This window comes from Triticum urartu, chromosome 5A (assembly GCF_056163025.1).
Source record: "Triticum urartu cultivar PI428250 chromosome 5A, HENAU_Tu73, whole genome shotgun sequence".
Taxonomy (NCBI): Eukaryota; Viridiplantae; Streptophyta; class Magnoliopsida; order Poales; family Poaceae; genus Triticum; species Triticum urartu.
Window position 1 is genome coordinate 671,706,236 of NC_141877.1, and position 71,768 is coordinate 671,778,003.

Below are 71,768 nucleotides of genomic sequence, written 5' to 3' on the forward strand. Positions count from 1 at the left end.
TCGCTACTACTAAGTACGAGGTAGGTGAAGTTGCCATATCCTCGGCCGAATTCCCATCTCCTCCCCCAAATCCCTCCTCTCTTCCACCACTCTCTCCTCTCACTTTCCATACGCTCTCACATGGACCTCTTGCCCATGCACCCATCCTCCTCCATGGCGCCGAAAGAGGCCGCCGCCTCGCGCCACCGGCGTCTAGGAGCTCGCCGGTCTTCCACCGACGTCTAGGAGGCCGCCGCCCCGCGCCACCACACCGGAGCACCTCGCCACCGGTGACTAGCTCCGCTGCTCCCTACATCACCTTCCTCTCCCCCTCGGTTTTCCTTTTCTCTCTCTCCCTCTGGTTTGACTCACCCTCCCATGTCCATGCCCGTCCAGGTCGTCGCCATGGATGACCCGGAGCTATCTGGCATGGTCGGGAAGAGGAGCCCCACGCCGCGGCCTGGCTCTGCCATAGAAACGGGCCCTCTCCAACAGCCACTGCTGGATCTGGTCTTCCGCTGTCCGTTCATGCCTCCGGCGACGCCAATCATCGCTAGATCTTACCATTGCTTCCATTGACAGCACGCACGGGATCGAGATTTTTTGTTTGTTTTTGAAAGTAATAGTAGTAGCGCGGGGTATAAGACCCGCTACAGCTAATTAGCAGTAGCGTTGTTTGCAACGCATGCTGCAGCTAACCATGTATAGCAGTAGCGTGTGTCAAACGCGCTACTGCTACAAGTTAGCTGTGGCGCCGTATCAGTAGCGCGGGCACCCGCGCTACTGATACACCCAAAACCCGCGCTGCTGCTAGGCTTTTCCCTAGTAGTTTCTATTCATGAAATAAATTAATCGAAATACTGCTAATATACTCAACATGTCCTCCATTGTTTGCTAGGTTGACTGAAGGACATGCTCCTCCATGCAACTGTACTGTCAAATGGGTTACTATCCATTTGACGGTATCTATTCTCCGTGGGCAACCTTCGTCAAGACCATGTCTGAGTCTGTTGGTCAAAAAAGAGCTCACTTTGTTCAATGATAAGGAGTTAGAAAGGATGTGAAGAGGGCATTTTATGTGCTCAAACAGGGTTTGCAGTTGTTCAAGGACCAGCTAAATAATGGGATTAGGAGATCTTGTGGGAGGTGATGACATGTTGTGTGAACATGCACAGCATGATCGTGGAGGATGATGGTGAAGATGCTGCTGGAGATCATATTCAACTCCCACATCAAAATTCAGCCACATTTAACGAGTTTGTCCATAAGCATCAACAAATTTAAAATCGAACAACTCATGAGCAACTTAAGAAATATTTGATTGAGCATCTGTGGAGACTTAAATGGTATAAAACATATATGCGGGTTGAATTCTAGTTTGAACTAATTTATTTCAAAACATCATTTGATTGTAATATTTACATTTGAACTATACTATCACATTTAAATATTTTTCACTCCTTGAAGTTTGATATATTATTATTTAGAGTGTTACGGACTTCAGAAAAAAAAGAGGGGCGAATGTTGAGTGGACAGGTAGGATGTGTCCGGGCCAGTTCGCATACAAATAATTTTTCTGTTCTTAGGGCAGGTGTTTAAGATGCCTAATGGATTATGTCCGTACGAGCTGATCGGACAAGATGCACGCTAGTTAGCTGCAGCGCATGCCTGCAGCTGGTTGCCATTAGTCTTTCAGATCCGCGCGATCGATCTCTTAATTTGTGTGGCTGCCTTAGCTTTGTCCTACGAAAATTATTACATCAGAGCAGCAGGTCGCAAATGGCCCATCACATACGAACGTGGGGGTCACCGTGCATCTGCAGCTAGCTGCCCGTCGCCTTCCGTACGTACACTCTACTTGCAGCGCAAATTTGTCGATGCGTGTGCGGTGTGCTGCATGGAGGAGCGGCTGGGCTTCGATCCCGTACGTCCAATAGTAAATGGAAAAAGTTTATTTTTGCCACTCTAACTTTTGCCAATTTTGCTTATGTCACTTTAGAATTTGGCATCTCACTTTTGCTATTCTTTGCTTTTAACAATATATCACAAATGCCATTTCGTGACAAAACCAATAAATTTTCATTTCACTTTTGCCATAGTAAATTCGGCATGCATGCTTCGTTTGGACGCGCCAACGTGAAGCTCACGTGCCCACTCGTACACTGTCCTTCACAGATACTTTGTTCGTTTCAAAATAAATGATTCAATTTTATATTAATTTTATATTAACTTTGTATGTACCACCAAAGAATGAACGTCGGCTCTTTACAAAGCTGATGCAAGAGAAAAACAAGACACGCAAGACGAACAATACCAACAAAACACAAGAATGCAAGGTTGGACACCGCCAACTTGGCACCAGGCGAAAGCACAAGAGCGACCGAACCACCTCAAGAAGAGACCCCTGGCACCCACCCGATGAACAACGAAACCTGCGCCACCAAGATGAGGGATCCACACTTTCAAAAAAAAAAGATGAGGGATCCACCGGACATTGTCGCAAAGTAGCCGTCCAGCTGACACCTTTTTTTTTTTGAGACGCCTGAGAGGGCCCCCGGCTGTTAAGGATTAATTAAATCCTAATAATCAATACTTAGGTCGGTTGTTTAGTTTAGCAACCGTGACTATGTAATTACCGCTTCTGTACATGGATATAAATACCCTATTCTTCAGTCAATGCAGTTACTGTTCAATCCATTCGTTCCTCTCTCTCTTTTTCTTCTTTACACGTTATCAGCACTTTGCCCTAACCTGGAGCGAGCGATTAGGCCACCCACATCAATCCGTCACCGGCGACGTCCTTGATGCCCGAGAGGCAGCAAGGTTTCTCCGACACGACCGGATGCCCAGCGTTCCTTGACGCATCTCGTTGTCCCCGGCGGCAGCCCATGCCCTCCGGCGCGTGGTGCGAGCACGCCTCACCCTGCAGAGCGGCACGGCGGCGCAGGTCTCCAGACGGCGCGTGGTCGCGTGGCCTCGACCTCCCGCATCAGCCCGAGGCGTTCGCGGCACAGGCGCAGGCGCTGCGAGTCTCTCGATCAGGGAAGAAACCAGATGCAAAGAGAAAGAAAGCACAAAATTCAGAGAAAGGCCAAGAACAGCAGAACCGCAAGGGGATCAGAAGAAAACATACAAGATCCCTGTGACACATCTCATACAAAACGACAATAATGCAAAGACCAACTCTGCATCATACATCAATCAGGTGATTCAATTCCGATTTCGTTATACTAACCTCTAGTGCATCGTTTTTAATGCCGTCCAAAGCAAACTTCGGCAGCAACCCATGGCCCGGTCGACGTTTACCTCGGCTAGGCTCCTCGCGGAGCGGCGACATCCTTCGGCCCGGCTGCTCCCAGCGCTGCACCCCGAGGCGGCCGTGGACCACGGCCCCGGCGTGGCGGAGGATGCACTCCGGGCCTGCATCTTTTTCGATGAGGCGGCCAGGCGCGTAACGCACAGCGGCGGCAGCGGCCAACGGCCGGTGCCCGGCATGGCAACGCCCGGCAGCAAACACGGTGTCTCGCGGCTCCGCGGCGGCGGCCATCGGCCGGCGTGCGGCAGCGCGGTCCTCAGCCCGGGCAGAGGCAGCCCACGAGGCGCAAAACGCGGCGGCGCAACCATCGGTCTGCCCGCACTGCACAGCGGCAGCAGTTACCATGGCCACGACGCTCGCATAGGATAAGAAATTGGGGATCTTATCTTCTTTGGAATTTATTCAATTCAACCCTGTACTTAGAGATAATCATATCTTGCCCCTGCAGTTTCAGATCCAGTAAGACTTAACTGGGATTTACTAAACCGCATGTTTTAGTACCCAGATTTCTGAAATTGTCATTCAGTCTCTAACACTTGCGGTTGCAGTTTTAAGTCTACAGACTTTGTTTGGTCTGCATTTTAATCTATGTGCTTGCTGTAAAGCATATTAAAAAAGTTGTAATGTGTTCAATCTTCTTGCCTCATGCAATCTCTATAACACGTAACTATGTACAACAACTCTATTTTGGCAATTGAAATATATTTTTCTTGCAAATGTTGATGTAAACTCATACTACAAAATTATAGTATGAGACTATCTTCAAATTTTATTTGTGAACCACAAGGTATTGGTGACATCTACTGCATCATTTGCAGATTATCCATCACTATTGTGAGGTCTACATCTTGTCACTTTAACAAGATGACTACCTTCAAAGTGCTATTCCAAATATTAATATTAGATGTGACTACCTCAAGATATCATAAGGTAATACTGGCATCTACTGCAAATTTTGCAGACTATCCACTATTACTGTAAGGTCTACATCATGTCACTTTGATAGATAATTACCTTCAAAGTGATTTCATATATTTAGCATAACATAAGGTAATAGAATTATGAACATCTACTGACAAAAGTCAGACTATGTTTTCTATTACTGCGAGATCTACACCACATCCGGTGACTATCTTCAAAGTGTTATCCTATATAAATTGAGGTCTACACATATGAGTATATAGCATCAGCTATCGTAAAACTTTGCTCCTCTGAAGCAATTGTTGTTGTTCACTAAAAAGAAGATATTTACTCTCATAGTAAAAGGTATCCATGAATGAACACTACATGCTGAAATAACATATATTTTTCATGAATATTAGTTAATTAAGCCTCACTTTGCTTGAAAAAGTCATAGAATATTACGCAAGTATTGTCATATCCTGATAATTACCTTCTATTACATAAGTAAAATACATGGCAATGGAGCGTATGTCACTATTTATAATTATGGTGTCGTCCATCCATCAAGATGGATCCCATAATTTATGGTACCGATTGAGTGTCTCAACATTTTCGCAATGTCCACATCACATTGTGGTTATACTTTCATAGTGACTAAACTAATGTTAAACATGCAACGTCTATGTTTCTGGCGGTGACTCTAAAGTTGCAACGCTCATATGCATTTTATGTGTCACCAACTTCACTTAGTTCTCAAACTAAGTACATAATGGATGAATATTTATTCATCTCGAATGTTTCACTTAAGAGAAACATGCTGCCATGAGCACATCGCGAATGATCACCCATTCGTTTTTCAAGACCTCAAGTCTATCGCAGCTCACAATTCTGTCATTTAATCAACTTCAAGTTGAGATCCCATGATCAAATATTTTCATATGTAATCCGGTTGAAAACCCCTTAATACCCTTTACATCCTCATATGATGGTATTATCATTTTTCCATGATGGAGAAACATGGAATTTCTTAAAATCATCAGATTCACCCAACGGGTTCTAACCCATTATTTGTAATTCTTGCTAGTATGAGGACTTCAAAGACAACCGAAGACGGAATTACCTCTTAATAGGGAATAAATCGTTTTCAAACGATCACAAAGACAACTCTCAAGTTTGTCAAATGTGTGGTTATACAAACATCGCACCTATGATTACCAAACCCTCAAAGCTATGGTCAAACCACACTGCAAATTTATTGAAAAGGAAAATAAGTTCATTGGATTGTTCTCAAATCTTCATCAGAAGGAGAGAACCAAAATCTAGTGCAATAAAAGGATGGTAAATTCCTTTGCAATGATGATATGTTTGTGTAATGGAATTTTCAATAATACTGGAGACCTCATGCAATCTCTTAATTATCCCAAAAATTTATTAGCCTATACTTGTTGTACTACAAGTAGTGCGATGTTCAATATCTTATTTCTCGGACATGATATTCGATAAATTTTGAATGTATGAATCAAGTAATACTCAATATTGTTGCGTACACAATAATTTTCTAGATCTTAATATATTAAATATTTGGCTTGGTAGCCTTAACCATCCTGGTTTGGGGATGATTAGAAAATTATTGACAATTCTGTTGGTCACAACTTATCAAGTTACAAATTTTCCCAAATCATCAGATTTTATGTGCACCGCAGGTGCCATAGGGGAAATAAGTTTTAAGGCACTCTCACCTTAAAATTCTAAGCAAGACACTTATTCTTCCTTGAACACATTCAAAAGATATGTCTGGATTGCTTAACCATTATATGGGGTAATTTAGATACTTCATGATACTCATATACACATTCATAAAATGTTTTTAAGTGTGTCTCTTATCACACACAAGCATGCATGATCTTACTAAATAAATTACTCAACTTATCAAAGTAGGAGCAAATTCTCCTGAAAACATGATCTATAAACCCATTCGAATGAACAGTGTTGTTGAACTAATTCAATGAGAATTTTTTTGTATTAGGTACTTTATGTGCATACCCAGAATGGTTTAGCTAAATTTCTTATCAAAGAGAGTTAAATGAATTACATGACCACTTTTAAAGAATTGTAAATTTACCAGCCTCTTGCTGGACACATACGGCCTCACACACCGTAAGTATGATCTAACTCATACCAACTGCATATCATACTACTTTCCCCTTGTAGTAACTACGTGGAAATCAACAAAGTATTTCCCATCTGCGATAATTCGGTTACATACCAATATCACCACTCCAGCGTACATCAATGGACACTCATAGAAAATTAGGGATCTTGTGAGGAATGACAATTTATCCGTCAATCAAAATTATTCATAGCCAGCAATAAGGATATTTTCCGGCATTAGGGGGAGATAAGTACCATAAAAATGCCGAGAAATAAATTAGAAATGTTATTGACATTCAATCCTTATATCCACGTACTCAAAGAATCTAAACTAGAAGTTTAGAGAATCATATATTTGCAACACATTGCAAATTTGCCACATACATTTACTGATGACAAGGTGTCACTAAATTCTATATTCCTGCAGTAAAGTGTTAGAAAGAGTGGAGGTACCTGATAAACCACTCTTCTCCCAAAATGAGAGCAAGAGGGGGAGAAAATCTGACAACACGAGATATAACTTCTCATATGCTTCCGCGGAAACAGAGGAAATCAAAACCTTAACCAGTAAATGTAATTCAACATCAAGTTGAAAGACACCTCACTGGATGCTCATCATCCAAAGCCCGACATAAATGTGCACAAATGTTTTGGTGCCGGGACATCGAAACGCCTTGACTCCATTTGTTATAGAAAATCACAAGGAATTAAAAAGGAATAAATATATTATCCACAAACTTCAATCATTCCATCAGAATCGTATAAACTAAAGACTACACTTGTCAACATATATTTCTTCTCAAATTGCTAAACCTTTTGGGCCCCGAACCAAAATCCATGGTAGAGTGCCTCTTGCACTCATATTGGTTCACATAAAAGGAAGCAAGTAATGAAGAATAGCACTCGCTCTACAAATGAATAGTATTTACCGCAGTAATACCTAATCCCCATAAGTATCTTCCATATGGAATACTAAAAACTTCTCATTCATAGACAAAGTCAATGAGGTGGTGAGAAAGCAAGGCTTGTAGCAAAAGGGTTCACGCAGAGACCCGACATCGATTATGATGTAACATACCCTCTTGGTATGAGTGGAATTATGTTTCGATACTAAATATCATTGGCAATAATAATAATAATAATAATAATATCCATGCAGTTGATGGATGAAGTGGCTACATACTCATATGAGTCACTCATTTCGGAAATCTCTATTCAAGTCCCTGAAGGGCTTATACTTCCGAATCCAAAAGCAAATCGTAACAAGTTTTGTGTAAAACTTTATAAGTCACTCTTTGACTTGAAATAGTCGGAAATCATATGGTACTACCGACTAAATGAGTTCCTTCTTCAAAAGGAGTACTCAAAGAATGATGATTGCTTATGTGTTAATAAGGGAATCCCAAATTTGATTTCCTTATATCACTTAGTGTATATCAATGACTTCATCATCAATGTCTATACAAGACCTAAACACACACAAAATCATCTCAAGACGAAACATTTGGATTAAACCAAATTTAGCTTAAGTTTATAACTTGAGCATTCTCTCAAGAATACATATCAGTCTACATATATCCAAAGCATATATGAGAAGTTCAATGTGGATATATCACACCAACAAAACGTATATGGTCGATATGAGGAATATTAAATTATATCTCAAGTTCACAATAAATCTTGGACAATTCCATCAGGAAAATCAAGATTTGACCATGATATGATATATGATATTGGCTCTTTACTTGATCCCAACAAAGCCATATCAATGACTGAATTTGATGTAATAGCCTTCTTATGGAAGTCATCTAAATAGAATTTAACGGCTACTTCCACTTATCATTCTCATAATTGCTTTATATAAAGGCATTGAAAATATGCTTAGCTTAGCAGAATGATTAACCACACTCAAAACCATGTCGTTGAGATTCATCAGAATAAAGTAACTTGATTTATCAAGATGCTACCACTTGTGTTACTCAATACATACAGATTATATGAAGAGCGATATCACAAAGCATATTGCTCGAGATTACTTATCCTGATGAATTATAGAAAAGTGATGAAAAATTTGCAAGTAAAATACTGTGAAAATCCAACAGATTATTCACAATGGCATGATCATGTCAATGAAATTGGTACGAGATATCCTCGAGATTTGCAAAGTTCAGGGGGGAGTAATCTCCCAAACTATAACCTGTTAACAATCATCAAATTACATATATTGTACTCTTTTTCCCTTCATGAGTTTTCCCTCATGGTTTCTCATAAAAGGTTTTTAATGAGACAATATTGATACAAGTGTTCACATATGTCATGTCAGTTTCTCCTTATATTTTTCCCATTGGGTTTTAAAGGAGTTTTCAGTGACATATCAGATCGCACTCTTTTCCTTATGAGTTTTCTCTCAAAGTTTCTCATAATGGTTTTTAATGAGGCAATATCTTTTTAAGATAATATGCAATACTTTCAAGTTTTCCCCATTGGGGTTTTTAAAGGAAAGTATACAAAGCATATTCATTGTTCTCTAAACTCACCAATGATTTTTCTCCTTCTTCAAAGGTTTTTCTCATATGAGTTATCAAGAGACAATAATCATTATATGTTGCATCATTTTCTCCTTATTATTTTTTTCACTGGGTTTAAAGGAGTTTTAGCAACATATCTACACTATTCTCCTCATATTTTTCCCACAGGGTTTTTGGAGGAGACTTTAAAGATTATACAAGCATTTCTGAAGATGAAGATGATGAGCATTCTCAAGGGCGGCCATATATTAGGAAGGAGTCTATCAAGATGATGTAGATTCATCTAGTGAAGCATAGATTAGGGGAGTGTTAAGGATTAATTAAATCCTAATAATCAATGCTTAGGTCGGTTGTTTAGTTTAGCAACCGCGACTATGTAATTACCGCCTCTGTACATGGGTATAAATACCCTATTCTTCAGTCAATGCAGTTACTGTTCAATCCATTCGTTCCTCTCTCTCTTTTTCTTCTTTACAAGGGCCTCCCAAGGATGCCCACCAAGAAGTGATTGGGCCTCATGACCAGGTCAGGGCGAGGCTACCACCGCCGACATCAAGTGTCTCAGCTCTAGATTATGGTAATGTAATAAATGCCTTAGAGATCATTCATGTCATCATGTTTAAATTTGATGAAATTTTAGAATGAGGATATGTCAAAACTTCAATTTATTAAAGGGAAAAACCCTAAAAAAATCAATGAACCCATAATGTCGTTCTAAACCCTGGGGATTTTTGCAAGAGCTCATATTAATTATTTGACTCACTACCAAATAAATTGAGGATTAGAAAGAAATGCTTTGGTCTCTGAAAAAAACAATATTGTATTTGAATTGTTTTATATTCTTCTATAGATAGAATGATATGCTCAAAATTCCTGAATTATTTTATGTGCGCTATCAAGGGTCCAGTGAAACAACATAAAAAGATTCAGAAGATTTGGTGCTCATCGGAGTCAAACAAATTCAAATCAGCATCAAAATAATTGGAATGGAAATTAATAGGGGGGGACTCATGCTCTCCCGTCAGGCCTTTGCCACCCTGCCATGGAACATCGGGTCTCGTGCATCCAGGCGTCTGGTCATAGACCCGGCAGTCATATACAGTTGTGGTGCTGTCGGGATCTGCCTTGCTGCCCGTGTGTCTTACGCACCTCGTTCTTTGGTCTTGGTGCCGACCACGGCAATGAGCTCCATTCCATTGTAATAATGTTGCAATTTCAGTTAAGATATACCTGTCATGGATGATTCAATTACAATTTTAGTTGAGATACAGTGCGCTACTGTTCAATTGACGGCATACTTGGTCTAACCTATTATTTGTTTAGCGAAGGAGAATAAAATAAGTAGCATGTAGCCCATGTGTGTAATACCCGAGGCAACATATATAACTTGAAAAGAGTTACACTTGTCTATAGATCAATGATGAAACTTCGAATCTACTTCTCATATTAAATGTATGCCTACCTTTACAGCCTGATACTTATGGTGGGATAGATGCAAACTGGTTCATGAAGGAAAGATTCAAGATGCAAACTAAATTTCCATGAGTGCCCGGGCTATAAGAGCTAACTATGTTAATGCACACTCCCCTAAGGCAACTAGTAAATCAGGAGGATGGAGAGGACCTCTTATTGGTTTTGTTATGCTTAATGTCGATGCCTCTTATGACCATGATTTACTTAGGGGCAAAACTGGGGTTGTTCTTAGAGATGATAATGGGAGATTCATTGTTGGTGGAAACTGGAGGATTGATTGGTGTGCTGACGTATTAACAACAGAATGTTTGGCTCTAAGCTTCGGCCCATTCCTTGCACAAAAGGCGGGTTGCAATCGTCTTGTCATTAATTCTGACAATATGGAGGTGATTGAAGTAATGAAAATGGAGGACATTTGGCGGGAGCGGCGGCAGCATTGTTCGATGATTGCTATTTCATAGCTAGTGATCTTCCGGTTGTTAGATTTGAACATTGTAATAGGGAAGCAAATAAGGTGACTCATGAAATTTCTAGGCTAGCAAAATTTCCAGTCACTACAGACTGGTTTGAGGAGCTTACGAGGGACATTGTACAGTTACTTATTGATGATGTAATAATTATTTCTAATTAATAAAGTTCATGTTTATTTAAAAAACGGATATTCATTTATGAGCCCGGGCTCATCTGCTCCGGTGAGCAATAAAATCAAAAAAAATTAGCAAGAATAATAAAAAAGTTCCGATTTTTTTGCATGAAAGATTATGGAGTGCGCCAGATGCATGCAAAATTTTGTGTGTAAATGACAATCGAGGAACTCGTGGCAAAAGAGATAAAATGAGTTCCGAACATTGCATTTTTCAAATTTTCTCACATGCCCGGTTTTTTTCTGAGAGCTACTCAAATGTTCAAACACCATCAAATTTGGAATGGGCATCACGCATTTAAACATATTGCATGCCAAAAAATCAGAATTTTTTAATTGTTTTTAAATTTACTGTTCACCGACGGGAGCATGTAGACCTAGGAGCCAAATCGCCGCGTCCCAAATAACTTCTACTCCTTAACTTGTGCATCGAAGGTAGGCATGAATTTTGTGCATGTTCATAAGATCCATTATGTTTTCTAAGGTCATGATATATCTCTCTTTTTTTTCTACATTTATCTAAGTTATAATCTTTGGTGTATGTTGGAATTGTTGATTCAACTTTACCTTTACTAACAGGGATACACATCTGTAGCATTGTATCAATATATATGTAGGAGAACCTCTAGATGATCATGGACTTAATACATTGATCAAGCCTGTGTGCATACTTGTCTTTAGTTCTGATATTGACCTTGTTCAAGCTAGATAACAAGTATTATTTTTAATCAGATACCCATGGTTGTGGTGGTGTTTGCCTCCCGTTTCTTCTTCTCCCCATCGGTGGTGAGGCTTTCGCAACCGCCAGTCGAGACTCGATCCGGTGGATATGCTCCTGAGCCCGACAGTCAAGGCATAATGTCATCAAGACTATGGACCCTGGTGTGGACCAAGAAGCAGGTTCTTGCCCGAGGCTTCCCAGATGGGAGAAGCCGGACTGCCCGAGGTCGAACAACCAAAAGACGGATTGATCCATCCATTTCATTTGGAAGGAGACTGCCTATATTTCGTCCTTAAGAGAAGCTCAGCCAAAACTCCAGACAAGCTCGGGGGATACAGACTATTTGCTATATCGAGGGTGGCCCATCGACCGGGAGGCATGTCAATGGGCCGGCCACAAGGCCCAGGAGGCAAAGTCGTGACGAGGGCCCTTCGATGGATAGGAGGCCCGACTTCTAGATGGTTCATCATCTTGGCATGAAAGGCCAAGAATCCATCAACCGATTGGGGATCTTGGTTGGTTAAGAGATTTCAAAACTCTAACTTGGTCCCTCTTTTTAAGGTGAGGCCGTCATCGTCTCGGTAGCAACCTTCATTTCATACTCATAACCCCCTCACATGAAGTGTTTTCCACCGTTAATCAAAAAACACAGGAGTTGGGTATTCCCTCGACAATGAGGGCACGAACCTAGGTAAACTCCCTGTGTGTGACAGGAGGGACGCCTATAAGACTCTAACTAGACCATACCGGCGTGCGTCGCTGCGCCCGTCGATTTATGCAATTCAATGTTAGGCATTGATACGAATATACAGAGACATGTTGTTTCATAATTTTGTATTGTAATTTTAGATTCTGATTTTGTTTTAAGTTGAGTAAATCCTTCCTTTATTGAATTTTTTTGAACCATCCTTTATCGAATATTGAAAGCCAAAGGTATCACATGAAACGACGGGAGGATTAAATAAGCTATTAGTTCGTTCTTGGGGTTGCCTTTTTGAATTTGTCTGAAAGTATGGTCTTGGACTGGGCCTTGTATCACGCTTTTTCAATGTTTAATCTGAAAGAATGGTCTTGGACTGAGCCTTGTGTCACATTTTTTTATGTTTATCATTTAGTAGTTATGTAATATTGTCTCAAAAAAAATTAGAATTGGGTTTCCGTTCTGATTCTGGAGGTTTAACTGAAGTACATTAAGATCGAGTATACTGGTCATGTTTGCTTTTCATCTTATATTCATGGATTAAGCGGGTTGTCTTGGGGTTGGTTTGGATGAGTTTATATCTGGGAATAGGTACCATGATTTGATGCAAAAAAATTATTGTTTAGTACCTATCCCCGAATTTGGAAGTATATTGGATATTATTGTATGAACTGAGAACGTAGGTACCTTTTGGCAAAAATTGGTTAATACTTTAACATGTTATATGGAAATGTTCTATACTTATAGTAGAATGGTGTGTGAGAGGTCAGGCTAATGATCATTATATGTTCAGGCATTCATAAGCATTCAGTTACCATTTGGCACCACATATCTGTAACTGATAACTGGTTTTTTTTGTAACTGATGAATAATGTCATTTGCATTTACTGTTGTTGTATCCGCGTTAGCCTTGTAGGGAAGAAAAATGAGGAGAAACAATGATACATGACAGGAATTAGTAGCTCCATGCTGCAATTTTTTGAGGAGTGGGCACTAAAGGTCTGCTTCGACTGCTGAATTTAGGGTAGGAATCCTTATTTTGCATACAAAAAGATCAACTGAAAACTGAAAAGATGCATTTTGTTATGCTAATAGAATTGAGATATTATATCATTGGGAAAACATTCTTAGTAGAATAGTAGAAGATCGAAGAAGTGCATTTTAAACATTCTTGGTAGAATAGTAGAAGATCGAAGAAGTGCATTTTGCTATAGGAATGGAAACCAAAGCTATGGAAACAAACATTATTCAAAGGTACGATAACCATATGTATAGAAATGCATAAGTTGTTTCATTATTCAGTGCGCAAAAGAGGAATAGTTTTTGCAAAACATAGTACCAAGACACGTTAACTGGTGAAGACAAAATCGTTGATCATCTGATCATGCAGTAGCATTCACACGCAGGCGAAATATTTATTAATCAGAAACAAAATGACTTTAAAAGGTGAATGTATGCAGAAGAACACCGTTTCTTTATTTGCTTATGAAATAAGCCGATCGAAGCTCTTTTATGATAAGTGCATCAAGTTGATGTGCCGGCTTCGGTTCCAGTCCTGTAATCCATAGAAAAGTTTGTAAATAAATAGTACTGTAAGTGGATATGTACTAAACTTTAGGTTGCAAGTTTTGGTCTGGACCTTTTTGATGGCTTCTTGTTAGTGTTGTGTGAATCATTTTTGCTTGCAGTGGCAATTTCAAAAGATGGTGCGCTTCTTGTTCCTTGGCAGAAGATGATTCTATCTGTTCCTCTAATAATTCAAACAAAAATGGCGATGATAATGAAGTAAAAAATTGGTCAAGGATATAACAAAATGAGAAATAATTGTATAGATGTTGCATCAAGTGTAGGAGAGATTTGTCCTTCATTTTTATCACTTTCATTAGTGTTGTCCCCGTCCTTGTCCTCGGTTTGTTTGTCGTTACTGCTAGTGTTTTAAATATCAAAGGGATAAACTAATAGTTTAGTGTACTACATCTTGAGGCATCACACAATGGTCCAGAATTAACTACCTTTACTCGTTTTCTGAACCTAATGCGTGCTAGTTGGTTCTTATTTGCTTGCTCTCTGCTGTATGTAGAATTTTTTTTAAAAGGAGGACCATGGTGTTTTGATTTGGGAGGCACAATATTTTCAATATAACCAGATTGTGATGTCGATGCATCAGTGCCTTGCAAGACATTTGTATGTTTTGCTCGTTTTGATTTATATTTTGATCCAGAGTGTGATGTCGACGCATCACCACTTGCATGCATTTGTTTTTCTTTTCCTCATTTTTCACTTGCTAATAAAATGCTACATAGAGCAAGATCGATACACAGTAGTGTAATTATTCATAACAATTATAATTTGGCATCATATAATAGGAATTAGAGGTACATTCACACGGATAGTAAGATGAGGCATAAGAACACTGGTACTAACCTGTCCGTTAGCCATAGAATACAATAATGCCTAAACCTTCTAATCCAGCAGAATCAGCCTCAAATCCTTAAAAATGAAGACCTACGTTTTTTGTGAGCACAAAAAAAATATGAATAAAGAAAAACAATGAAGACCTGGGGTAAGAGGGGATGCAGAAAGGAGGGAGGATTTGAACGAATTGCATACTTAAAATATTAGCCATCGCTCTTGGAGAATGATTTCCAGAAGTGGGGATAGTTGGGAAGAACCAGCGTAAGATTGCGATTATATAGGTGTTCATGACATGCTCATAAATTGTACGAAGGAAAAACATGAATGCAAAATTGTAACTGACCCAATAATAATTGGCGGCGGCCCATCCACTGCTATTGATGACAATTAAGGTCTGAATTGGCGATAGAAGTTGAATCGACTTGGGTTGTTCATGCGATGGCCCCGTCCGGTTGCGCAGCCTAGCAGATGTCGTCCAGTCGCCCGGCGAGGCGCCGTACGTCTGACCAGTCGATCCTCCAGCGTCGCAGTCATCACTCCCGCATCGCTAGGTTGGGGAACTGTCGTGGATGAGCCACCACGCGATATTTTTTTTAGGAAGCCACGACAAGGGTTCGTGGGGATTGTGCGAGGCTTCCGTGTCCATCCGCTTCACGTGGGAAAACTGCCACAGCCCATTAGGCCCAAGTTAACCCGGAGCGTCCAAAAATGCTAACGGAGCAGCGGCCCATGATGTGAGCGATCTGTATTAGCGAATGATGCAAGATTAAAAGCGATTCACGGCTAATCTAACGACCGACAATGCTTAAAATTGATGATCAGACGGTTGGGAGCGCTGATAACATGAGAGAGTTGGAAAAGTGCTCAGTTTTAATGTATCTAAATGGAGCGTTTATTGAAGGGGTCAAACTGCTACGTGAAACCTGATATGGGCGCCCCGGCTTCTTTCTTTGCGGGGATGGACACCCTGGCTATGGACGCATATGCTCTATTGAAGGGGTTCCAGCCTGCGAATGATCTTGGATTTTTCTCTCTTGTGATTGAATGCTCTTTGGTAGAAATCGTGCAAGCAGTTTTGAACCCTTCAGATTTCCGTGCGACGAGAGCGGTGGTTACGGATGAGTGCCGGCAGTTGATGAGTTTGTTCGGCAAGGCAACAAGTGAGCTTGCTCGTAGAGAGAATGCGTGAGGTGTGGCTTAAACACCTTCCTGATTTTTCTTGTCCCCTCGCTTGTAACAGATGGCTTATTTAATTAAATAAAGTCACGAAAGTTCTAAAAACCAAAAAAAGAAAAACAGTACTACGACCCAACTTCTAGGGACTGAGTCATTTCCTGCCACCTCATTTTTAGTGCTGATTCCTCCACGTGCATTTAACTGAAATCCATGCGTGTGTTGTTTTGTATGTAGTGCACAAAGGACACCATATTTCTATGTAGAGTACGTCGCTTATAGTAGAGAATATTTATTAGCACGTAGGGCAAATTCTACCACTCCATCCAGAAATTGTTTTATTAAGAAAACTTCTGATCTATTTATATTTAATTGTGGTACTACAAGAACATCAGAAATAATAAAAATTGCATCCAGATTAGTAGACCACCTAGCGACGAATACAAGCACCGAAGCGTGTCGAAGGCACGCCGCCGTCATAGCCCCCCCCCCCCCCCCCCCCCCTCCTCTATCTTTTTTGACGAGCCAGGAAGAAAAAGCCTGCTCTTGTTTGCCTTAAATTTGGACGAAATCATTAATTAAAGGATACCCTTTGCAAGTTATGGTGTCTCCTCTATCAAAGACAAGTGGCCCATCATATATGGGTCACTTGTCATAACGTAAGAGTTTTAGTGTGATTTCTTTCCACGCGGGTGGGAGATGAGTGGTTTCGTTTGTATTTATTAAATTTTGTTTCTTAAATGAAATATCTCTTGAATCATGCGTCCAAATGATAGAACCATTTTCATCGTTCTGTTCCTCGTGTCGAGATCTTCAAACCTAAATACCATGTTGATATATTTTTTATGAATGTTTTTTCATGCAAATTTGGGCTCCCAACTAGAGTAATGTATGCTTCCAGCATGAACTAACTCGTGTTCTCACTTTGTACTAACTAGAGGATACCCCGTGCGTTATTTGCGGGAACTGGTTGATGAAGTTTTGTGTTCATAACATGAGAACCAAAATTGAAAATACATGTGACTTTTTATCTTTGATTATGTATAGTTCTAACAATATTGATTGAGTATAAGTACAATAATTGAAAGGATTTTTTTTCATGCATGGTTGAATGTTGTGGTGGGTCTTTTTCCATGCATAATTGCAGTTTGAGGTGGGCCTTATCCTTTTTCATAGTTGTATGATGAGATGGCATTCTTGTGTGTTAAGATAAATAAGTTAGTGTGGATGACTCTCTTAGGTATATAGAATTTTGTGTTTCCCAACTTGTGCGCCAAGTTTAAATGCATGCTCCCAACTACACAAACATATGTTTTAATGTGAACTAACATGTACCCCGGCGTAGTACTAAACTGTGCTCCCAACTATTACTAATGTGCATGCTTCCAACATGTCTCCCAAGAGACACTAATATGTGATCCCACATATACTAACTTGTGCTCCGCAGAGGGTGTAGCGCAAATTATGCTCCACAAATGAACTAACTTGTGCTCCCACGAGGGGACAAAGAACAACTATGCTCTTGAGTGAAGCACAACCGTGCTCCCATGTGAAGCACATATGTGCTTCACGCTCACTAACAGAAAAACGCAAGTAAAATAGCCAGAAGAAAACAGAGGAAAAACCCCGCTGGCAAGCTTTCTCACTTGTTTGCTCCATCCCTCGCTCCCTCCTGGAGCCCCACACAATAGCATGGTGTGTACTGGAACTGCCCCCCATGGAAGCCCACGAATGGGTGCCCTTCAACTAGTGCATCCTGAAATGGGTGACATGCGTCCATGGAACTCACCGGGTATTCAACCTCAGTTTGTCGCCCAAATAAAACTGTATTGAGTCTAGCATCTGCTCAGCAAGCTGCACGACAAGGAGGGCCCAAAAGTCCATGATTTCCATAAGTTAGCTTATTGTCTGCCGGTGAAGAGATCTGGCACAAAGCATTTGAAAGGACTAATCATCTCCCTTTCTAAAATTGCCACTGGCTCTGCTTGAAACTCTCCTTCTAGTCTCATAGGAGGTAATTCTGGAGTGATCGCCACAACTTAGTGCCCTTCTTTCTTCTTTAATTGAGATACGTGAAAAGCCGAATGTACCATTGATCCCACTGGCAATTTCCATCAATAGGACAAAGTCCCACTCTTTTCTACAATTTCACATGGCCATAGTTTTGGAATGGGTTGGTCACTCTAGCTAGCAAGATCATCTTGTGATTGTTGAGTCATGTTATGTTAAATGGGAAAGTAACCAGGATTACATGAAAACCTGGTTAATCAAAGGGTAAATTTGACAACAAAAAGAAAAAAAGGATAAAAGAAATGTGGTTATAATATACCATTATCTACCACATACCAAACATACATACACCGATATAATTGTATTTTTAAAGAACATCTCTTGCTTCCTCTTGGAACCCCACACGACAGCATGGTGTGGACCGGAACTGCCTCCTTGTAGAAGCCCACGAAGGGGTACCTTCCAACTGGTTCATCCAAACTTGTGTGACATGCATCCATGGGACTCACTGGGTCTTCATCCTCAATTTGTCGACCAAATACAATGTATTGAGTGTAGCATATTCTTAGCAAGTTGCAGGGCAAGGAGGGCCCAAAAGTCCATGATTTTCATAAGTTAGCTTCTTGTCTGCTGGCGAAGAGGTCTGACACAAAGCTTTTGGAAGGACCAATGATCTTCCTTTTTATTATATTACTTTCTAGAATTGCCACTGGCTCGACTTGAAACTCGCCTTCTGGTCCCGTAAGAACTAATTCTGGAGTGATCACTACAGCTTAGTGCCCTTATTTCTTCTTTAATTAAGACACATGAAAATCTGGATGTACCATTGATCCCGCTGGTGATTTCCATCTATAGGACCAAGTCCCAATCTCTTCTACAATTTCAAATGACCATTGTTTTGGAATGGGTTGGTCACTCTAGCAAGCAAGATCATCTTGTGACCGTTGACCTGTGTTATATTAAACGAGGGAGTAACCACGACCATGTGAAAACCCAGTTAATCAAATGGTAATTTTGACAACAAAAAGGAACAAAAAGGATAAAACAAATTTGGTTATAGTATACCATAATCTACCACAATATCAAACATATATATACCGATATATTTGTATTTTTAAACAACATCCCTCGATTCCTCCTGGAGCCCCACACAGCAGCATGGTGTCGATTGGAACTGCCTCCTGTAGAAGCCCACGAATGGGTACCCTTCAACTAGTTAATCCCAAACTTGGGTGACATGCATCCATGGAACTCACCAGGTATTCAGCCTCAATTTGTCAACCAAATACAATGTAATGAGTCTAGCATATGCTCATCAAGACGCGTCGCAAGGAGGGCCCAGAAGTTCGTAACTTCCATAAGATCGAATGTGTTCTTCACTTTAGCTAGCAAGGTAATATTGTGGTTGTTGAGTTGTGTATGTTAAACATATTTCAAGATTTTGCAACGAGAAAGCAACCACAACTACATGAAAAACCGGTTAATCAAATGATAAATTTGACAACAAAAAAGGTAAAACAAATGTGGTTATAGTATACCATAATCTACTATAGTACCAAACACACATACACACATATGTTTGTATTTCTAAACAACATTCCTGAGAGAGAGAGAGAGTTCGTCCATGGTGAAATTCCGTCGTGCTCCACTCCGCACACACCCTACAACAACATTGCCTCCCTTCTCGCATGCTCCTCCACTCTAGAGGCCCCCCTCACGCACTAACATCGCCTCCCTCCTCTTTTTCCTATTCACATATATGCTCATGTGGGTGCTACTAACTCCTGCACTCCCGACATGATACACAGACATTCCTCGGTAGAGCCATGGATGCCAACGAGGCCTCAAGTGGGAGGGGGTCACTTCTCGGCGCTACTATCGGTAGCTTGTGGCGACTTCTTCGTGAGGGAACGACACTGTAGTGCGGCATCTTTTGTATGACACCTTCTCCCCGAGTTCACCCCGTAGGCGCCTTTTCATAGATGGGCAGGTACCACTCAAAACTCATTAGTGTATCGAGACGCCTTTGAGTTTTCTATTAAACTTACATACACAATGATAGGCGTCTCGATCCACCGTTTGGTATACAAGCACTGTCGGGTACCGCTTCAAAACTCATTGGCGTCTTATTTCTCCTTGGCACAGATGCAACCTAGTCTCCCTCACGAGAGTGTTTGGCACCACAGCTGGAAAATGACAAGGCCATGGGCATGGGATTTTTTACAATGGGACAAAGGGAAAAGAGATCCCAAGTTTTCAGCAAAAATCATAACTAACCATGCAAATGATAACTCTTAGAAATTATATTCACTCGTATCGATGTCATAATCAACTAGCAAACAATAATAACATATATCAAATGCCAACACTTTGTCAAAACAATCATGGATTGGGGGGAAATGGCCACTCGACCCATGTCCACCTTAGGAGTCAGGAGTAAGTCCTGCTAGGCATGTCCCACCATCGAAATCGCTGCCAAAGCAACACCGTTGTTTCGTGAAGCCTTTGCCCAGGAAATGAAACTGTAGCTTTTCTATAAGTTGCGATGGTTTTGTGTAATTTACTAGCGTGATGCGTTAACGTTATATTCTTTCATAGTTCACGCATGTAATTAAACAATCATTGAGATCTAAAAGGGCCTCTAGAATTTTCACAAAAAATAAATAAATAAGAGGGCCTCTAGAAAAAAACCGATCATTGAGATCTAACCGGGCCTAAAACGATCATTGATTGAAAGAAAATAGGGTTTCCTCTCCCCAAATATACGTGCGGCCAACAACCGCCTCTCCCTCAAAAAAGCCTAGGGTTTCCTCTGCCTCCTGCCGGCACCATCGCCGGTCCTCCTCGTCTCTGGTGGTCTTAGGGCCATGGCGGCGTGGTGGATCTCGACTCTTGCATGTGGGAGGGCTCCGTCTTTAGATGTTCCTTCGAGTTTTGTTAGGGTTTGTGTCTTGCTCAGGAAGACAACACGACGGCGTATTCCTGGAGATGAATAAGGTTCTCCCTGCCTAGCACTCGTCCCGATGGTGCGTATAGCATCATCAGTGGGTGTGTAGGGATGTGCTTTCGACGGATCTGTCCTTGATGGATTTGCTTGGATCTGGTCGTAGTGTGTTTACGACTCTACGTTCGTGCGTATTCAAGTTGGATTCTTCCGATTTACGCTACTCTTCAACAGCGACGATTGATGTTCTGGTGTGCTGGTCCTATGTGGTCTTAGCACGACGACTTCCCAACTGTCTATTGCAACAAGTTTTGCCCGGCTCCGGCAAGGAAGGGATGATGACGGCGGCGCGCCTTCAGCTCGCTTCAGTGTTTGTAGTCGTCACTAGATGATCTACAGATCTGAATGTAATTTTTTATTATTTTTTGTATTCATTGTACTGCCATGCCATACTTGATGATGAATAAATCGAAAGTTTTCTCGAAAGTAAAAAAACGATCATTGAGATCTAAGCGGGCCTCGTGTTTACTCGTAAGCTGAGCCAAGCCAGTGTCACCACCCAATTTAAGCGGACCGGACCCCCACTCAGCTGCTACTACTAGAAGTTAAGCAAGTCGACGACGACGACGACTTGCGCCGCCGGCTTCCTATAAAATCGGCGCGCCTCTCGTCTCCTCCGCCCCACTCCATCGTGATCGTCAGCTGCCTACCTACCTCCCTCCCTCCCTCCAGCCGAGGAATCAGCAAAAAACAAATGCCACTGTGATTGTGCTTGTGCGCGAGCCAAGGAGAAAGGGGGGGAGGGGATCGACGACGATGCGGATGCGGGCGCGGGACCTGCACCCGCTCTGCTGCCTCCCCGTGGACTGCCCCGGCGGGTGGTGCGCCGACCGCTCCCCGTCCTCGCCCCCGCCCGCGCCGGCGCCGGCCGCCGTGGCCGGGCTGCTCCACAAGTGGACCAACATCGGCAAGGGCTGGCGCCCGCGCTGGTTCGCCATCCTCCGCGGCGGCCTCCTCGCCTACTCCAAGATCCGCCCCCGCGCCGCCGGCTCCCCGACCCCTTCGGCGCCCGCGCCGGAGGACGGCCGCCCCAGGCTGATCGGCCCCGCCGGGTACGCCGCCGCCGCCCCCGAGGACCGCCCCATTGGGCTCGTGCACCTCAAGGTCCGTCCGCCCGTCTCATCCCATCTGATTGATCCCGCCGCCGCCGCGCGCTCCTCTGCTTCTCTTTCCCCACCCGAAAGAATCGAATTTTATTTTTAGCCTGGTAGATTCTTGCCCTTTTTTCCAGTTGGTCTGTTATTAGAAGACAGATTCAGGGAGGTTTCGCCATTGTTCCACTGCTTGCTACTCAATGCCTGCCGGCCATGGCGATGATCTTCAACTGTTAATGCTCTGCTCTGATGATAATAATCTTACTAGGTGGATTCAGAGCAGGTGGAGCTATGCGCATAGATAAAATACACAGTAACAAACAAACAAACAAATGGGAGCTGTAAAGCTAGAGAGACCAACGCGTCACATCACTCTGAGTTCGGCCTCGGCCGTGTCCGCATCCACTGACTCTACCTAGCTTAGCTTCCACCCCACCCACATCAGAATCATCGACACCCACTTCCCAGATCTTCACAACAAGCTAGAGCTGCGACATTTACCAACCTACAGTACGTACTAAACTGTACTAGTATACATTTGTTTAGTTAATTACCTGGATTAATCGATCGATGGAGATGGCGGAACGGCGACGGCGAGTGCTTACTGCTTAGTTATGCGTGCCTTTCCTGAAAGCAACTGCCCCTTTTGAATTGGCAAAGCACACGTGAGCTTTCCTGCAACGCAAATGCTGTTGTGGGATCCAACCACCCAGACCCAGGTAGGGGTTGCCAGTGACAGTGAGCACCATCTCCGTGGAGATCAACTCACACCAATGGGGCTAAACAAGATTAGCAATGCTGCTTGCCATCTTTTCCTTTTTGCCCTTTTTTACATTACATTTTACAGCCCCCTCTGGTGAAGAAGTATCTCCTCCGGTGAGTCTCCACATATGAAGAATGACACCATGCGCTGTGCTGGGCATGTGAAGCAACCAACTGGCTTCCAGCTGGATTCGCTCTCTCGGGTTTAAACTGGGTACTGATGGGGCCTTGGCATTGGATGTTCTTGAGCTGTTGGAATCTGAGGCATATGGTGGGGAAGGGGACTTTTAGGGCCCTCGTGTTTGTGTGAAACTGTGAACCATCCTGTCTATAGTTGTTAGTGCTGCCAGGTAGCCACATTCATACCTTCAACAATTTCAGTTGAAATGATGCGGTAAAGCAAAGGCTCTACAGTGTAGTACATTCTCTCTTCTTTTGTTTACCTACTAGGAGTAATTCTAAGTACTACACATGGTTTTTTGTAGCTGTGAACAAACAACACTTTCTGATTCGCATTCCACAGAACCACACAAACAGTTGGCACATGCTTAAAATTGCACATGTTTTGGCAGAAAACTACACATTGCACAAAACAATTCAATTCTTTGGCTGCTGGCTAGTCGGTCCGGTATGCCAATTACACCGATGATTGTGTTCCACCAGTCAGGTTCTCACTTCTTTTACATGAATCGATTGTGTTTCATTAAAACATCCCCATAAAGTATGTCTGGTTTTCTTAAAGGCATATTTAGACTATTAGTTTTCTGCTGGTTGTTCTAAAAATGCATGACTTTGTTAGAATGTGCTCTTTATCGAATATAAAAAAATAATCTGAGGGCATCTTTCTTATTAATTTGGGCAAGTCTCATTGAATGGCATAGTGTATAGAGAGAATATGTAATCTTGTTAGATCTGCAGGTTTTGGTTGCTAACTTTATCATCTAAAATTTCGCCAGATATCATCATTCCGTGAAAGTAAATCAGACGATAAGCGGTTCTATATAATTACTCCAACCAAGACGCTTCAGCTGAGAACCAACTCAGTTAAGGATCGTGTGGCTTGGATTGAAGCCCTTGTTTCTGCGAGAAGTGAATCTTCTCCCAATGGAGTCTTACTGTATGACCAGAATGATGCATCCTTTTCTACAGACAGGCTTAGAAATCGTATGCATGCTGAAGGTCTTGGTGAAGAGGTTATTAAAGACTGTGAGCAGATTGTCCATTCAGAATTCTTGCAGTATTATACACAGATGAAACAACGTTGTGAAGAGTATTTGAGCTTTCTTGGCAGTCTTCCACAACAGCTTGAGGTAACATTTTCTCAAGACTTGCTGCTAGGTGTATCAGTGAACTCAATCTGCTCCCACTACTTTGATGATTGACCATCTCATTAATTTAACGTGGATTGCAAGAAAGCATTTGGTGCACTGTTGAACTTTTTTTAGAATCAACTGTGTGGTCCCTGTACCCTCAGTACACTATATTCAAGTCGCTTTTTGAGTTATTAGAAGAAATTATAATTTTTTGATTAATTCGAAATAATGGGTTTTGCATTTATCGTGGATTATGAAATAATCAGTAGCCATTCTAACTCTGTTTTAATTTGAGTTACATGTACAGAAGTTGAACATGCCAACCTTAATCCAAAAAAGTTCGCCCCGTCTAGAAGAATTAAGGATACCGCAGACACTTATCTCTGATTTCGTTTGACCCTTCCAGCATTGTATAAGTATTACAGTAAACTGTAGAAAGATCCTCATTTCTATTGAGATTTTTTGGTGACATAACCATATTGATTTTATTTTGGATGTGATGTGCGTGATTGCCGTAATAACTACACCCCGGGCATCCTCCCAGTGCTCAGGCCCAAACTATCACTAAATACTGCTTAATAATAATTATTAAGAGGAAAATCAGTTTGATTGACCTCAAAAGGCAGAATAACAACAGTCAGACCGGAAATTTTGGGTCTTCCCCTGCTTATTCCCAGTTGGAAACTGAACTAAGCAATATAGAGAAATGCAATAACCTGCTCTTCATGCTGATATGCTGTGTCTTTCAGGTACTTAATGAACAAGATACTACACACTCTATCAGACCTGAATGTTCCTGCTCTGGACATGGAAAATGTTGTGGTACTTGATTTTTTTTTTTGAACTCTTTATGTTTTCTATGTTTCTCATACTAGAATCCTGTTCGCATCCATGATTCATGCAATTAGCTTCGAGGAAAAATATCAATTTGGTATTTCTAGTTTGATCGGTGTTTGTACCTTTTTTCCTCATCCTCTCAGTTTAAGCTTTTAATGCACAATTTCCAGTTGCTCTCGTGCTGTACCGTTGTCTCAAGATGGATGTTTGAACATGTTTATTTGATAATCTTTTTGTTGTTTGTTGTTAAACTGCTATCATATCACATCAAATTTTGAAAATGCAGAATGCCATGTTTATCTGTTGAGCTTTCATATGTGGAGCAAGATAAAAGAGAAAATGAATTTTAGCTTTCTGTTGTTCTTACTTTTTTTTTCTTGACCTTTTTCTATCAGAGAGCAGCAACACGGAATCATCCGATGATGCTGGGATTCAGGAGTTAGATGAATCGTCAGATGAAGATGACTATAACTTCTGTGATACAAGACAAAGTTTCAGTGATTCTGCTGCGAGTCCTGACATGAGGATGAAGCATTCAAATTCGAGCAACGATGTCCAGCAATACAATCATAATTTTGTAGAATCAAGATCTGGCAAGGGAGAGAATGAATGTTTATTGCTGCCACCAAAACGCCGCACAAAGTTGCCTGAACCAGTTGAAAAGGAGAAGGGCGTTAGTCTTTGGTCAATGATCAAGGACAATGTTGGGAAAGATCTGACGCGGGTCTGCCTGCCTGTTTACTTTAATGAACCGATTTCATCTCTTCAAAAATGCTTTGAAGACTTGGAATATTCTCATTTGTTGGACCATGCATATGATTATGGCCTAAAGGTATGAAAATGTCATCCTTCATGCATCTTTCTTGTGATTTGTTTTTTTGTTTTTGTTTCTGTCTTGTCAATGATACTTAAAATTAGTGGTAGCTTTTAAAATTTAGTGAACAACAAGATGTTTATTTCCACCATGACTCATTCTAAATGTATCTTATCTGGCTGATCTGAATTTTATTTGTTCATTAGATGCAACATGGCATCTGTTACATTTTTACCAACTCTGATCAATTAATAGTTCACTGTTAGTCTGGAAACTAGCTGGCTATAATTTTTCAGTATTCTGAGCATCAATCTGAATCCAGGGCAACAGTGTGATGAGAACTCTATGTGTTGCTGCATTCGCTGTCTCTGGGTATGCTTCCTCTGATGGCCGGCCCTGCAAACCTTTTAATCCTTTGCTAGGGGAAACTTATGAAGCTGATTTTCCTGAAAATGGAATCCGTTTCTTCTCAGAAAAGGTCAGTTATTGGTAACGATGGAACTAAGTTTAGCAAGTTTCATTCAGTGAGAATTGTCATGATATATTTCTATTTGTTCTCTACAAACAGTTGTAATTTCACTTTCTACTGTTATCTGCCGTTAGACCTTTTGCTGTTACTGTTACGAACTATACCTGAAGTCATTATGTTATTCCCTTCTTGGTACCAGGTTAGTCATCATCCAATGGTCATGGCCTGTCATTGTGAAGGAAGAGGATGGAAATTTTGGGGAGAGAGCAATGTAAAGAGCAAATTCTGGGGACAAACAATTCAGCTTGATCCTGTTGGTGTTTTAACATTAGAATTCGATGATGGAGAAATTTTCAAATGGAGCAAGGTAAAAGACCTTCCTGGAGACCACTAGCCTTTAATCATTGATTGCAGGACAGGCAGACCGCCTCACCCATGCCCAAATCCAATAAACGATGCTTGTCCAGCAGGTCTCATAGTAGTGAACCCTTTTTTTTTTGCTTATGAAAAATCTGAACTTCTTACTCTCTGTGCCAGGTTACAACAACCATTAATAACCTTATCATCGGTAGACTTTATTGCCATCATCATGGGACGATGAAAATAAGTGGGAACAGACAACATTCATGCAAGCTTACCTTTAAACAGCAGTCGTTTCTTGAACGTAACCCTCGACAGGTAAAACAGAACATAAATGCCAGTTCCCACAACCTATGTGTTTTTCACCTTCCCTGTCATCTCCATAGATCTTACTAAGATATAGTCCTATGCAAGGTTCAAGGAGTTGTTGAGGATATTGGCGGTACCAAGGTTGCTACCTTAAGGGGAAAGTGGGACGAGAGCTTGTACTGCAATGTTACTAATGACGGAGTAAATTCCAGTGCTGAATCCACTCTGCTGTGGGAGAAACATGAGCCTCCAACTAATCCCACACGATACAATTTGTCATCATTTGCTATAACCCTAAACGAGCTGACTCCAAATCTCAAGGTACACCATTGGCAGATTCAGCTCGCTATCTCGGTACTTCTCTCAGCTAGCTCTGATACTGAAGCTCCGTTTTTGCCTATTGTTTAGGAGAAACTTCCTCCAACAGATTCAAGGCTCAGACCGGATCAGCGACACCTAGAGAATGGGGAGTACGATAAAGCCAACTCTGAGAAGCTACGGTTGGAGACAAGGCAACGGATGGTACATCTTCCTGCATGTTCTCCTACATGTTCATGGAAATAACACTTGCGTTCACAGTTCTGTTGAAGGCCCTACTTTCACAAAAATGTCTTAACTGAAGTACTGGATCTCTTCATGTACAGGCACGGAAAATGCAGGATAATGGATGGAAACCGAGATGGTTCGACAGGGACACCGAAGACGGAGCGTTCCACTACACCGGCGGTTACTGGGAGGCGAGAGAGCAGAGGAAATGGGATGGCTGCCGCGATATATTCGGTGAATTGCCCGACAAGAAAACTTATCCGGTTCCCGCTAGTGTGGGTATATAGCTCAATTATGTAGCAGCTATTCCATTTCCACCAAATAGGTGTTAGCGTGAAAAGTATTACTGAAAATATATACTACAACTACTAGCTGGCTTTCCCAATCCTCATTGTGGAGAGATGAGCTCATTCATCTCCCCTGTATGTAAACAAATACTATGACATACGACTATGGACATTATAAACTGTGTCTGTGTCCACAGGCTTGCAAGATGTAGTAGGTGCTATAGCTTGTGGTTGTTAAACCTAGATTGTCAATAATAATATTCTTCTTTAGCTGTATATGTTTTCACACAACCAATGAGTGCCTTGTTATCAAGTGCTTAAGTATAAATCTAGTGATCAAGCGCTGATCAAGAATGTTTGTGCAGTTAACCAAATCCCAGCAATTCTGCCTGGAAAGATCAGGACATACTTGACATTTTTATGTTGCACTTATCTCCAAGGTCATGATATACTTGACATTTTTATGTTGCACTTATCTCCAAGATCATGACATACTTGATATTTTTATGTGTTGCACTTATCTAGCGGTGCCTTAACCTCGACAAGCAACTCGTGCATTCTGCAGAGCCGTTGATAAACACCTAAAACATTTTTATTCTGTTCTGCTCTTACAAATTTTCATCACCATCATCACCGAGGTTCTAAAATACAATAAAACTAAACTAAAACCCAGTTCGTCATCTATCAAGCATGGACGGCCACTTCTTCGACGTGGAGTTCGATGAAGCCGGCGTTTGCCAGGCGCTTCTCCTTGTACACGTACCCCTTGGCGGCGGCGACGAAGATCCCAAGGTTGGCGGTGCTGATGGCGGCGAGCAGCCAGTAGAAGTAGTCGAGCCTCCCCTTGTCAATGTCGTTGGCGAGCCACGGTCTCCGGCCACCGGAGGTGGTCACCGCGTGCACGACGGAGACGAGACCGGAGCTGAGGAAGAAGCCAAGCGAGAGCGTGGTGAGGAAGAGGCCGGTGCTCATGGTCTTCATGTCCCTGGGGCACTCGCGGAGGAAGAAGTCGAGCTGGCCGATGTATGTGAACGCCTCTCCGGCGCCAACGAGGAGGAACTGTGGCACGATGAGGAAGACGGAGAGCTGGATGCCCGCGGTAGAGGCGGAGAGGCGGTGGCGCTCGGTTAGCCCGGCAACGGCCATGGCGAGGATGGAGAGGAAGAGGCCGACGAAGATGCGCTGGAGCGGGGAGAGGCCTTGAGGGTTGCCAGTGAGGCGGCGAGCGAGCGGCGCGATGAGGCGGTCGTAGATAGGGACGGTGAGGAGGATGGAGCCGACGAAGAAGACGGTGAGGGAGCCGGCGGGGATGACAAAGGAGGGGCCGAGACGGCGGTCCAAGGCTTGGGCCTGGGAGACGGAGAAGGTGGTCATCTGCGCGTAGACGGTCCAGAAGACGATGGTGGTGGCCCACGTGGGCAGCATCCGCACCACCTGCTTCACCTCCTCAACCTCTGTCACTGTGCACACCGCCCACTTCTTCCTCTTCTTCTTCCCCGACGACGGGGACGACGGCTCCAGCTCCACCTCTACTATTGCAGCCTGATCAAGGAACCTGCACGTGGATGATCATTAATCCATGATAATTAATATAAGCAACATCAAGAGTACACCATATGATTAGAAACTGAATTAATTAACCATTGTTCGTAAATACTCTATCTGTCTCAGTTTACTCATACTTTGTGTGTTAGAAACATTACACGTATCAAGGAGGAGGAGCCCAAAGGAGTTGTCTGCCGGATTCTAAAAACGTGAAAATAGGATAAATCACACATGGTTAGAATGTCATATTATTAAATTCTACAAAAGCGCATAGAAGCTGTTTGGTTGCACCACATGGAAAAATGCAAGAACTTCTGTATACCATTAGATGCATGGTATAGTTGTCATAGCAACAAAAGAAAATTTTCCATGAGATTACTACCAACTGTAATTTCCTTTGAAATTGCATACAATATCTCTACTATTAAAGATCAATCGTTCGGCCAACTTGATGGCGCACGAGATTATGATGTTTAGATTTGATAATAGGTCGGATGGTTTTCTTTTTAATAGCCGTCCACCCTGCGTGATGTATGCCATAACGAATGATGTAACATCCTTTTAGTTCATTAATACCGTGGGAAGGTGTTTAGAAAAAAAAGGAGTCGGGGATTGCATGTTTGTATGTCCAACTCCCCCTTCGCTAGCTTCAAACAAAAAACTCCCCCTACCCACGACCCCCCTCACCCACGTCCAGCACTAACCAAGATCTAGAATATGTTGGGTGTAAGATTTACGTCGGACGTTATTGGTGTTGAACCATTAGAATATGTATGCCCTCATTGCAACGCACGAACAATTAGCTAGTAGACTATAGTAGCAATTTCTATGGTTTCAAATCATGTAGACCAAATAGATTTGTGCAAGAAACCTTTGTTAGGAAGAAAATCCTCCCGAATTCTATAAAATTTGGATTCCATACTTCCCCCTTTAAAGGGCTTTGGAGATGTCTCGGCCTCTCGGCGGATTGGATGATGAAGTTGCTTGGAGGTGGAAGAGTTGCTTTGAAGTTAATGACCATATTGGTCCATACTTTCACACTTTAAAGGGATCGGATAGGGGATCCACTATCCCCATTGTTTTCTAACATAATAGCCGATGGGTTGGTTGTCCTTACTAAAAGAGCTCAAGTCAGGGCATGATTTCTGATTTCTAGGCTGGCTCCTAATTTGGTGGTGTCTTGGCACTGCTCCAATATGCTGATGACACTATCTTCCTACCGGATGATGAGCTATCTAATGCAAGGAATCTGAAGTATATATTATGTGTTTTTGAGCAGCTATCCGGACTAAAGATCAATTTTCATAAGAGTGGATTTTTTTGCTTGGGTGAGCCCAATAGTAGATTGTAGGAATACATGGAGATTTCACTTGTGAGTTGGGTTTCTAACCTTGAAACAACTTGGGGTGCATGTGGATGCTAAAATATTAAGTAACACTTGATGGGTTCTTGTCGAAGAGAAGATTGACAAGAAAATGTTTGGTTGTAAGGGTAATCGTCTTTCTACTGAAGACCGGGTTACCCTATTTTAAGGATACGTCCAAAGATGGACACACTAGTAGCATAGAAGGAAGGGCAAGACGCCCGGAAGAATGCCAATGAACGGTTGAATGCCCTCCCAACTCAGGAGAAGGTGGAAACAGAAAACTTACCACTCGCTAAAACGCCATCCATCTATGAGGCCCGCCGTATGGATAAGTCATGCTGCCCCTTCACTTTGAACCTTAGGCACTACATCCATCTCCCTAGGGTCATGCCATTGAACACCACATTGTTCTTGTGCGTCCAAAGGCTCCATAAAACAAGCAAGATGGTCATTTTAATGTCACTAGTGAGCCATCCCGCAGCTTCCTTTCTTGTACACCAATACACCAGGTCATTGTCCATTGTTGGGATCCACTCAAGCTTTCCCCAATCCCCGAGGATAACTGACCACACCTCCTTTGCAAGCACACACCCAAGAAGAATGGGTTGAAGGTTCTCAAGTTGTTGGTCACAAAATGGACAATCTATTGGGTGCGGAAGCCCACGCCGCTCTAGCCTGGCCGTCCAATATCTATCGCGTGCTGCCAACCACCCAAACACCTTGCATGTCAAGATCGTGCAAAGCACTGTTACCCTAGTGAATTCATGTCTTAGTGGCATTTCCTTGTATATGCTTTCCTTCCTAGAAGCTCCTAAAGGAGTGCTAAAGAACATGGATTCTAGCAGAGCCGAGATGGTGTGGCAAGAAAATGAAGACAAGAGAAAATATCATCTAGTTAATCACACCTCCTTTGCAAGCACACACCCAAGAAGAATGGGTTGAAGGTTCTCAAGTTGTTGGTCACAAAATGGACAATCTATTGGGTGCGGAAGCCCACGCCGCTCTAGCCTGGCCGTCCAATATCTATCGCGTGCTGCCAACCACCCAAACACCTTGCATGTCATGGGTGCTCTTGACCTCCAGATCGTGCAAAGCACTGTTACCCTAGTGAATTCATGTCTTAGTGGCATTCCCTTGTATATGCTTTCCTTCCTAGAAGCTCCTAAAGGAGTGCTAAAGAACATGGATTCTAGCAGAGCCGAGATGGTGTGGCAAGAAAATGAAGACAAGAGAAAATATCATCTAGTTAATCAGCCTACATTTTGCTTGCTTGAGAGTTGTGGTAGTTTGGGGGTGCTAGACCTATAGGTGATGAATAAATTTCTACTAATGAAAAGGTTATGGAAAACTGGATAATTCTGAAGGATTATGGCAACCGCTGTTGACCAAGAAATGTCTACATGAACAAACTATGTCAGGGTTGTGTGATGGAGCCAGTGGTTCACATTTTTGGCAAGGATTAGAAAGTCAGGGATGGTTTCCTTAGTGCATCTAGCAGGGTGGTTGGTGATGGGGCAAAAACTTTGATTTGGGAAGATGTGTGGCTAGGGAACAAAATCCTTATCAACTATTTCCTAGATTATATAACAACACATTTAAAAAGATGGTGACTGTGCAGCAAGTTAGTCATGATGATTGAGATCGTTTTAGATTTAGAAGAACTCGTATGAGAGACTGCAAATCAATGAAAGGAATTGAATAGTCTGGTGGATGATGTGGTTCTAATTGACAGGAATGATAGATCGAGATGGAATTTGAATAGTAAAAATAATTTTTGGGGAGAGATCATTATATTTTCCTGAAGTCCTCAATTTGGTGGGATATAGAGGTATTTGTAAGTTGAAGACCCCTCACAAAATTAAGGTCTTTCCCTGGTTGGTGCCTAAGAATAGCATCTTGACCAAAGATAACCTAATCCATAGCCAGGAGAGGCTGAACTAGGAATGAGGAGTGTCACTTTTGTAGGTATAAGGAGAGTGTGGATCATTTGTACTTTGGCTGCAACCTTGTCGAGCAGGGCGGACTCATAGGTGTGCCAACTGTGCGGCCCGCACAGGGGCCAATTTTTTATATATAAGCCTATTACTCCCTTCGTTCCTAAATATTTGTCTTTCTAGAAATTTCAACAAGTGACTACATACGGAGTACAATGAGTGAATCTATATTCTAAAATATGTCTATATACATTCGTATGTGGTAACCATTTGAGATCTTTAAAAAGACAAATATTTAGAAAAGGAGGGAGTAACAATCAGAAGGGCATGAGGCTAGTTTCTGGAATCTGGACGCTGGGCTACATGGGGCGTTGGTCCGCATTCGCGACTCTGCTGGGCGACTCGATCGTGGGTGTATCACGCGTGTGCGTCGCTACTCGCTCGCGAGACGCCAGCACTTACGTCCCCAAGACCCCAACTCCCTATCCAACTCCAGGTCGCGACTCGCGGCGATCCGATTCCATACGAACCAGGGTGTGATGAACCCGGCGAGCGACGACCAGCGACCAGCGATGGCGACGGGCCTCCCGATTCCAGAACAATCGTCTTCCTTCCGGCGTGGGCGATGAGCGATGACGACTCAACGAGTGATGACAAGCGAGACGCGACAATTCAATTTCTGATCTCCAATCCAGTGCCTGATGAGTCGATCCTCTTTTGACTAGTAATTACTAAATTTCTGATTAATTTTGGCTACTGACGGCAGAGGAATCCCTAGGGCCTAGAGATCGATTCTCTTCTCGGTCAATGATCGTCGTATAGACTAGGTGAGTTAGAGGTAGCAATTTTGTTAATCTTCAATAGTTCAATCTTATTTTATTCATCTCTGTATCTTGTGTTTCAAGAATACATATTTGAATCATCACAGGGAAACATTAGTAGAAAAGTTATGTAAAATATTATGTCATATACATTAGAATTTTGAGAGCTGTAAACCTTTATTATGCATTAAAGTTCATAGGAACACAAATAATATTAATTTTTCATGTGAGATAGGGCCTCGTTTTAGAGTTGCACAGGGCTTGGATTTTGCCGGCCCGGCCGTGTTGTCAAGCTTGTCTAGCAAGTGGTCATTTGTGCTCTAGGCCCCTGAAGGGTTTTGTACTCCAGGCCTAGAAAATAGTTACTCCTACTATCAGCATGATTTTTTTTATAAAAAGGAAAAACTCTATTTACCGAAAAAGGCTTTCGCCCCTCTTTATATATATATATATATATATATATATATATATATATATATATATATATATATATAAAAGAAAACTATATTTCTAGTCTTCCAAATAGTCGAGCAAATAGTTACTCCTACCATCAGCACCAAATGCCTTTGGTTTTCTTGGAAAAGAGTGCAGCCAACCCCCCTCATCGTATGAACCAGTCCAGAAAATAGTTACTCCTACCATCAGCACCAAATGCCTTTGATTTATAAATTTTTCTTTTTTATAAAAATAATTCATGATGATCCTGGAGCCTGGCTGTGTGCCGTGAAGCTCATGCGTAACGTGCGGGTGGAGTTTTAGTATCAGTTTTGCTAAAGCACATCTAGATGTGCCATAAGTATTGCACATCTAAGTCATATGTCATTGATCTTACATTGAGATTCGTGTGAATATTTTCTTTTTTTTTCCTTTTTCTCTTTATGCTTGATTCACTCACTTAGATGTGAAATAACTAGAGCACATCTAGCTGTGCCCTAGACACACCCTTTTAGTATCACCTGGAGTGCCTGAACATGGTCTCTCTAGCCTTTCTTTTTCTATTTCTGTTCCTTCATTTTGCTTTGTAAGAAATTTGGGTGAGCGGTTTCTACTTTAATGGAAATCAAAAGGAGGCTTGTTGTCTTTTTTTAAAGGGATCATATAAAATTCTTTTCCGCAAAATAAAAGATCGTATGAAATTTACTTGAAAAAGGAAAGCTGGTCAGTGCGCTTGAAATCTGAATTGAACGGTGGGAACGTACAAACTCATGCCAGCGCCCGTACAGAGACAACACGTCGTGGTTGCAGCAGGTTCACCGTTCACATGCATGTGACTGTGTGTGTGAGTGAGCACTGAACGCACGCCCGTGAACTGAATGAACTAAACTGATAATGTACAGATCAGGGCGCCGTGAAAAGCAACACCAGAAGTACTCTCCCCATCCCAAAATAGGTGCTCTAAAGTCGAGACACTTATTTTATTTTGAGATGAATGGAGTACTGTATGCAGTGCTAATATTATAGTATTATATGTATATATATACTCTCTCCGTTTCTAAATAAAAAACCTTTTAGATATTTTAATAACGATTATATATAAATGTATATAGATGTATTTTAGAATGTAGATTCACTCAATTTACTCTGTACATAGTCTATATTGGAATCCTAAAAATGCTTATATTTAAAAACAGATGGAGTGCAACAAATGAAGATGAATTTTCTGAGCGACATCGTCCAAGATTCAAAGTTAGCTGGAGAACATGCTGGCCGCACTAGTGCCAAACAAGAATGCATGTGTGGCAGGCAGGCAGGCAGGCGTATCTCCAACAAATTCTCCTCTAGCTTTGGTACTAGCAACGAAGGGGGTATAGCAGAAGCACGTGCTTGGGGCCCAACCCAACCCAACCCAACCCAACAAAAGGCTGAGCTCTTGGGTTTTTCTTTTGTGAATTTATTGGTTGGTTCCCATGCGCCACGCCAGAGTATTTCTTGGGGCACTAGTTTAGCCCAGCTATAGTACGTGCATGTACTAACATGCATGTGCTTTTGTACGTACTCCTTGACAACATTCGACCAGCTATCATGCATTCACGAAAAGAAACAACGATCAGACAGACCAGCCATTGGCCATGTGGGGGTGGGACTGCCCACTCTCTAGTGGTGCACTGCACTGTCTGCCCAATACTGTACTAAGCATATGGAACCAACTCAACCAACACCATCTATCTCATCTATCTGCCTCACAACGTTAGCTGCCAATGATCAGGTTTCAATGCTTAATTATTTACGTTTAGCTGCATACTGCCTATATCTAGTAGGCTGGTTGTAATGTGAGAGTATCATATACTAGTATCATGCATATGATACTAGTATATGATACTACCTCCGTAATACATAGTATCATAAGTTAGTATTTTAGGTGGCATTATTAATTGCCATGCATGACACAAAGTAGTACAACATTTAATATGATACGGTATCATGATATGATACCACACCCTTTTTTTTCTTATTTAATTGTGTGCCAATTTATCCAAAAAGTCTAGTTGTCATGCATGATACCGCTTATGATAATTTCATTACGACCAGCCCTAGATCAACGACGGGCGATCAGGTCATGGGCATCACATGCACAAACAAACATACAGGTAGTGATGCATTTTTGCATGCCTGTGTGGACATGCATGTGAATATGTGATGCTAGCGATATATGGTGGTGTCACACGCTCACAGCTCACAGGTCGATACTCGATCGACCCGTCCTACGCGCGTGACACAGATTGACAGATCACTATATGTACACATGCCGGACCTACGTGCTCACCTACGTGACAGCACACGTGAATTAAGCCACGTGCATGGTACACTGCTTTAGGTACCCCCTACGTGTGAGTGTGACAAGGTTATATATGTACCACGTACTGTGCATTGCCTCGTGGACTACTACACTACACTAAGCATACATTGTTCTTGTTCAGCACAAGATAATTATGGTGTCATGCATGATGTGTCTACCTAGTAGTGATCCATAGATCCACACGATGCCATGACACATGCCAGACTAGAAACCAACGACGCTATCGATAACAACTATAATCCCGGCCGGCGCCAATCAAAGTACACACTGCTACAGCATATTATATTTTGAATGAATTACTATGGTCCTGCATGCAACGCCGCCCGCCACCGACAAATTAATTAATCATGGAACTATGCATGGAAGCGGATAGGAACGTTGTTAATTGCAGTTACCTGCACTGCTTGGAGTGTGGCAGCTTCCGCTTGCCCCCGACGTCCTCGCCGGCGGCCGCCGCGTCGTCCACGTCGTAGAGGGAGGATGGGTCAGACGGCAGCGGCAGCGCGCGCTTCCTCCAGGCGGCGGCGGTCACGGCCGCGATCTGCGTCAGCGGGCTCCCCGCCAGCTTCTTGAACCGGTACCTGGGGGTGCCGGCCAGGAACACGCCGAGGCCGGCGAGGATGGCCACCACGCACGCGCCGTAGCCCCAGCGCCGGCCCACGTTGTCCTGCACGTACACCAGCACGGTGACGGCGAGGAGGGAGCCGAGGCTGATGAAGAAGAAGAACCAGCCGAAGAAGCGCGCCATGCGGCACCGCTCCCCGGCGTGGGACTCGTCGAACTGGTCCGACCCGAACCCCGACACGCTCGACTTGAGCCCGCCCGTGCCCAGCGCCGTCAGGTAGAGGCCTAGGTAGAGCACGCCGAGCTGCGTGCCGGTAGGCGGCGCGCAGCCGGGGACTCTGCCGTCGCCCGTCGGGTCCTTGCAGGGGGCCGGGCGCAGCCCCGGCGCGGCCGTGGAGACGGTGAGGATGGTCATGCCGGCGGCCTGCACGGCTGTGGAGATGGCGATGGTGAGGTAGCGGCCGAGGTAGGTGTCGGCGACGAAGCCGCCCAGGAGGCAGAGCAGGAAGGAGGTGCCGAGGAAGTTGGTCACCGCGTTGGCGGAGGCGGCGTTGCCCAGGTGCATGGTGGCCGTGAGGTACGTGACGAGGTTCACGGCGATGCCCAGCGTGGTCAGCCGCTCGTTGAGCTCCACGCCCAGGATCATGGCGGCGCTGGACCACCCGCCGGAGCTGCCGCGCACGGCCGGCCGGCCGCGGTAGTCCCACGCGTCACCCAACGCCTCGCTGTCGCCGCTGTCATCCGCCGCCGCTAGAGTGGCCTCCGCCGTGGTCTCTGGGAGCGGTGCCATCACGGATGTCTCGATGGATTGATCGGTGGTACGTACGCGCGCTAGTGAGCTGCCTCAATCACTCACTTCATTTATATCCAGCCACTCAAGCCGAAGAAGCATACTACTACGTCCGTACAGTGCACTTATTCTTATGACACCAACTCTCCCCCGGCTCCAGTTAACTTTCAACTTATGAGTTGCGAATTGAACAGGACAAACAAAGCCACTACGATAGTTTTCAAGATAGCACCAAGCTTGTTATTGGTTCCAGCGCTACACATATGGCGTTGCTGTTGTAACATCTTTGTAGCAGTACACGATTGAACATCAAAGTTAATTGGGGCGGTCACTCCAATACATATACATACAATAAAGGGGGGGGGAGAAAGTACTCCTACATTGCTACTCTTGTCGAAACCAAGCATATTTGATTGGATATACGTACTTGCTATGCCGTCCGTACACCTGGCTAGGACTTGTATTTGTCTTTTGTTTCTGAATTCTAAAAGCTTTGGATTTGGATGTATGGACGGATGGTCACGTCGATCTTTGTTTGCTTTACCGAACTTGTAGTTGGTTGAACCGGTCGTGTCGTCTTTTATTTCCTTCCTTCTTTAATATAGTACTGTATAAACATAGGGAGTGTCTATTTGACACTTGACTGTTTTTCAATCCGGCAACATTCAAATTTCCTCACAAATGAACAGATAACACCTGTATAACCACAAAACAACCTGACACCAAACAGGGACCAACCCATGGAATTACAATGCAAAACCCTGGAACATACACAAGGTATTCAAGGTCATTGTACTGTAATTACATTATAAATACCCAAGTATTTACACTGTAAATTCAGTACAATGGCCTGGAATTTACACTGTAAATACAAACCCTGGAACATACACTATACAAAGGCATGTATTTACAGTGTTTTTCAGGGCGATTGTACTGTAATTACACTGTAAATACCCGGTATTTACGGGTGTGTTTGGTAGGATGGATGGAGGGTGCATGAGGGCAAAAGTTCCTAATCCGACCCACTTTTGCTTGTTTGGTAGGGTGCATGGGCTCACCTGAGCTATGCTCATCTGATGCATAAAAGTGCCCTCAGCCATGCTCATCTCATGCACCCCAGACAGGGTGCATAGAGGCAGCTATGCTGGCCCTGACACTCGTACCCACCGACTAGACCATGTCTGGATATGTTTATTTTTTCAAAAAGAATCAAAATTTCAAATTTTGTTTAAATATTCGAAAAACTTTAGAATTTCAGAAAAAATAAAAAAAATGAATTTCAAATTTTTTTTAAATTTTCAAAAAAAATCATAATTTCAAAATTTCTTTGGATTTTCAATAAATATTTGAAATTTCAATTTTTCTCAAAAAATCATAAATGTTGGAATTTCAAAAGTAAATCAAAATTTGTTTGAATTTTGAAAAAAAATAGAATTTTAATTTTTTATAAAATATTCAAATTTTGTTTAAATTTTCAAAAAAAACTCATAATTTCAAATATGCTCAAATTAAAAAACAGAATTTCAAAATTTATTTTAATTTTCCAAAAAAGTTTAGAATATCAAAATATGTTTAAATTTGTGTTGACATTTTTTTCGATTTTGTTCATCATTCAAAAAAAATATTCAGAATTCGAAATTGTTCAGCATGTCTAAACACATGCAGGCTGCCCAACAAAATCTCAGCTCAGCATGTCTAAACACATGCAGGCTGCCAAACAAAATCTCAGCTCAGCATGTCTCAGCGCATACATCACTGCCAAATAACAACAACTGCATGGACTTAGCATGTCTACACTCAGCATGTATGAGATAAGAACAACTAAGTTAGGTCCATACATGCCACCGAACACACCCTACACTGTAAATACCCGGTATTTACACTGTAAATACCCGGAATTTACACTGTAAATTCAGTACAATGACCCTGTAACTACACTGTAAATTCAATACAATGGCCCTGGAAATTACACTGTAAATATAATGCAAAACCCTACAACATACAGTGTACAAATGCATGAATTTACAGTGTAAATACCCAAGGTATTCAGGGCCTTTGTACTGTAACTACACTGTAAATACCCAAGTATTTACACTGTAAATTCAGTACAATGGCCCTGTAATTACACTGTAAATACACAAGTATTTACACTGTAAATTCAGTATAATGGCCCTATAATTACACGGTAAATACCCAAGTTTTAGCACTGTAAATTCAGTACTAAAACCCTGGAATTTACACTGTAAAAATGCATATATCTACACTGTAAATTCAGTATAATGGCACTGGAATTTACATTCTTAATACATTACAAATACAGTCCAAAGACCTTGGAATTTACATTGTATAAACATAGTAAGCACCCAACATTTACCATTCAAACTACCGATTTACACTGTAAAAACACCTCATGCCACCCAGGATTTACAGTGTCCAAAACCAGGAACTCACACTTTGCTCCTTAAAAAATGATTTGTAGTTTGGAGCTTAAAAAGTTAATATTGACAGTTTTCTGCTTAGGAAATACATGCAGAGAAAAGAGCTATCACTGATAATAGTTTGCCGCTTACAAAATTAAAATTCTCTCACATTTAATCTTCAATATTGCAGATGGGGAGCATGATAGGAAGAGTGACTGAAGAGGATCTACTGTCAATGTCACAAGAAGAACTCATTCTAAATGTGAGACATGTATAAATACTAGCAAACTGATTGCAAAAATCAATAGAGGAAAATGCTATATACAATACATTCATGCTAACAAAAAATGTTTTGCGGGAATCATTTTCATTCACAGCGCTCCTCAATTCAGACATTATCTACAAGGTAAAAATGAAATTCAAATACTGCATAGCTACAAATCTTTGAGAAGGAGAAGTTTTAAATTAAAAGAAATCATGATGCTCGCAGGTACATTCAGGAGATGGTGCTGCAAACATTACACAAGATGGAGAGGAAAACTAGTACTGAATAACTCATATCTGAACTGAGAAAAAAGAGAGAAAGTAACATCTCACTTACACTGCAGACATTGCAGGAAATGCATCATGAAGCTACAGCAAGCGAAGAAGGCACAACAGAACCTAATCCCTGGGAGGCACACATGTTTGACAACATCAGTTTGGAACAGGTAGCCACATAAATAGATAAATCAAAGTCACAAATAGAATATGAACGTATTTGTACAAACCTGTTTGAAAATTAAAACGGACACAAAAAGAATAATTTTGCAGGTCCCTGAAGATACCGACCCTAGTTCCACAACAAATAAATCAAAGTCAAACACAAACCAGATAAATCAAGAAGGACAAAGGGGAGAAACAGAGGACTCACATGAACAAGACGCAGACAATGAATACCTCGATGAAGAAGACATTGAGAGGTTCCTGCAAAATGAACAAGAGACTGCATCAGAAGGCAATCTTATGAACACCAGCAGCAATTTCAAGCCACAGTTAGGCATGTAGTTCAAAACAAAAGAAGAAGCCCAGGCATATATGAATTTCTACTCAAAACTGGTTGGATTTTTAGTGGCTACAGTAGCATCCTCAAGAACAACAAGCAAAAAAGAGAAATAATGAGCTTGGTTCACATAAAACTTGAAAAGAGCTTGGTCAAAGTCTGCTTCATCACCTGAAAGTTCCTGAAAAATGCAAAATACAACAGACACAAAATAAATAAACAGACTTCAAGAAATAATAATTGAAAAAAAGTAGAGAAAAAGAAAGAAATAGCTACCATTGACAGGCGCAAATGGTTCGTCAGCAAAACAATCTGCACTCTCAAAAGAAGATGCTAACGGAACGCCCTGATGATAGACTTTCCATAGCCTACCCATTAAACATGAAAAAACTGGTTGCCAGGACCCTCCTCAAACTACAAAACCAAAACACTCTTAAACAATGCTACATAAATCCTAAATCAAATACTACATTAACAACAAAGAATAAGAAAACTTATCAAGACCTATATGGTTGCAAATAAGACGCACTAATGTTGTACAGGAATTACATAGGAGAAGCATGGCAAATACAGAGTACAATACCCCAAAATTACACTGTAATATAGCTGAAAATTACAGTGACGATGCATGGGAATTACAATATGAGCATTACTACAAAAATGAGGCATTGGAATTAAAATATGGGTACATTACACCGTAATATATCCAAAAAATACAGTGACTAAGCATTGGAATTACAGAGTAAATGAGAGAAATATTACAGAGTGATGAAGAAGCATACATGAAAATCATGGGAGTTACACAAGAAACCTGAGGAAAATTACACTTCACTATAACTAAAAAATACAATGACTGGGCATGGGAATTACAGTACAACCATAATTACAAATTTGAAGCAAGGGAACTACAAAACGTAAATATGGGAATATTACACATTAATATATCCAAAAAAATAGTTGCTAAGCATGGGAATTACACAGTAAATCAAGGGAATAATACAGTGTGATGAAGAAGCCTACATGAAATTCATCAGAAGTACAGTGGAATTCTGAGGTAAATACACTGTAATATAACTAAAAAATATAGTGACTGAGCATGGGAATTACACTGCAAATCAGGTGAATTACAGTGCAAAGAAGTAATACAGTGTAATTCTACAAAATACAAGCACTAAATATGGGAATTACACCACAAAATCAGATAAATATTACAGTGCAAAGAAGTAATACAGTGTAATTCCACAAAATACAGGCACTAAGCATGGGAATTACACCGCAAAATCAGATAAATATTACCGGGTAAGCACATGGAAAATGCTGCCAAATACATGACTAATAACACTTGAACCTAACCTTACACTCTAATACTGGAGGGATCTAAGACTGAAAACATAGGGGGCAATTGCAGGGCTAGAACACATGAGATTACAGAATAGCACAATCAGGGACATCCACTGAAGAATCATACTCCCAAGGACGAGACACATTAAGCATTACAGAGACTCCCACTAGAGCAAAATCACCAACCCAAACACATGAAGCATTACACACGAATCATACTCCAACCAGAACAAAACCCAACGGAAACCCTAAATCTAGACCCCTACCAGCGACCAGGAAACGAAACACATACCAGTGCCTACACCCGAGGGGATTCAGACATGAAAGAGCTAAAAACCTAAGCAGAGGAACCACATCAATTTCATAGAACTTACACAAACACATCGGGAGCCATGGGAAAAATCTACAAGAGCACATACACCAAACACGGGCAAGAACATACACAATCCATCAATCAAACACCAGAACATACATGGATCTCGAATCGAAACTAGCAGAAACGGAGGAGAAACCTAGATCACACGGGGGAGAGAGAGAGAGAGAGACGAGAACAACCAACTGGGGCAGCCGAGGAACGAAGAGCAAGGGAGGAGAAATCAAGCTCGAAGGGAAGGGGATCTCAGAATCGACATGAATGACGGGAATCGCCTCCGCTCCTTCACCGCTCGAGCGCCTCTTCCCCTCTCTCGCTCTCTCATCTCTGCCTTATCCAAACAATACCGCCAAATGAAATGGGGAAAAGACACAGACAAATTTCAAAAAGGAAAAGAAAAACAGCCAGTCGGACCGGTGCGGCCGTAACGGGCTGGAATAAAAACAAACCACACCCGACAAACAACAAACCAGCCCAAAAACCACACCTCCAAGCGCGAATCTGCATGCAAAAATGGACAGACAGAAATTTGAATGTTGTCGAATTGAGAAATAGTCGACTGTAAAATAGCAAATCCGTAAACATACAGCTCTCTCATGCATGGTTTGAAAAAAGCATCCAATCTTTATTAGTGATGCAAGCAAAGGGCCGTTCATTGCAACAGGAGAATTCTTTTTTTTATCATAGCCTTCAATGGCTATGATCATATTTTGTTACTTCATCGAGATACAGTACCACTCTCTTTCTCATTGCATGTGCCGGCCCAGGAGGGGCAATTCCCAAACGTATTTTTCTAGCCACTACCGTGTGGGTCGGCCCAGGTGGGGGGGGGGGGGGTGGCGCCCTATCTAAAATGTATTTTTACAGCCACGACTGCATGGGGGTTTCCTATTTGGCGTGTAGTGACCTAGCATGTACTCCCTCCTGCCTTCGATCATGTTTTAGGCCGGCCAATTTTCGGACTTCTTCCTCACCGGAACCTTCCCTGAGCCTTTTTTTTTCTTTTATTCCTTTTTTATTATTTTATTTTTTGTTCTTTTTTATTTTTATTTTCCTTCCTTTTTTCTTTCATGTGAACATCTTTTCAAATTTGCAAATATTTTGTGAAATCGTGAACAATATTTTGAAATCATAAACATTTTACAAATTTGTGAACATTTTTCAAAGTCTTTAACGTTTTTTGAATTTATTAACATTATATACTATTTGCAAATGGATTGCTACTGGATTGTTGGGCCTACTAGGTAGGACATAGTTCATCCATGGGTGGATGGGCCTAGGCTATCGATGAAGGGGGGAGGAGAGATGCTTGATGTGTCCCTCATAGGCTATCGATCGGTGGAGGCCAGGGGTACTACTTTGTTAGGAATAGATTTGCGAGATGTATCATGCAACATTAATGTGATTGGGTGGCATATGGTAATGTTAACTGTAATTTTGGGGACGTATGAAAATATTAATTTAGGATGCCAATAACTACCACACGTGTGGCATGTAGTAACACCGCCCACACATTTTTTACACTAAAATTGCCATACGAAAAAAACAAACCTCAAAAAAACTGAAACTTGATATCCAGACAGAAAGTTGCCATGCTTCACAACTAAAGTTTCCATCCTCTTGTAACTAAAGTTGCCATCAAAAAAATATGGGCGAAATTGCTTCGTGCCACACGTGTGGCGTTATCATTTGGGTTAATTTATGTGATCGAGCAATTTATGATAAGGTTAATTACTTTAGATTTGATTTTTAGAGTTTGGCCATGATTGATTCTTTCACATAAAGACATTACTAAATAACTTGCCCCTGCATGAAAAGTTCTCATTAGTTCATTTTTTTTCATTGTGTGGAAAATGAGGTAAAAATAAACCAGTAAGAGGGAGTGGTGGGAGGAAGGACGAAAAAAAACTAGTCAAAATAAAACCGAACGAAAGTGATGCGACGAAAAAAACTCTGAATGCAATCCTATCAACTGCTCCATTAGAAGTAGAGATTGGCGAGCGAACCAACCAGCGACACCCTAGAGCGACCCAACCAGTGGGGGCGCTCCTATTGAACGCTCATTGCGTCCAACAGCGTCGCGCCGCACAGGGGACCCCATAATGGGCCAACCTACTTGCTGGTGCACCTGCCGTTGCTAGCGAATGCAAATATTGAGCGTTAGTGATTAATTGACAACTCGAAAGTCTAAGAATTAACAACAGCATTAGATCCAAACGTTTCTTAATTTTTATTTTTTAATATTTTTTTGAAATTTGGGAACAATTGTTAATGATTTTCAAAATTTGGAAAAAATCTGAACAAATTTTGAGAAAAATGTGAACAATTTATGAAACTGTGAATAACTTTTGAATTCCCGAATTGTTTTTGAAAATGCGGACATTTAGTGAAATTGAGAACATTTTTTTTAAGTAAACAAATTTTAAAATTCAGAAAAATTTCTGAGTAGATGATATTTTTTGAAATTCCTTATCAGGTTCATTTTTTTGATATTTGTGAAAAAAATGAAAACAAAAGGATTTTTTGGAATTCTTGGACATTTTTTGATATTATGAACAAGTTTAAAATCGTGAACATGTGATTCCTTGATTCATGCTAATGCCTCATTTATTCTTTTGGAAATTCATGCTAGTGCCTTATTTATTATAACACGTCATCATGATATGATACTTTCTCATATTTATTGTGGTTCCTTGTATTTTGTTCAAAATTGAGCCTATATATAACAAAGTTTGCTCTGCTCCGATGAGGAAGGGATGATGACAACAGCGCGCATTCGACTTGCTCCATTGCTTATAGTCGTCGCTAGGTGGTCAATGGACCTGGATGTATTCTTTACTTCTGGTGTTCTTTGTACTATCTTGACAGTTGATGAATAGATCGAAGTTTTCCTTACAAAAAGAATAGTTAAAAATGATGATCTATGAAGTTTACTGAATGAAAATTTATCCATGAAATGTGGAACACTTGAGTAGATTGGGCAAGCAGAGGGGAGGGGCTTTGCGGGAGCTAATATGTTTATTCCATGAATATTAGATCAAAACAGTTTGTAAAAAATATACTGGAATTTTTTTGGGTGCTGCCGAAAAATGTATGTTCATGTAATTTTAAAAAGTATTTTTTTAACACAATACAATTGAAGTCGCTCAAATATACGAGCATACACCCACCCCATATGAACGCACACACGCATACCCTACCCCTAGGAGCACCTTCGAGAGGTTGAGCCGGCACATCATCTTGGAATTGACGAAGTCGCCACATACGCCTTCGTAGTCGACGGGAACGTCTCCTCCCACTGAACGTGAAAAGCTAGTGCTTTAATTTTTTTCCTATGAGATATTAATTCATTTGTATCCTATGAAATAAAATTTTATTTTAAAATCTTTTTACATATTTGAATTCCCGATGTCAAGGAAATAAGATCAAATTTGGATATATTTTCAATGATTTTAAAATTAATGAAACATATTTCACTCATTTCTAAATAACAGATTCCACTCGTTTCTTAAAAACTTACTGATGTATATATTCGAAACATTGATTTCACACATTTCAAAATGCCGATTTCACTCACTTTAGAATACTTGTTTCACTCAATTCAAATAAATAATTTCTGTCATTTTCAAAGGAATTTTTTCACTTCTTTAAAACAACATATTTCACTTATTTCAAATAACATAATCCAATATTGTCTAAATCATTGATTTCACTTAATTCAAAATACTCATTCAACTGAACTAGAAAAAACACTTATTTCAAGGAAGTGATTTCACTCATTTCACTTAATCCAGAAAAATGTGTTCACTCAATTCAAACAACTGATTTTAGTTAAATCGAAAAACATTTTTTACTCATTTCAGGAGACTTATTTCACTCATCATTTGAAAACACCAATTTTAATCATTTCAGAAAATATATTTCTATTGTTTAATTAAGAAGATTTATTTCACTCATCATTTCAAAACACAAAATTTACTCATTTCAAAATCTGGGTTAATCCATTTCAAAAACATATTCCACTCATTAAAAAAATTATTTAACTCATTAAAAAAATAATTTCATTCGTAATGAAACTTGAACTCAAAATATATTCATAACATTTCATCATGTTTCAAAAATAAAATTTTAAAACTTATCAAAATATATTCAAGCATGATCTTGTTCTAAAGACATCATCGTCAGGATGCACATACGCTGACAAGAGTTAAATCGAGCTTTTGGTTCATAAGATAAAATGATTTCAAACTTTGAAATCACATGAAAGGCATGGGTGTGTGATGCGTTGCATGGTAGAGACCTCTGCCAAAGCTGCATGCACAAAAAGTGATTTGCATGCAAGGGAAAAATGACTATACAAGCATGTAGTCCCTCCGTTCCTAAATATAAGTCTTTTTAAAAATTTCAATATGGATTACGCATGGATGTATACACATGAATTTTAGAGCGTAAATTCACTCATTTTGCTTGATATGTAGTTCATGTTAGAGCATCTACAGCCGGACTTGACAAATCTGGCCCCTCAAACACCCTCGGACGCGCACGGGCGCGTCCCCGGGGACTGACCGGGCACTCCTCAGAAAATACAATCCATATCGGGACACCTCAATTATCATATCTCAAATCCATACAAACTCATGCAACGACGTCGACGCACATGCATCGTCCGACTACTCCATCACACTACACTAAACATGCCATTGGACTACCAAAATTTGGCATGTTTGGCTATGGTGGAGTTCATCCACGGCTTCCCTCCCTTGCCGTCCTTCTCGCAGAAGTACCAGTTGGAGATGCAGTATGGATCAAGTTGGATCTGCTCATCGCCGGAGCTGTCCTCGCCGTCGATGTCCTCCTTCTCCTCCTTTGGTGGCAGTCCGTCCATGGCACGGACCGCCCGATTCTGCTCACGTGCGAGGGCGTGCGTGTTCCTCCGCTGTCGTTTCTTCACAATGCGGGCGCAGATGGCTTCCTCCTATGCGGTTGCCAGTGCCGCCGCACCAGCCGCCTCCGCCGCCGCCATTTTTCACCGCGATACGGGCCTCGGTGGCCCTTATCCGCTCCTTTCCACGGCAGGCCGCCCATTCCCGGTGGGAGTCATACTCTGCCCGACTGATGATGGGAAAGGAGAGGTGTTCTGGCCGGGACCGCGAGGATCCAGCACCAGAGGACCCGAGCGCCTGGTTAGCCGACGGTATGGCGTCACGGTAGACGGATCCGTCCATCGGCCGGGCGCTGTCCTCTCGGGAGTGGCGGAGTGCAATGCAGACTGTCATTGCCTCCTCCAACCCACACGGGACGACACGCCAGTCGACGGATCCGGACTAGTCGGAGTCTGATCCACTGCCTGCCATGGCGGAGAAGGTCGCAAATCGTCGGAGGTGAGCTCAGGTGGCGGAGGGGAGTGAAGGGGAGCGGAGTGAAGTGGCTAGGGTTTGCTCCGGCGAAAGGATGGGGACGAATATAAGTGAGGTCGGGTGGGCCAGCATGGTTCGGGTCCGACGTGGCGGGCATGCCCGGGCGCCCGATATACGCCCCATATTTAAGCTAGATATATGGAGAGTGCCGGTCAGCCCGGGCGTTTGAGGGCCATTTGAGATGCCCGTCTGAGTCCAAATTTCGTGACCAGACGGCCTGCCCGTGCGTTTGAAACGGGTTTGGAGGATTCAATTATAGATGCTCTTAGAATATCTCAAAAGCTTATATTTAGAAACGGAGATAGTATGACACACGCAAGTTGGTTGCATGCACTCGGATCTCCCACGGAAGCAACAGCAGATGGCGGCATGGGACTCTGGTAGTACCCAACTAACTTGCAAATTACTCCGTGGCTAATGCCAATTGTCTAGCAAAGTACTAGTAGTAGTAGCAGGTCATCTAAGGCTTCTGCCAATACTTCAGCTTGTACAAGTGTTAAGATTGCCATGTAGGTAAAAAATCTGATGTGGCAACGTAATTAAGAAAAAAGAGATGAGTATGATGACCCCAAGAAGAAACAATACTACCTCCGTTTCAGTTTATAAGTCCTACGCGTATACCTAGGTTGCCAATTTTATCACCTTAATATAAACTATATAACACAGAAATTATACGGTTTGAAAATAGAGCATCTAAAGTTTATATTGGTATATTTTTTTATAATATATGATTTGTATAAGTTGGTCAAATTAACGACCTAGGGGCACGCGCACGCCCTGTAAACTGAGAGAGAGGTAGTACTAAACACGAGAACCTAGGTAGATGACTTAAATGAAAGAATCCCATCAATACATGAAGAACTTTCGTTGCAAAATCATTAAATAAAAGATACTTAGCACCAACGAGTCAAACACCTATGCATTGAGGGCATTAGTTGCTAATTTTTTTAATGTGCTTAGCACCTCATGTAAGCACCAATGCATTGGGAGTAGCCTTAACCGCAGAATTAGGTATGACAGTGTTGCCCATGGGTATGGGTACCCGCGGGTACCCTACCCGAAAACAATGGGCATGGGCAAGACTTGGAGAGATTTTGTATCAACGGGTAATGGGTATCCATACCTGTAAAATATATGGGTAAGGCATATGTATGAATCTATGCCCATGGGTAACCCAATGAATATCCAGAAAATAATTTAAAAAATGAAATAGTTCCTATGACATGTGGGTCAACATACAACTCCTATGACCCAACCCTAAATCTCGTGCTCCTTAAACTGTCCATAGCTCGTAGGCTCGTAACCATTTAGCTCGCCACTCCTCCTACGACCTTTGTGACTCCTAAAAAAAATGAACTATCGACTCTTTTCTATTGGACTGTTGTTCAACAATCAAACTATCCCCACGAACCGCTGCTCATACTTTATTGATTCCTCCAAGAGGCCTGCAACATGAGGAGGCCGTATCTGTGCTATATTGCTTGCCCATCATCATTTGATTTTTAAACTCATTTCTCTACCTTTTAAAAATTTAATGTTATACATTTTATCCACTGGATACTCATTGGGTATAGGATACCCGATGGGTATGAACACGGGTGTTAATTTATGCCCATGAGTATTGAAATGGGTGGATATAGAAAGTTTCGGTAGGTATGAGTTTTGACAGAAGGAGGTTGTACCTAGCCATACCCTATCCATTGTCATTCCTACGCATAAAAGGAGAAAGGGAGAGATACGTGCAACCGAATCAGCTGGTGAAAGCATTTATGAATTTGCAGCGAGGTCACCGCCCCAGCTGGTGCCGTACGTCCCCGGCGGCGACGGACTCGGTTTATCGGCAATGCTCATGTTCGGCACTGGGTTGCTTTTTTACTCTTCTGTAAAACGCGTGGACAGTCGAGTCCTGCAGCAATAAAAACCGCCAGCCGGCCACCGACGAGCGAGCGAGGACGTGCCGACGCCCTTCATGGCCGGCGGCAACTCACGACGGTAGGTAGGGAAATTAGCTTGTGCGTGTATGAAAAACTAGTATAGAGGCTAAGGCACGCTTCACCTTCACTCCTGTGGTTAACTCCAGACCAGCGGAGTTTATATGTGAAATGGAGAACATAAACAAGGGGATTGACTGATTGATTTACGGATTCTATAACTCATGAACATCAGGATTTTAGCGTTCGGTCCCAAACGCCTCGACTGTCGTCAGATGATTTGCACACATCTTAGAGCAGGCCACACTGCCAAGTCAGCAGAGAAGTAGTTCGGGATTTTCCTCTCAACTCCCGAACGACCGATTGACCAAACGACATCGTCTCCTTCTCCCCCCTCAGCCTTATCCTTTTCTTCCCCTCACCCACTGTTCCTCTCCACAGCGTCTCTGTGGATCGCCGCTAGCTGCCGCCACCCGCCAGCTCCCCGCGCCGCCGCGTTGGGCGGGGTCGAGGCCGCATACATCTGTGTGATCCTCGCCGGGGTAGAGGTGCGGTCATGGCGGAGGCCAAGCGCCGCCCGCTCGCCGGCGCCGTCGCGGTAGTCGTCTCCCCTCCTCGAGCTCGTTCAGGCGATGCTGACCGGAGCGCGACGTGACTCTGGTCCGCTCCCACCGACTAGAGGTTCGGCCGTGGCGGAGGCAGAGCGCCCCCCGCTCGCCCACGCCGTTGCGGCGGGCATCTAGGTCGTCTCCCCTCCTCTAGCTCACCGCCCGGCTAGAGGTGTGGTTGCGCAAAGAGGGCGGCGCGGGGATCACGCGACGACAGTCGCGGCGGCGGCTGAGGCGTACAGGAGCAGGAAGAGCGGCGGCGGAGCAGCGCAACGATGTGCCATCTCTACTCCCGTCCGGTGAATTGGGGGAGGCAGCTATGACTCCAACGATTCCCAGCATGCACCGAGCGGAGAGTGGAGTCGGGGTGCCCGGCGATGAGTCCGCGGTGAGGCAACACGATGGGCTTTTCACAGACGGCGTCCATCCTCAGACATCGCCGGGCAATTTCCCCAATGTTGGCATGGAGAAATTAATCTATAACGCCATGGCAATTTCTTTTTGAACCTCTATTTTTTCTATGAGAATTTTATTAATTTATTGCCATGGCAATTTTTACTGTTTTGACATGGCAAGTTTACCTATTTTTGCCATGGCAATATTGGACATTCAAATGAAAAAAGAAACATGGATTTTTTTCTTTCAATTAGCCATGGCAATTTTCCTATATTGACATGGCAAATTTATCCGTAACGACATGGCAATTTCTTTTTTTAACCTCTATTTCTTTTTTTTAATTTTATTTTTTTATTTTTTCCATGGCAATTTTTAGCTTTTTGACATGGCAAGTTTACATATATTGCCATGACAATATAGGACATTCAAATGAAAAAAAAAGATGGCAAATTTTTCTTTCAATTTGCCATGGCAATTTTTCCTATATTGACATGGAAAATTTATCTGCAACACCATGGCAATTTCTTTTTTTTAACATCTATTTTCTATTTTTCTGTTAAAATTTATTTTTTTTATTTTTTCCTTGGCAATTTTTACCTTTTTGACATGGCAGATTTACCTATATTGCCACGGCAGTATAGGACCTTCAAATAAAAAAATATGGCAAATTTTTCTTTCAATTTGGCATGCCAATTTTATCTGTAACGCTATGGCAATTTATTTTTTAACCTCTATTTCCTATTTATTTTTTGTTAAAATTTACTCTTTTATTTTCCCATCGCAATTTTTATCTTTTTGACATGGCGAGTTTACCTATATTGTCGACATTCGGTAATTATCCTGTAGGGGTAGTGGCAATGGGCGTTCGGGATTTACCTATACTACCTTTACGTACATGTCAATGTAATCACTAATGGTTTTTTCGTGTCAAACCAACTTTATGGGACTGGCATTTTTACTCTATTTTTCTTTGATTTTTTTACTTTACATATGATTCATGGCAATTTTTTGTCCCAGCAAAAAAAGACTTGTGTTTATTTTGTCCCAGCAAAAAAGGGCTTTTGTGTCACTTCTGGGCTTTTTTTTTTGTTTCTACAAAGAAGAGGCCTGTAAGGCCGTGTTCCTAAAAAAGGGCCTGTAGGGGCAGTGCCAATGGGCGTTCGTGCTGGGGGCCTCTCGTCCCGAACGAAATCGTTCGGCGGGGCTAAAATGACGTACTGAACCTTTCGTTCGGTAGTTATCGACGTCCTTGATTTATAACACAAACAAAGAGAGACCTCAACAAAAGGAACAACAATAAGGAAAGAAACACACGAATTCGATTACAAACCCCGCAGTACAGTGATCCAGATCGACTGAGCTTTATTGCCATTTTGCGTCATACCAATCAACACGCATACACGCGCGCCGGGATGTTTGGCTGAAATGGAAGGCCGAAAGGAAACAAGAGGAAAACGATGGTCGATGGTGAACGACGCGATCGTCAGGGCCTTCTACTGCACTCGTGATAGCAACCATCCAAGCATTTCTGCGAGCACGAGGTGCTTTGTAGCATGGGGCAGCCAGTGCAGGAATTTGCAGTGCGGGAATATTCAGTGCACCTGGGAGCACAAGCCGCCGGATTGTGTCCGTCAGCGCAGTCATCGCAGCCCGACGCCGTCGCCTGCTGGCTCAAGCTGAGGCCGACCAGCACAAGGACGCACACGACGGCGAGCATCTTCAGAGGGGAAGGTGAAGCCATTGATTCTTGGGAAAGAGCAGAGGATGGTTGCAAATCAGGACGAATAGGTGGGCAGGCGAACCTGGCCGTTGCTCGGTTATTTATAGCCGAGTGAAAGAGTAGTATATGGAGTTCTGGACGAGATCTACTACTAGTAGCGTGTGAGATGTGACTCGAAAATGCTAAATGGAGGTCAGGCTCCATACAGCTCTTTATTTTGAATAATTTGAAAAGTCCTATTTTGAAGTTTCAGAAAAAATCTAAAAACAATCATATGCATTCATACGGATGTGTAATACATGTGTGAAATTTGAAGATGATATATATTATGGTGACAGATACACAAAAAAGACAAAATCGTGATTTTGAAATGGTGAATAGTACATGCACTGTTCACTATGGAAAATGCATGAACTTGTCTTTTTTGTGTAGGTCTCACCATAATGTATTTCATCGTCAAACTTTACACACATGTAAAACACATCCGTATGAATGTGTATGATTGTTTCCAGAATTTTTCGAAACTTAAAAAATAAGATTTTTGAAATTTTCAAAAAATGAGCTCCATGGAGCTCGTCCTCCTAATGAGATCATATGTAACTGGAGTATACTCGAATCGATGCGTGTGTACTACCAAAGTAGACCAAATTAAATAAAGCGGAGTTACTCCAACAAGTTGATTCCCCATCATATTCGAGATCAGAACGATTACCCAGCATATTTTGAGATCAGAACGATGTATTGATAAAAGTACTATAGATTAAAAACCGAATCATGTCAGTCGGCATCTGGCTGCTGCAGGGGGTGATCGGTTGACCCAAAGGTTGCAACTTGCAAACAACTATAGATGCATAAAGCTAATACGGACAGTTGACTTGCAAAATGTATACAAGTACGTGCTAGCATTTAAGGATTCTGATATTTCGCCTATAAATAACACGTACCTGTCGGTGCATGATTCCGGTGGTAGTCTCAATGGGGTGTAGCGCCTGTAGCCAAAGTGTCCTTCTCAGCTCGAGCTCATGTGAGCTCGGTATGAACAGTAAAATCTGAACATTTTGAAACAAATTAAAAAAATCTGATTTTTTCGCGATAAACTTTGACAGTTATTTCTCACGATTGCAAAAATTCATCATCGAATGACATTTGTGGAAGTCGTGGCAAAAAAATTAATAATCACCAAAATGCTTTTGAAACTAACCTTTTGGAGCTTCATTTTTTTGCCACGACTTCCATGATGTAATTTCGTGATCAATTTTTGCAACCACTTAGGACATTTAACAGTGTTTGACACAAAAATTATTCAATTGTTTAAATTTGTTTTCAATTCATCTTGGATTTTACATTTCACCCGAGCTCATTTGAGCAGAGCTCGAGCTGAGAAACATCACATCCCGCCTGTAGCCTCTAATGCTGATGACCAAGTTAACAGAGACATGAATTTTGCACTGCCTAATTGCCTTGCTGCTTTCTCTCTTTCTTGTTTATTTATTTGGGAAGGAAAGCACGTTTGCCGAGATACATGCCCTATCTACTGGATCGCGACATCCCACGAGCAAGTGCACACAACTACGAGATCCTACAATGTCGCCACAAGCACACGGAACACATCGGGTCTATCAAAATAGCTAAGATTATTTCCACAGCCCATAGCTGGAAGTCTATATGAGAAGTAAATGAGACTTGCACCTAAGAGCTAGGTTATTTCCACAACCCATAGCCAGAAGTCTATATGAGGTCATGCACTTACAGTAGAGGTGATACTCTTGCTTGGACTGGATGGATGGTGTATATGCTCCGTATGAGGGAGATCAACCGTCGTCAATCTCCTCGATGGATCTGCACCTGATCTCCTTCGCCACGTTGTCGAGGATTTGCCATCCTTCAACACCATCGAGCCCCTTGGCTGCCAAGTCAGATCACATCGACCACGACCACAAGAAGGGCACCCATTATGACTACTCTTTGAAAAGGAAGGAACCCATCGGTGATAGGGAGGGCACCCATCATCTGTTATCTTCCAAGGGGAAGGAGCCCATATGCGACAACAGGGAGGGAACCCATGATTTTTTTTATCCATGACTTTTGTGAATGTTTGACTATTATTTTTCTTTTTTTTCATTGCTAGTTTTATTGGTTTTGTCTTCTTTTGTCTCTTCATTTTCTTCTTCTTTTTTCCTTTTCAAATTTAAATTTTTAGAAACTTATAAATGTTTTGAAAAATCAGGATTTTTTAATTTATGAAAAATTTTATAATTTATATTTTCAAATTACTGATCTTCTTTTAAAATTGATGAACAAATTTAAAATTCATGAGCATTTTACATATGTAAAGATTTTTTAACCCTTTAAAGTTTTTCCAAAATAATGGAAAAAATTCAGGTTTCACGAAAGAATTAGCTGGTATTAAAAACTAAAAAAATGTAAACATTTTTATTAAACGGTGAACATTTTCGAACGTTCTCAATTTTTTTTAAATTCAAAATTTCTTATAAAAAAATCATCCTTTTCTAAAAAATTATAACATTTTCATAAAAATGTCAAAAATATATTAAAAGGGGAGCAATTTTTAAAACTATAGTGCTTTTAAATTTGCGTTTATTAAAATCGTGAAACCTATTTTGGAAAAAATAGAATTTTCTAGATTTTGTGATTTTTTTAAAATGTGAAATTTTTTAAAAGAAAAATATAAAAACAAAAAATTAACAGGAAAGAAACAACATTCATATAGAAAACCGGTAAAACCTTTGGAAAATAACCAAAAAATAAAAAAAGATGTAGCCAAACAAGAGCCTTCCAAAAATCGAAGAAACCAACAGGACAATCCTTGTAAAATCAAAATCGGACAATATGCTAGCGATTATTGGGACTGGCCCATATCGCTGGCTCGGACCGCTGGTCGACAAATGGAAATGGCCGCAAAGTCTATATATCGTCTATTGTGAGCTATATAGCGAACTCTCGCCTCTTGCACTCTAGACAGGCTTGCGCCGGACGAGCGCTTTTATATTGGTTTTATCAGGTTTCTTTTTTAGTTACATAGGTTGTACTTGTTCTTGATTCTTTTTGTTTCATCCATGGCTCTATTTTATTTTTTATAGGTTTATTTTTTAGTTATGTTTGTTCTTTTCCTGTTTTACTTTTACTTTTATATTTATTTTAAGGAAATTAGAGAGGTGTTTTCAAATATAGACAGTCTTTTTAATTGTAAAGAGCACATTTTTCAAGAAAAATAACAAAAATAATATGTGTTGGTAAAAATAATTTTAAATACATGGACGTGTTTTAAAAATATATAAAATTTACTTGTATTGCGTGAACACTTTGTTAAGTATATAGATACCTTTTTAGATTGTAGGTTATACTTTAAAAAGTACATCTACATCAATTTTTGCAATAGAAAAAACAATCCACTGTATTATTATGTACTTTTTCTATCTAATATTCTTGAAATAATTTCTACACTTTTTGCGAATTTTCAGTAAAAAGGAAAATAAACTATACTTGTGTTAGTCAGGCGCACTGACTGCAACCCATTAGCCTCCAGAATGGGCGACGCCCCGCGTCATGGCCGCAATGCGCGAGATATAAGACGCGCATGTGTCCTTAGTCCTTTCTCTTTTACAAACATTAACCTTTCTGGCCGGATGGTTTGGAGGATAGTAGTGTCCTCAGTCTACCAGGGTTCAAGTCCTTGACTTGATAATGATGCTCGCATTTTTCTGGATCTATTGCAGACCTTCCGGCGATATGCGTTCAATGTGTAGAGACGTTCGCGTCGACTGCGAAAACGTTAGTGGCGAGTTCATCAATCTCAAGAAGATATGTTGACTCAGTCTCTCAGAAGTGCTAATAGGGATAGGGTATGCGTGTATTCATGTTCATAGGGATGGGTGTATACGCATATGTATGAGTGTGCGCATTTGTACTGCGTTAAAAAAGTAACCTTTTTTTTGCGAGGATTCTGTTTTGTTTTCATTGGAACAATTTTAGAGGTTATTTAGAACATACTCCATGCATGTCTCTAAAATGCAATCCTTTGAAGCATAAAGAAGTTATCAGAAAGAAGACGGCACGTATGCATGCATCAATCTTCCGCGAGGTGCATGCAAGTCCTAGAATCCAAGATGGATGCGTGGACCACGTAGACACCAGTACTGATCGTCGAGCAAGCTAGCGACGACCTTCTGCGCCGATGGTGGGTCTCGTCGGTGGCCGGCCGGCTGACCTTGACCTGCAGGCACACATGACACATACATATATAGCGTCACATGCATGCATGCACGAGCATTCCTACATATATCGCCATGCACGCACAGACAAAGCTAGCTAGGTAGGTATTGCCACTGGCTCGCTGTCCGGTCCCTACATGGCTTGGCCGGTACTCAGCGTGGTCCGATTGCGGCTATGCATGCGTGCTTTGTCCAATATGTCTGCATGAGCTTCCACTTGGAGCACCGTCGGCCACCTCCGTATGTGCATAAGGGCATCTATAACGCCGATCCGCAAATCGGACATCGTATTCCAAAGTACGTGAACATGAATGCAGGAACCAATCATCCAACACTACATGCATACATTTCAAACACTGTTCCAACTAACCCGACGAATTTCATGCAAACTGGATGATATTCATACAAACTGGAGCATACTAATTTATTTCGGATAGTTTTCATTAGGGGTGGAGGGGGGGGGGGGAGCTAAACCTAGACTACAGCAGGATCCATCGCCCAAGTCCTTGTTGTTCCCATCCGACGACTGCGTCCTCCATACGCCATCTCGATAAGCAGCAGTGACAAGACCCGTGAAGTGAAGGTGCAATCTCCGGCGAAAAAGAGTAGAACATGGGAAACGGACTGGCCCACTTGGGACACAAGGCCCACTTGGTCCGGTTGCGGCTATGCATGCGTGCTTTGTCCAATATGTTTGCATGCGCTTCCACTTGGAGCTTTGTCGGTCACATCCACCAGTACATCACTACATAATAATCATGCCACTGCAAGCACCGATTTGTCGATTTAGGCATCACTGGCGGTAGGAGAGGACCAAGTCCGGGTGAGGGAGCAGCGCGGCAGGTCCTAAGGGCATCGAGGATGGCACCTGGTGGCCGGCGGAGGCTAGAGGGGAGGCATCAGAGTAGATGTGGCGCGGGGGTGGGGTGGGTGCAGCCGAGGGAGGAGGGGGCTTTTTTTTGCTCGGGCAGGTGGACGCCGAGAAAAAATAAGAACGTGTGGTGCCAAGGACAGTTTTTTTTTTACTTCAATAATCGGTTTAGGAGATCGGCTAGATGCCAGTTAGAAGAGTAAAACTGAAATTTTGCTCCTCTATAGTTTTTAGGGAATCAGCTAGCTTTTCTGGGGATCGGCTACTTGCCCTTGGCTAGTTCATCTAATTTTCGTTGGAATTCTTCATCTACGTCTGTCGCGCTCGGAGAGGCCACACAGGAGGAGAGGAGAGGAGATTCTCGTCGAGTTGTCAATTAGCTAGCACGCCAGCATGCATGCCTGGACGCCCGAAACTAACTGGATCCCGTGATGCGTGCATCATTCGACTCTGATGGAGCCGTACACACCTAAGCTTAATTTGCCAATGTCACGTACGTCACTCACGGGTGTTTGTTGTTGAGATGCACTTCCGCTTAAATTATTTGTGCATCTTGATTCCATGACATACATCTACGGCTTCATCGATCTCCACCCTGTTACTAGCTGTATGTATCTGTTTGCTAGCTCGCTGGTGAACCTCACCTCAAAACGGACAGAACGATCGATGCCGTCGCCCAGGCGCTAACTACAGTTAAGCACTATGCCAAAAACCCCAGCCGACGCCCTCTTCCGGCCGGCATGCAGCCACTGGATACAAAATGCATAGATACGACAACTAATCTTGCATGCGTGTGAGGACATATAATAGTATGGATGTATAGTTAAACTCACCAACGTACTGTACTTTAATTACTATACTTTTGCTTCCCGAAATGGCACTACAGTGCTCATGCACACATGCTAGCATCAATCATGCCAACAATCATGGCATGAAAGTATTCTGGACTATAAGCAGCTGATGCTGCAATTAGCTCATGATTAACAACAGTGCGGCTAATAATTAGCGTTATCCGGAGCTCTTACTAGATCGCACAATATGGTCAATGATGCAGCTTCAATCAGAAGCGCAAGCAGCTACTCCGTCTGTTCCGAAATATTTGAAGTTTCAGGCTTGTTCTAAGTCAAATTTCTTGAAGTTTGGCAAAGTTGGTAGAAAATATACCAACAACTACAACGCCAAATTAGCTTTATTAATTCATCGTAACATATCACATCTAAGATGACATCATAAATTTCCTTTTTTTTAATCTATCAGCAACTATTTGTTTGTTTCCGTCCGATCGCTAAGTCGCTCGTAGCCAACGTCCAGCCCAACTGTTTATTTGTCACCATCATTAGTCCAGCCCAACTGTTTGTTTCTCACGATACTAATGTCTGCTCAAAGGAAAACAACGATTGTGAAAAGCAACGATCGGTTGTATCACACAAGAAAAAGCACAGAAGTGTGTACGTCCCAAAAAAGCATCTACACAGGCACTAATATATATATATATATATATATATATATATATATATATATAATGTTACTATTCATCATCCAGGGTGCAGAATAAGTTATTCTTCACCCGAGGCAATCTTACGATCATTTCATAATTAAATTACGTTTGCAATTTAAATAGTTACATTCATATTGATTCACTACGTAAAATTTGGCATAAGAAAATAAAAATATAGATCATAAGCCAAGAAAATTTATAGTTTATGTGTATTTTACACTATGTTTTTACGTTTGTAATTTTACATAACGTAAAATATTTTTTACAACGATTATATATTTTCTTACGGTCTCTTTTTACGTCAGAAATAAGACAAAACTTACGGAACGTAAAATTACGGGGCATTGATGGTAAAATAAAGGAGGGGTGAAGAATAACTATTTCTCACCCAGGGTGACGAATAGCGCGACCCTATATATATATTAGTGCCCGATTATTTCAAAACGTGGAAGTGCATGTGGGGTAAAAAGCTTATATTTTCAAGTAGATATTTAATAAAAGTAAATGCATTTATGTAGTATTATGTACTAATTTGAAAAATGTTCACAAAACTTTGCAAGTAAAAAAATTGTTCACGAGCTGAAAAATGTTCGCGATTTAAAAAAAATCAAGAATTTGAAAAAATGTTCACAAAACTAAAAATATTTGTGATTCCAGAAAATTTCATGAGATCAATGTTTTTGTGGATTCAAAAAATGGTCGTGAATTTGGAGCCCAGTTGCGAGTTACAAATGACGACTTGCAATTGAGGTGGACTTATAATTGATGTGGCAAAAAAAACTCCAAAGCCTAGTTGCAAGTCGATGGTGGACTTGCAACTTGGGCAACCAAAAAAAATTCAAGCCCACTTGCAAGTGAAGAGTGGAATTGCGATTAAGTGTGACAAAAAAGGGTGAGCCACATTGCGAGTCCAGGGCAGACTTGCAATTGGGCGTGAATAAAAAAGGCCAGTCCCAATTGCGAACCAAGGATTGGCTTGCAACTGAGGCAGCAACAACTACATTCCTAGTTGCGAGTCTTGGTGGGCTTGAAGTCGAGATGAGAACAAACTACGCGCCCAGTTGCAAGTCGAGGGTGGAGTTGTAACTGGGACGACAAACACACTACACGCTCAGTATGGTTGACATGCAACTCGGGTCACTACAAAAAAGTATGACGCGTCCTAATTTTGAGTCGATGGCTGACTTGCAATTGGGACCCTGCAAACATACATCCCCGTCCTAGTTGTGAGTCGATGATTGACTTGCAACTGGGCCCCTACAAACGTACGCCCCTAGTTGCGAGTCGATGATTGACTTACATCTAGGCCCTTACAAACATACGCCCCCTAGTTGCGAGTTGATGGTTGACATGCAACTGGGGCCACTATAAAAAAGCCCTGTTCAAGAATTCATCCGATTAACCAGTTAACTTGCCGATTAATCCCTACTCATAGGGTCCCCGAGTAGCTGATTACCCAATAAATCATCCGATTAATTGATTAAATGGCCGATTAACTTGACGATTAGCCTATTAATCCCCTACTCACCAGCTGACCGAGCAGCTACCAGTTAACGATTTCCTCAACAATGTAAAAAAGTACAACACGTACTAGTTGCATGTCGATGGTTCACTTGCAACTGGACCCCTGTGAACATACGCTCATCCTAGTTGCGAGTCGATGGTTGACTTGCAACTGGACACCTACAAACATAGGCCCCCCTACTTGCGAGTCAATGGTTGACTTGCAACTGAGCCCCTACTAACATACGTCCCCCTAGTGGCGAGTCGATGGTTGACATGCAACCGGGGAGACTACAAAAAAGTACGACGTGTCCCAGTTGCGAGTCGATGGTTGACTTGCGATTGAGCCCCATAAACATACGCCCCCCTAGTTGCAACTCGATGGTTGACATGCAACTCAGATCACTACAAAAAAGTATGACGCGTCCTAGTTGTGAGTCAGATGGTTGACTTGCAACTGGGCCCCTACAAACATACACCCCCTAATTGTGAGTTAATGGTTGACATGCAACTGGGGCCACTACAAAAATTATGAGGCGCCCTAGTTTGGAGTCGATGTTTGACTTGCAATTGGGCCCCTATAAACATACATCCCCCGCCTAGTTGCGAGTCGATGATTGACTTGCAGTCGGGCCCCTACAAACATACGCCCCCTAGTTGCGATTCGATGATTGACTTGCAACTAGGCCCTTATAAACATACACCCCCTAGTTGTGTGTTGATGGTTGACATGCAACTGGGGCCACCAAAAAAGTACGACTCATACTAGTTGCATGTCGATGGTTCACTTGCAACTGGACCCCTACGAACATATGCTCACCCTAGTTGCAAGTGGATGGTTGATTTGCAACTGGGCACCTACAAACATAGGCCCTCCTACTTGTGAGTCGATGGATGACTTGCAACCGAGCCCCTACCAACATATGTCGCCCTAGTTGCGAGACGATGGTTGGCATGCAACTCGGAAAACTACAAAAATAGTATGACGTGTCCTAGTTGCGAGTCGATGGTTGACTTGCAACTGAGCCCCTACAAACATACATACCCCTTAGTTATGAGTCGATGATTGACATGCAACTGGGGCCACTACAAAAAAGTACGACACGTCCTAGTTGCGAGTCGATGGTTAACTTGCAAATTAGCCCCTACAACACATGCCCTCCCCTAGTTTGAGTCGATGACTGACATGCAACTAAGGCTACTACAAAAGTATGATGTGTCCTAGTTATGAGTCAATTGTTGACTTGCAATCAGGCACCTACAAACATAGCCCCCCTAGTAGCGATTTGATAGCTAACATGCAACTGGGGCCACTACAAAAAAGTACGACGCGTCCTAGTTGTGTGTTGATAGTAGATATGCAAACGGGCCCCTACAAACATATATCTCCCCTAGTTGCGAGTCGATGGTTGACATGCAATTGGGCAACTACGAAAAAGTATGACGCGTCCTAGTCGTTGGTTGACTTGCAACCGGGCCCCTACAAACATACGCCCCCTAGTTGTGAGTCGATGGTTGATTTCCAACTAGGGCCCTACAAACATACGTTCCCTAGTTGCGATTCGATGGAAGGCTCTCAACTGCCCCTCCTCCCTACCAACATACATCCCACCTAGTTGCGAGTTAATGGTTGACTTACAACTGGGGCAATTACAAAAAAACGATTTTCGAGATGGCTACATGCAAATGAGGCGACTACAAAAACTACAAATAGCTCTATTCTGGAGTTGAGGGGTTTACATACAAACTAAAATAGGGAAAATTTTATTTCTGTGAAAAAACAACTAGGCAAACACTTGCATATGCAGTATACAAAAAATTTAACATGGAAAAAGAGTGCATAAAAAAATAGGGGAAAACAAAAAAAAACGTGCCCTGCCATCTCTGAGCCACAGACCGCCAGATCAGGCCGTCTCCTTCGGATTCGAAACAAAACGGTAGAAATGGAATAACAAGGGATGACAACTCGAGGGACGCTGTCGTATCAATGTAATATACTCTCTGCTAGACCCGTCGTATTCGAAAAATAGCCCAACACAAACAAAGGCAACGCCGGCCCAACAAAAAAGGAAAAAAAGGGGAAAAAAACAGTCCCGCTCCACTCTAGGCCTCCCGGTCTAGACTCTACAACGCGGCGCGGATCGATTACGGGCGATCACTCGAGCGCGAAAAATAAAGACACAATAGATCGGACGGATGGACATCTAGATGTGAGATCACTGAATTTTATCCAGTTTTGTTTTAGCAATCCCGCTCAAAAAAGAAAAGAAAAAACACAAAGACGGAAATAACCGAAAAACAGATGGACAAGGATGCGCAGATCACTCGTGCTGGGACAAACAACAACACGTGAGCCTTGCTAAAAAAATATGAATCTTGAAAAATGCATATAAATATATATATATATATAGAGAGAGAAAAAAATGAACATCGCAGTCTAAAAACAAAAGGGAAAAGCCAAGACTAAAACACACAATCACAAGAGAGGGCAAAAAAAAACACGATGCCAAAGAGCAGCAGGCCACCAGGGGCAACAACGGCGCTGTGAATAGGAGCAGGCCGCCAGCAGTATAGAGCAGCACACGCTCAGCCAACACAAGAACAAAGCCACGACCGTGCAAAGACAACAGATGGCAAGAAAAAAAACAAGTGCAGTACAAATCTTAGAGCCTTCAGATCATGTGGTGGAGAGGTTAGATGTGACATAGTTAATTTTCATCTAGATGTGAGTTAGCCAATCCGTTTCTATAATAGACTTTGACTTAAGAGAAATATAAAATTTGAAATATTTGAAAACGGAAGGAGTAGTTTATATAGTATCGATAAAAATAACCAAGTTGTAGTATAATAATCCTCGGCGTGCACTCGCGGCCCATGTACATCAGCGCATGGCTTGAGGAATGTCACGGAAGCACTTTCTCTTGCTCCTTCGGGAAAAAGTTGTGTGGTGCATGGCAGTGCCCTCTGAGCTAGGATGGACGACAGATATTTTTAAAGGTGACTTGTGTAGCAGTATACGGCTGCTAGTGGGGTACGTAGTGCAGGATATATATTTGTTGAAACAGATGTAGTGCAAGATAAGAAAAAGGTGATCGAAAGGATGTATACATTACATGCACCGTGCATAAAGATTATGAGCTGGTAAGTATATATGACTGCCAGTGGGGTAGTACAACTCTGCAAGATAGGGAAAAGGTTGTGGGAAGGATGCACGCATGTACCTTCATGCATGGTGCGGCACCATTCCAGACGGAGAAAGAGACGCATGCATTCGTGATAGGAATGTACACCCAAACTTTAGCCGCGATCACAAGATAACTGCACACCTCCGGCAATGTTTGTGACCCGTCAATCTGAAAAGGCATGCGGTGCGTCCCAAACTACTCTAGTGCGCAATCCAGCTCGATCCTCAAGTAGCAGCAGCTTAGCCGCCGGTTATGGACGTCTCTAAGTTGACCAAGAAATAATCATTTGTGTATATGGGTAGGATGGTTAGGAGAGTGGTCGCACTCTTGGCCTACCACGAATTACACCCTAGGTTAGATGCCATGTGTCTGTTACATTTATGCAGATCATTCTATTAATTGGTGGTACGTTTCCATCGATAGCGATGTCTCTATGGTCAATCTGTCAAGTTTGAAGCTTCAAACTACGATTTTCAGTAGGTGCGTTGTCACTGTGTGCGCGTGGTGGTTTATGTCGACTCTCACGTCTGTCTACATATATACTCGATGTTTTTAAAAAGAGCTATGAAAGTCGCTATCCCATGGATTCTTTATCTAGCGATTGACTGTGTTCTGTTGTGTGATTAGACGCGGAGGAATTTTTAGATGCTCCGGAATTAACATGGGCCATTGATTTTTGGTGATCCGGTGGTACTCTTACCTCCAGGCAAGTAAGAGGTTATCACTGATCTTATAGGGTTAGTATGGACTTTTCCATTTGTTTAAATTAGGAAGCCAATAAAATTGATGTTCAGAAAGAAGAAAATAATAATGTCATCAGTGCAGGGTTGTAAACCATGAAATATAAGAGTATGTGAATTCATATTTGATCCCTTTTTTCATTTATCGGCCATGGCATTGAGCTGCGTGTAAATATTTGTTACACACATATGTGTCATCAAAGCAAGGTGGTAAACAATATTAGTTATTTTGTTCTTTGTAAATTTTGCAGAACCCTGCGAAGACAAAGCATTAAAATTCAAAAAAGTTCTAATGCACACTATGGATATGTGTGCTGTTTTGCTGAACTTTCGTGCATTACCAGCGACTACAATCTTATTTGTTCAAATTTGAGGTGACATAACCTACTATGTGCAAGTAAAACTAGTGAACCGATACAAATAATTTTCACAACGAGTCATGCAAAAGTGTGCATCTACAATCATTGGAGAAAACAACTTTGTGGTAAAAGAAAATAAAAACAAAATAAATATGGAAAAATCATTTGTGGATAGAAGATATGTCTAGTATATATTAAAGTATTTTGCAAAAAAATTGGTACATACCAAAGAAATAAGTAAGTCCGTTCAAGACATTTTTTTACTAATACTCACCATAGTCATAATGTAATATGTCCAAGTTTGCCCATGATCAATGGACAGAGTCCTCTTATCTTTTGGGGTGGTAAGTTGAAGCTTGTTAAAAGTTAGAAGTGCTCTTACACAACGATGGAAGAATATTCCCTTTAATAAGCACACTGACAGGTAAGATAATGTTCTCAGGTAGTAAGCTTAGTCTGCTTGATTATCTCTTATTATTTTTATTTTTATTTAAAAAGAATTTAAAGTTCCCCTTTTCTTTTCCTTCATCCATACCCCTATGTGCATTCCCACCCTCCTTCTTCCCCATTATGATTTTTTTCCTACGCCATCTCTGTTTTTTTCCTACCGGTTTTTTCCAAAAACCGCCTAAAGTGCTCCAAGTATTATTGACTTACCAAGTATTCTCTACTACATAAGAAGAATGTAAGGCTCCCGCTTCTTCATTTTTCCTACCCCTACATACGCCCTTCCCCTCGCTCCTCACCGTTTTGATTTCCCCCCTTACATCTATTGTTTTTCCGAAAACCACCTCAACGGGTCCATGTCTTGTTCAATTACCAAATAAAATCAGATTTTCTTTGATAAGCCAATAAATGATTACCAAATAAAAAAACCATTTTGGTACACAATCACATTAATAATAAAACGTTAGGTAAATCCCAGTGCTCTCACAAAAAAACCACTAGAATTTTTATGCACCAACCTACAAGAATATTTGTGCCCCCAATATAACTCACGGAAACCTATGTAGTTGTAATAAGAAGGATGTGAACTTTCCATTTTGGTGGCATTGGTGGTGGTCAATTATTTGTAAGCTGGTTACCCAACATAAATTCTTGCATCGAGTAATGGTTTTTTCTTCTTCTAAAATGATACTGTTAAAAAGGAACTGTCTAAAAAGCAGGGCAGAGAAGCCGGTTTTCTAGAAACACAAGCAAAGGGATGACAGGGTTGATTAGCTTCCACGTAGTGGTACTGTAGAATGGTTGAGACAGTTGAGTGTTGGGAGGTAGTATAAAAAGGCCAAACGCCCGTGAAGATATGGCATGTATTGGCGTCGCAAAGAGGCAAAACCAAGATGCCTCCATCCAACGGAGCACACCAACGCTAAAGACCAAAGCGCAGCAGCTAGCAGGCACGGGCGGCCGCAATCCTTTTGTTCCATCTGAACCGTGAAACAATCAATCAAGCATGGCCAGCTCGCAGCTTAGCTTGCATGCATCTCGAGCGAGCTCAGTCTCCATCTCCCGGTCCCAGCCAGGAAGGACATCCAAAGTTCAAGTAATTTATTGACGTATTGATTTACCAGCAAGCCATGTATAGACAGCATCAGTTCTTTACTGAAAGGGACATCAAAGGCATCAATCTACCCGCTCTCTATATGTAGTTTATCCAAGAGAATGAAGGGAAGAGTCTTTTTGGATTTGATCACAGGCCGTACGTGTAGGAACAAGGATGACAGATGCACAGGAGATCAATGTAGAAAAGCTAAATATTGCCACAGATATATAGAGCGGTGCCGGTGGATGGACAATTGGAGTAGGTGCCAACATTAAGTGATACATGCATGTACTATAAGGCTAAGCACAGACTGAGGTACACGATGGACAACGACACTAGGCACCGGACGTCACAGGCGACGTCTCACCCTGTTACATAAGGCACTACTAATTAAAATCAACCGACTCGCAGATCGAGCGGCCATCCATTAGCTACATATATATATAATATATGTAGTGCGCACCCACGACGCCACGGGTGCACGTACGATGCAGCATCGCATATATATATATTTTTCAATGTATATATATATTGTGGATCAATATTTGATGGGCTAGTCGAACTGGATGATGGAGCTGTAGATCTCGTTGGGCTCCCAGTCGGCGGGGATGACCTGGTCGGCGACGAGCGTCTTGCCGGACTCGTTGGTGATGCGCAGCGAGAAGGGGCCCTGCATGGGGCGCCGCGTGTCCATCCGCCAGATGGACCCCCACGACTCGGTCATCGGCACCCACTCCCCCGTCGGCGCCATCCCGCCTTCTCCGGCGACGTCCGGCCGCGACTGCATGATGTCCACCTGGTCCACGTCGCCGTCTCCGTTCTCGTACTCCACCAGGATCGCCAGGTAGTACGGGTTCGACCCGTGCTGTACGTGGAACGTCACCGTCAGCCCTGGGTACTGGCACGGCACCCTGCACATACAGCAATGTCGCTCGACCGTGTCAGTGGGTGTCATTCACAAACACAATCTAGCTCGATTCATGCGATCTCCTATGTGTGGCGATGCAGTGCTATGTTATTTAGTGTCACGAGATCGATGTACCGTGATACTAGCTAGCGACCAAGAACACCAAAAGCTACCCCGCATAAATGCCGACGCTGATGCCACGGCTTGTTGTTTCCTATCATTCGAGGAGGACAATGACACGTCGTGCTGGTTAGAATCTTTCCGGGTCCCATGCATGCATATCCTTGTCGTCGTTGTTAAAAAGTTGGCGGTGACGACAAGGCAAAAAATGGGCGTGTTGGCGGTTACCTTGCCCCATCTAGCTAGCTACCACCTTCCGTTTGCTTTTGTACAGAAGCGGCCGGGCCGGCGGTTGGGAAAGGAAAGGAAAGCAACGGACGGTGGACACGAGCGGCACCGGTCGTGGATGGTCGGTAGTGGAGGTTAAGCCGTCGAGATAAGATAAGATGATGGCGACTCGCAATGTACCTCCTGAACTGCATGTCGATGATGCCGGCGTGGCGGAGCTCGTCGTTGCGGCCGTCCTTGGCCATGGCGCCGAAGGCGGTGCCGCTGAGGTCGAAGTGGAAGCGGGACACCGGGTAGTAGTTCATGTCCGTGATGATCACCGTCTCAGGCACGCCCGAGCACGCCGGGTGGCCCGCCGACACGCACCGTATCTGCAGTACAATTGAAATGTATTACTAATTAGTAACGTGTGGCTAGTAGTAAATGGATGTAATTCCAAAGAGAGAATTTCGTTCCAACCAGGTAGCATGAGCCGCATCCCTTGCCGTCCTTGAAGAGCGGCTCGTTGCCGCAGGAGGTCATGGCGGAGAAGGGCGGCAGGTTGACGTTCTTGAACCCGCAGGCGCCGCCGTTGTCGTCGGGCCCGGCGCCCTTGGGCGCGCCGTACCAGGTGGCCCTGGCGTCGAGCCAGCCGCCGGCGTCGACATTGGTGCTGTTGGAGCTGGAATTGGCCGCGGGAGGGGACGGGGTGGCCGCAGGAGGAGGCGGGATGGCAGCCGGGGGAGGAGGGGATCCGTAGCCGTAGGACGGTGGACCGATGGCCGGCGGGGAAGAAGGAGGCGGCGCCCCGTGGGCGTGCGGGGGCGCGTGGTGGGAGTGGGACTTCTTACCGCCGCTGTTGCTGCTGCGCTTGGCGCAGCAGCCGTGGCCGTGCGCGGCGAGGATGCAGAGCAGCAGGGCCGCCGCGACGGCGACAGAGGAGGAGGAGGAGACCATCGCTAGCAAGTTACTCCAGTAGGAGATGATTGAATTGGATGCTCTGTTCTGCCGGTCGGCGCTGGGCACGGGCCGTATTTATAGCCGGGTGGGGCGGCAAGTGAAGCGCGCCCGCGGAGATGGATGGGTTATGGGTGGATTGGCTGCGGAATTGCATGCAGATGGTGGTGGTGGTGGATGCATGAGCATGAGCGTGACTGCCGGCCGATTGGGTTCACATGCGGGTGGAGGGACTCGCGGCACCGGCCCGGCCCGGGGGGTCACGAGCGCTCCTCACTATGCCTCCTCTCATACAGTGTAGTATTGCAAAACGTACGCTACACTATAACTAAATAACTATGGTTGGTACCACACGCGCGCTCCGGCGAGGAGATGATCGTCGTTCTTTTCTTCAATGGCTGTTGTAGCAATGCCGAAGGAAGATGACGAGTGTTGGCATCAAACATAGAAATGTTTTGCTATCTTTTTAATTTTGTCATGTTGATCCTTACTTAACTTGTATTTTGATCTTTAGATATGGATGAGACATGTTTTACCATGCAAAAGAGACTACCACGCGCGTGTATATTCATGTAGACGTATGTACGTGTCAGTCACGTATTATATGATGGGGACGCTGTCACACCAACAACCGGCCGTAGCATTCAATCCATGCAGACAGACACACCGTACGCTGTGTCGGTCTCGTATCCAGCTTGGTCACTGCTTATTTCTTGCATGTGCATATTCCGCTACTTAGTTAGAGTATCTACGGTCGGATGTGTTAAATTTGGCCCCTCAAACATCTACACGCCCACGTGTGTCTGTGGGTAGTGACTGGGCACGTCTAAAATTTTATTTGTTATATCCGGATATTTTATACTAAAATTTTAAATTAATACAAAGACATGCAAACAAAATAACCTACATACTACATCGATCACGTAGCTACTTGTCTTCGGAGATGTCGACGATCTCCGTGCGCGGCTCCGGCAGAATTGGCGGCAACTGCAACTTTGACTCCTCCGGCGCCTCCGGCTGCTCCGCTCCGGCCTCCTCCGCCTCTATCTCCGTGTCGAGTTCGGCGAAGAGCGCGCCAGACTCCGCCTGCTCCCACCGAAGAAACGCCCGGTTGGCATCCACATAGGCCTCATCCTACATGGGCTCCAAGATGGCTTGCTGCTCCGCCATCTTGTCAGACTGGGCAATGGCGAACTCCGCCTTCGCCTGCTCTATGTTGAAACCCAGCAGTAGCTGCTCCGGCTCCTCCACCTTCATGGGTGCCAGCTCCTCCTCCTCCAGCTCCGGCGAGTCCGGAGGCAGCCCGGCAGCGATGTGGGCGACTTGTCTCGCCTGGTTCTCCTGCTGGATCTCGGTGCGGCGCTCCGGCGTGAGCATTGCGTAGTAGGTGATCTTACTCCGGACCATGGCGGAGTGCCGGAGCATGGGCAGAGTGCCGGAGCGGGAGATGGAGGAGGTGGATGGGCTCAGACTGGTTGTGCGGAGAGGGGGGAGGTGCATGGACTAGGGCTGTGGGACTCCGGTCGGGTTAAATAGGCGGATTTGCTCTCGGGCGGCGAGCCGGAGCGGCGCCACGCAATGTTCACACTGAGGAGGCGTCCGTCGGACTGCCAGGTTTTCGGGCGAGTCCGCATGGAACCCCTTCGTCAGTCCTACGTGGCAGGCATGTCCGGAAGCGTCCGGGCGCCCCATATCCGCCCTATATTTAGACTAAGTATGAAGAGTGCTAGTCAGTCCAGACATTTAAGGCCCGTTTGAGTCATAAAAATGTGACCGGTCAGTTACTAGACGGCCCACTTAGACGTATGAGACGGGTTTAGGACGTTCGGCTATAGATGCTCTTAGCTGCAGGTATCGCCGGCCTTTCTTACGCTGCATGCTACCTACACGCCGTGAAGCAAGTAACATGGCGGTCCGCGGTTGTCTTTCTCCACCTGCATGCCTTTGTTTTCCTGTCAACTCTTCCGTCGAAATAGGTTTTGTTCTTGCTTGATGAATAAAACTAACATTTATATTTTATTTGTTTGTAAAGAAGGATAAGCCCCAACCTCTGCACTAGAGTGATGCATGCAACTATTTTATTAAGCATAAGTACGTTCAACAACGTATAAGTTCTAACATCAGCTCACAAACAGAGCCCAACGAAAAGATAAAAATGATGCCACATCCGGCGAAAAAACAATAGGCTACAATGACTAAACACCTAGCCCATTAATTGCTCGTCATCCAAATCGATAAAAGATAACCCATGCTGTCGTCTCAGTAACCAAAAGCTCATTGGAGTCCGCATGATCCACGCTATAGATAACCTGCAAAAAGTTGGAAAAGTTTTTCCTGTTAAAGATTATATCATTTCTGCAGTTCCATATAGCCCAAAATAGTGCACATATCCCTATCCAAATATGACTCGCTATGTTTGCTTCCACTCCATTTAGCCACGTCCCAAATAACGTGTTCATACTAAGTGGAGGGTTAATATAGAAGGCTATGTGCAAAGTATGCCAAAGAAGTTTGGCAAGCGGACAATCGAGAAAGAGGTGTTTTTGTTGGAAATATGCCCTAGAGGCAATAATAAAATGATTATTATATTTCCTTGTTCATGATAATTGTCTATTATTCATGCTATAATTGTATTGTCCGGAAATCGTAATACATGTGTGAATACATAGACCATAATGTGTCCCTAGTGAGCCTCTAGTTGACTAGCTCGTTGATTAACAGATAGTCATGGCTTCCTGGCTATGGACATGGGGATGTCATTGATAACGGGATCA

At 42.6% G+C, this 71,768-nt stretch overlaps 4 protein-coding genes and 2 long non-coding RNA genes across 6 annotated transcripts; 1 reads left to right on the forward strand and 5 right to left on the reverse strand.

The window, feature by feature from the left end:
• Positions 1-2,629: 2,629 nt before the first annotated feature.
• LOC125511575 (uncharacterized) lies at positions 2,630-3,659 on the reverse strand. The gene is made up of 2 exons (XM_048676985.2): positions 3,215-3,659; positions 2,630-3,002 (listed from the first exon to the last, which is right to left on the reverse strand). The coding sequence occupies exons 1-2, from the start codon at positions 3,638-3,640 to the stop codon at positions 2,898-2,900; spliced, it is 531 nt and encodes a 176-aa protein (XP_048532942.1). The 5' UTR covers positions 3,641-3,659; the 3' UTR covers positions 2,630-2,897.
• A 10,040-nt stretch (positions 3,660-13,699) lies between these two features.
• LOC147973968 (uncharacterized) lies at positions 13,700-15,434 on the reverse strand. The gene is made up of 4 exons (XR_015603713.1): positions 15,173-15,434; positions 14,839-14,919; positions 14,054-14,164; positions 13,700-13,969 (listed from the first exon to the last, which is right to left on the reverse strand). It is a non-coding gene; the product is annotated as an uncharacterized LOC147973968 (long non-coding RNA).
• A 6,131-nt stretch (positions 15,435-21,565) lies between these two features.
• Positions 21,566-28,083, forward strand: LOC125511572 (oxysterol-binding protein-related protein 1B). The gene is made up of 10 exons (XM_048676980.2): positions 21,566-22,120; positions 23,829-24,182; positions 24,935-25,007; positions 25,418-25,854; positions 26,159-26,314; positions 26,505-26,672; positions 26,843-26,983; positions 27,080-27,295; positions 27,383-27,496; positions 27,619-28,083. The coding sequence occupies exons 1-10, from the start codon at positions 21,773-21,775 to the stop codon at positions 27,805-27,807; spliced, it is 2,196 nt and encodes a 731-aa protein (XP_048532937.1). The 5' UTR covers positions 21,566-21,772; the 3' UTR covers positions 27,808-28,083.
• Positions 28,084-28,347: 264 nt separating this feature from the next.
• On the reverse strand, positions 28,348-37,795 carry LOC125511573 (protein NRT1/ PTR FAMILY 6.3-like). The gene is made up of 2 exons (XM_048676982.2): positions 36,666-37,795; positions 28,348-29,362 (listed from the first exon to the last, which is right to left on the reverse strand). The coding sequence occupies exons 1-2, from the start codon at positions 37,622-37,624 to the stop codon at positions 28,492-28,494; spliced, it is 1,830 nt and encodes a 609-aa protein (XP_048532939.2). The 5' UTR covers positions 37,625-37,795; the 3' UTR covers positions 28,348-28,491.
• Positions 37,796-40,382: 2,587 nt separating this feature from the next.
• On the reverse strand, positions 40,383-43,185 carry LOC147973969 (uncharacterized). Its single transcript, XR_015603075.1, has 5 exons — positions 42,983-43,185; positions 41,363-41,500; positions 40,958-41,267; positions 40,815-40,876; positions 40,383-40,714 (listed from the first exon to the last, which is right to left on the reverse strand). It is a non-coding gene; the product is annotated as an uncharacterized LOC147973969 (long non-coding RNA).
• A 23,815-nt stretch (positions 43,186-67,000) lies between these two features.
• Positions 67,001-69,098, reverse strand: LOC125511574 (expansin-B3). Its single transcript, XM_048676984.2, has 3 exons — positions 68,518-69,098; positions 68,239-68,429; positions 67,001-67,714 (listed from the first exon to the last, which is right to left on the reverse strand). Exons 1-3 carry the CDS (start codon positions 68,992-68,994, stop codon positions 67,357-67,359), a joined length of 1,026 nt encoding a protein of 341 aa, XP_048532941.1. The 5' UTR covers positions 68,995-69,098; the 3' UTR covers positions 67,001-67,356.
• Positions 69,099-71,768: the final 2,670 nt, after the last annotated feature.

What these genes read in the sequence shown, in the direction of transcription:
- LOC125511575 (XM_048676985.2), bottom strand. Translation starts at nt 3,640, where the DNA reads ATGGTAACTGCTGCCGCTGTGCAGTGCGGGCAGACCGATGGTTGCGCC. An exon ending in TTAAAAACGATGCACTAGAG is followed by an intron (nt 3,003 to 3,214) that starts GTTAGTATAACG and finishes AGAGACTCGCAG; the next exon opens with CGCCTGCGCCTGTGCCGCGA.
- LOC125511572 (XM_048676980.2), top strand. Translation starts at nt 21,773, where the DNA reads ATGCGGATGCGGGCGCGGGACCTGCACCCGCTCTGCTGCCTCCCCGTG. An exon ending in GTCTTCCACAACAGCTTGAG is followed by an intron (nt 24,183 to 24,934) that starts GTAACATTTTCT and finishes TGTGTCTTTCAG; the next exon opens with GTACTTAATGAACAAGATAC. An exon ending in TTGAACGTAACCCTCGACAG is followed by an intron (nt 26,984 to 27,079) that starts GTAAAACAGAAC and finishes GTCCTATGCAAG; the next exon opens with GTTCAAGGAGTTGTTGAGGA.
- LOC125511573 (XM_048676982.2), bottom strand. Translation starts at nt 37,624, where the DNA reads ATGGCACCGCTCCCAGAGACCACGGCGGAGGCCACTCTAGCGGCGGCG. An exon ending in CCACACTCCAAGCAGTGCAG is followed by an intron (nt 29,363 to 36,665) that starts GTAACTGCAATT and finishes ATCCACGTGCAG; the next exon opens with GTTCCTTGATCAGGCTGCAA.
- LOC125511574 (XM_048676984.2), bottom strand. Translation starts at nt 68,994, where the DNA reads ATGGTCTCCTCCTCCTCCTCTGTCGCCGTCGCGGCGGCCCTGCTGCTC. An exon ending in GATGCGGCTCATGCTACCTG is followed by an intron (nt 68,430 to 68,517) that starts GTTGGAACGAAA and finishes ATTGTACTGCAG; the next exon opens with ATACGGTGCGTGTCGGCGGG. An exon ending in ATCGACATGCAGTTCAGGAG is followed by an intron (nt 67,715 to 68,238) that starts GTACATTGCGAG and finishes CTGTATGTGCAG; the next exon opens with GGTGCCGTGCCAGTACCCAG.